The sequence below is a fragment of the Vitis vinifera genome, chromosome 14 (genome assembly GCF_030704535.1).
Source record: "Vitis vinifera cultivar Pinot Noir 40024 chromosome 14, ASM3070453v1".
NCBI classification, from domain to species: Eukaryota; Viridiplantae; Streptophyta; class Magnoliopsida; order Vitales; family Vitaceae; genus Vitis; species Vitis vinifera.
Window position 1 is genome coordinate 20623566 of NC_081818.1, and position 56435 is coordinate 20680000.

A 56435-nucleotide genomic window follows, 5' to 3' on the forward strand; every position below is an offset into this window, starting at 1 on the left:
GATTTCACTTTAATTCTCTCACTGATGCAACTTGCAATGGTTCATGCCTCTCACGAGCACTTACCATTCAAGGTGATCTTTAACCTTGGACTTCCTTTCACAAACTCGCAAGCGATAACTAATGGATGTCTCCTAGGAGTCCAAAAGCTTACCAAGTGTTGGTAATTCCAGAAAATCCTACCTTGAAGTCACCTACCAGAGGCTCGCAAGGGGTAAACTAGTGCATTTCCACGGTTGGAAATCACTTGCCTTACCAAGTGTTGGCCCAGGTGACTCTAAGGTGTTTTAAGTTAACTAAAAACATTGAAATCACTAAAGGATTTCACTTCCTCTTCATTACTAGCTAAAACCACAGAGCTTAGCATTCTTGCACTTGGAACCTTCCCCGGCAACCTTAGCTCCAAGGAATTGGAGGTTTAGTTACTCATTCTCTAGGGAAAACTCCTCAGAGAATTCATAACTTAGAAATAAAATGAAAATACAAAGTGAGAAGGTAAGGCAGTAGAAAGAAAAGACCTTTACTTGCTTACCCAAACGTTTACAGAAGGAACTCCTCTCCGAGAACAGGCTCTCGAGAGGTATATATATCAAACCAATATAAAACTAATTGTTACAAAGATATTTGGTCTTTTTACTAACTTAAAAACTAAGGAATCATGTAATTGGTGGTTTACAAGGAGTATTTTGGGATTTAGACAACAAAAATCTAATGGAAAATATCTCCCAATGTCGGTAGCAAGCTTCGGGAGGCTTCAGGAGCCATTTCGCAGGTAAAAAATGAGGTCTGCGAAATTTCGCAGACACCCAAGAGGGCTGCGAAATTATTTCGCAACACCGAGCTATCTTCACTAGGCTGCAAAGTTGGCTTCCATCTTGAGGTTTCCAGCTCCCTTCTCGCGGCATGGTTCGTGCATCGTCAGAAGGAGAAACACCTTACTGTACAAAAGTGCTGCGAAATTCTCGCAACAAAAGGCTGATTCCGCAACACTTTAGAGTGATTGACTTGCAATGGCTGCAACTTCTTCGTTTCAACTCCGAATCGCGTACCGTTTGAAGCATTGGATTTTTGACTTCTTGAGCTTTGAAATGGTATATAGCATGCATCATTTGGACTTCAGAAAGTGCTCCAAAAGTGGCTGCTACGACTGTCATCAAGAATAGGCTTCATGGCAGATTCTCTTTGCTTTTTCTCCTTGCAATCCGGATTCACTCTTGGCAATTGAATTCTAAGCTTTGCCCAAGATTCCTCATAGCTCTCCTCAGTCTTGACTTGCTTTGGTGATCAAAATACTAACAAAAACACCAAAACTTACACAAAGTGATCAAAATTGCTTTAAAGGATCCTTAACATGCCAATTGAGTTAAAAGGCCTAAACTACTACTCAAAAGTGTTAAAAAGGATTAATTAAAGGCTATCAAATAGCACTTTTTGAGCAGTAATCAAATTTGTCGACCCCTTGTTTGACATGTTGTTAGCATAGTGAATTGTTATCTTGGATTCCTAAGCTTATTACAAAAATTTGAGTATAAGGCAAAAATAATTTTTGGGAAAAAAAATGGGAATAGTGCTCCTCCAAAAATATTTAGCATTGTAGTCTTTCTAATCACGTAATCATCTATCGTGACTTTTTTTTTTTTAGTGTAAAAAACTCATAAAACTATAGTTAGTAACTATAGTTTTAAAAGTTTCCTTAAAAGTACAAATGGTAAATGTGATTTTAAAATTTTTTCTTAGAGCCACAATTATTAACTATTGTTTTAAAAGTTTTCTTGAAACCATATTTGGTAACTGTAATTGAGGTTTCAAAATTATTATTTTTAAAATATATTTTTTTAATTTTTACTTGAAATTTTGAGAAAATAACTTCACCTACTCCCATAAAATTTTATATATTTATGGTAAATAAAATATTTATTTGTTTTATAAATTTTATCACATATGAATTAAAGAAAATTATTTTTTCATATTATTTTATTGTTTATATTATTTTAAAATTTTAAATTTTCATATGAAAATTAGAGTCAATGATTATGATTTTAGGTTTTTTCTTATGAATGTAACTTAAGTGTGATTTTAATTTGTAATTTGGTTAAAATGTATAATTTTTTTTTAATTATATAAAAGAAAATTTGGTTATGGTTGTAACCATTCGTCTAATTAAAATATTTTCATTTAACCCTTAGGATACATTTGAGGCTTATTTGTTTAAATTATCAAGGAAACAGGTGAATATGATACCATCGCTTATTTGAATTAATATTTTATATAAACTTAAATGTATCAACCAAACTATTATAGTTGTATAAACATGAAAAAAGTTCTCAATGTGTGCCACATGATGGAATCTTTCTCTTTCACTTTGAACATCTATGATAGACAACCATATTTGTTGGATCCATTTGTGCTATCTGAAAAGTCTCCATCTGTATAAACTGTGATGTGTCATCTACATGAGTTGTCAAGTAAGAGGGAAATGATAGAGGTAAAACTTGACTTACACGTGGAGCCCAATGTCTCCTAGGTACTCATACATGTAATTGTGTAGCATGAGATGTCCCCTCAAGAAAAAAATGGAGATGTCATGGACTATAAAATGTACAATGGATGCTAAGGATATGTGTATTATGTAAGGGCTAGTATCGAAGCCTCAAGTTAGGGTGCATCCAATGATATAGATGGCTCGAGTGGAAGTGGAGGTGAACAAGTCGGTAAAGATGTAACATGAAGGGAAAATGTGAGTCTAATGATATAGATGACTCAATAGGAATAAGGGTAGATGGTATGGTAGTCTTGAGTCAAGGTGAAAAGGTTGGTATGGATGAATCAGGGGGGGGGGGGGGGGGAATGGTGGCTCTAATTATCCAGATGGCTGAAATAGAGGAAATGTAGATGATGTGGCAGTCTCATGTTTTGGAAGGGGGAGATGAGAATGGGTTGGTATGGATGCCTCAAGTATAAATGGGTCTACCGATATAGATGGTTGAGGTTGAAGAATGGTAGATGGTGTGGAGGTTTCTGGTGAAGGTGAAAGGACTGGAATTAATGACATTGGTGGATGTGAGGGTTGTACTAAACTAGATGCCAGAGGTACATGTCGTTGACCAACTCGACGACCACATCTCCCTTAGCATTTAATGGGTGGTACCCTAACAATCATATTCAATGATGGTGGGTCTTATGGATGACCTTGAAGATGTAGATGGCTCTTATGTTCAATGCACATGATGGTCCTTCTCAATAGCACATAAAACATCGATAGCAATTTGATGAGTTTCCTCCAAATCATTTGAAATAACCATCTACGTTACGACAATGATCTATATAAGAAAATGAAACATAGGGCTTTTGCACCTAATTTAAGTTTAATTTTCATTTAAAAATGGTTTTGTATCTTAAATAGTCTCACCAATAACTCAATGGCAGATGCTAAAGTATGGAACCTCATCTAATCTCTATGCAAAATGGGTGCGATCAAGTGTTGCGTGACACCTTGATACCACTACATATATGGATCATAAAAATCCATGATAGTAGTAGCAAGTAGTGTTGTTGCGATATGCTTAGAACGATTAGCCCAAAAGGAAATATACTGAGCATGGAATGTCGCCCAATCATATTGATGTCATCCTCACCTATCCATTAAATGTAATTTCATATCTATCGAACAAAGTGGAGGGTATCCTCTATTGCATACCAAATTGGTGTAAAACTCGCTCTAGCCTATGCCACTCGATAATATCAAAGCAAATAAGATGTGACATAGTTCACCAAATGTCTTGGTCAACTAAACATATAGCTAGAAGATATGCACTCAAATATGATTTATGTGGCTCCCACAATACCTGTAATTAAAAAAATAATAATTAGTAACCTTGGTGCAAATTGCTGTAAAGGTAATCTTATGCATCAATACTTTACCTGATCTTATGTTTGGGTATCCAATTGATCTCGATAAAATGTCAACACATGTTGTGATGGGTTATGAGCCCAAGACAGAGGCACTCTCCACTCATGGCCCAATAGATCGACTGGGAATGCCTTATTTGGCAATAGGTGATGTAAAACATTGACTATATCATCATGTACATATGGGATTGGTATAGGCACTAGAGGACGACCGAAATCTAATCGACTCACATGAAGTCTCTCCTATGACCACAATTACAAAATCAAATAACATTGTAAATATTTGTCACTACTTGCCTAAGTCACTAGTCACCCAATCCATAGGATATATATGATCACTATAAGATCTCACTCATTGGTCAAAGTCACTCATGACTCAACATTGTTGCACTAATCTCAAGGTCAAGAACCCATACGACATAGCATCTTGGAGCAATCATGACAACTTGATAGTCATTTATTCACAACTCTCTATAAGTATTGTTTAATGTATAACCATACACACTAGTACACTTACTATGGGAAAATCATCATGATGATCAAGACATGTCATCCCACCAGTTAGAAAGTAGTGCACTCCAACTTCTAATGAATTGTCTAAGTCCATAAACTAATCATGAACAAACTTATCAACTTGTAAAGAAGTCACAACTTGAATATTCTATGCACTCAAGTTGTATATAATGCAAATGATTATGCATGAATGCTAAAAAATACCACAATAATGCAATAGGATAGAAAAAGAAAATTGATATCATATATAATGAAATGAAATGTTACATCATCATTTTCACGTAAATATCACTTCCTTCATGAGAACATTCAGTTGTTCCTCCAAATATAGATACATCCCCATGACTTTTGGTAAATTTGTCGATCAATTTCATAATGAGTATTGTTTTACCCAATCTAGTTCCCTAAATTGTCTACTTTTTCCTCCACAACGATAAGGAACTAAAAGTTCCACTACTTAAATTCCTGTTTCAAAAATAGATAATCTTGTATCTAACCATATAAAGGCGAGTACAGATCAATGAATCATGTCACTACTTTTAAGGGCTCTATTTTAACAATCTCATATTAGCCCTCAAAGCATATTAAAATACATTTGAGACTTATGTTATTCTTTTGAGCATCAAAACTCAATTTTTTAAAGTCTTTGTGAAAAAATCTAACAAGTTATTTGTAGAAGATATCTTCTTTATAGTCACATTATTGTTCGAAACTATTTCATAAATCAAATAGTACTTTCTCTCAATATATTTACATTTTTTGTGGTTCCTTAATTTTTATTTTTATTTTTTTTAGTATGCCATCCCATTATTATCACAAAATAGGATCATGGGTGATACAACTAAAGGCACTACTCTAAGTTCCATAAGGAACTTCCAAAGCCTAGTGGCTTTCGTAGTAGAGCCAGTAATACAAGATGTTTCACACTTCTTCAACTAAAAACCTCACCACTTAAGGTAAAGACATACCTTGAAGTATACTTATGAGAGTCTTTATCAAATTGAAAGCCTGAGGAGTACCAACTCATCATAGTGGTAAACTAACGTATAATCCCTTGTTCTCCTAAGATACTTGAGTATATGTTTGATTATTGTCTAATGCTATAGTCCTGGATTGGGTTGATATCTACTTACTATACTTACAAAGAAGCAAATACCTGATCTAGTACACAATATCGCATACATTAGGCTACTCTTCATGCACTCTTTCTTCTCAAATGTCCTAGAACATTGATGTTGAGAAAGAGAACTTCATGCCTAAAGGGTCATAAACTCTTCTTGGAATCTTGCACCATATCCTTAACTAATAGGTTTTTCAATATTAAAATAGGGAACATCCATATCATAGTTATGATATTTATTTTTAGATCTATACTATTTATGGTTTTATTGTGAGTTTTTCCACTACGATTAAATCTAGAGAGTCCTAAGACTAATAACATGCGCCTTAAGGGATCTAGGGCTAGGAATAAAGAGATCCAAGGATTCCTTACAATTGGTATTAGATCATTAGGTTAAGATTTAGCATGCTCAAACTATTTTAACATGTGCTAGCTCAATTTTGCAGAGTTATTTTATTCATCTCATGGCCCTTAGGGATGAATTTATGAGATGCTATTGTTTATTCAATTAAATATGGATGGATGTGGTTGTATTCTTATTCTTTAGACTGAGTTGAATACTCTATAAAGAGTGTAGAATTTTTTTATTGATTATAAAATTTCAATTTTTTATTCTCGAAAGGGTTGTATGCTCTGGTTTGAAGGAGCATAAGATTTTTATTTTATTGTAATTTTTTTTAATCCATCTACAATAACCTAAGAGATTCTTATTGAAACACACTTATCAAAATTAAGATTCTTATTGAAAAATAATCATCTAAGACATGATGGTAAAATGATGAGATGAATGTTTTAATATTTGTTTACTCACACGTATTCTCGTTGAGTAATATCATGCAATCATTTAATGTCTCATAGTTGGTCACCCTTAGGGTCATCATTCTCCCCATAATACGCCATGACATGTAATATATATGGTAACAACCTAACTAAAAGCGTAATGACATCTTTTTAACATCTATTATCAAGTCATAATAATAAATATTTCAAGAGAATTGTATTTATTCTAGATAATAAATAATATAGGTTATAAAATGATACCAAATCTCTCAAATCCCAAAATAACCTACAAGCTAAGTTTATTTTGCATGAACAACTCGTTGGATCTTGTTTCTTTAAACATTTCATGTAATGGTATGACAAAAGACTACTTTTTTTTTTTTAAAAAAAAAAGAGAAAATCTAAACCAAAGTACTTTCATCAATTAAAAATAACAAATTCAAATAATTTTTTTATTGTCCTAATAGAGTTGTTAATTTGTTTATGCAAATCATTTTTATTGTTTACTATTTTTTAAAAACTACTTTAAGAATAACCTAGCCAAATTTAATAAAAAGTTTTTTAAAAATTTATTCTTCAAAAGTGTACTTTAATCCTAACATAACCTATTTTTTTTCTATGCTATTTTTGAACTAACCACACTAGCTAGTATACATTTAAAAGACATTTTTTTTATAAAAAAAAAAACTAAAATTTATATTCATCTTATAGCAAAATCATGAAATCTCTCTTAATATTAATTATTATTTGAAACCATTATAAAATATAAGAGAAAAATCTAATACCACCACTAACCAATAAAAAGCATTCAAAATAAAAGTGAATATCAAAAGAGAAGACTTCTCTGCTTACACTATCTTATAAAATGATATCTTCTACTTTTATAAGTATTTTAATTTAAAACCAAAAAACGTGTATTCTTAATCAATACATATTCCATACTAGTAAGGAAACAAATTTCTAAACTTCCTAAAATTTCATAACATCTGTACCCTAAAGTAGGAAATTTAACCCTAATCAAATGTCACTCATATATTGAAATGTTATCCAATTCTCTTCAAATTCATGAGTAACAATAATAGAAAAAAATTAAAATTTACAAATATGCAATTCACTATTTTAAACACACTCCAATACCTAAATTCCTAAATTTTAAAAAACATCAAGTTGAGATGATAAATTGTTGAATGAATATTTCATGTATCTCACAGGTATTTATACAGGGTACACAAGGTTATTTTAGGATAGCCAACCATACGTAATAATAAACAACTATGCAAAATATTTACAGTTGTATAAATCACAATTATAGAATAAATTATAGTTGTAATTCACAACAATAACTTACCTAAATCATAGTTGTAAATTGCAACTGTGAATATATGTTGACTCTTTCCCTCAAGTTGGTGCATAGATATTGCACATGCCCAACTTGGATAATGATGCATACAATGGACCACTAGTAACAACATGAGTCATAATATCCACTAGTTGATCCACACTTTTGATATGAGGAACCTTTATCATGCCAAAATCTAGGTTATCCTTGATATAGTTCATGTCAATTTCAATGTGCTTAGTTCGATCATGTTGCAACAATTGTTTGTAATCTTAATAGCTATTATTGTAACACCCCAAAATAAACTTTAAGGGCAAAATAGTAAATTAAAAATTAATTAATTAATTAATTAGTTAAACTCATTAAAGGTAAAAAATTTCTTTTACAATTAAAAATCTTAGGTATAAATTATATTTTCCTCTTATCTTCTTTATTTAGAAAACTTTATTAACCAAAAATAAGAGAATTGGAGAACGTAGGGTTAAAGGTTTGGAGGTCTAAAGTTTGAAGTTCAGATTTTTTCAAGTAAGATTCTAACCCTAGTTAATATATTATATTCGTTAGTCAGTTTTGAACGCATTAGATATTATTTAGAGAATTTTAATTTAGATTAGAGTTAGTTTAGTTAATTTATTTTAAGATCATAAGATTGAAATTATGAATATAGGTTGTTTCATTGATGAAAATAGGGAAATTAAAATTTTTTTTAGATGAATAGATCTAGACAATGAAATTTTAAAAATTAAATGAGTAAATAAATCTATGATTATATGTGGCTTAAGGGATTGGAAAATAATAAGAAAAATAATTGCATATTTCTAGATTTTGGATTTGAGGCACTAAAAAAAGAAAAAAAAAATTAATATGTAATCGTGAGAGGCAAAGAGTAGTAGTGGAATAAATTAAAATAATAATAATGAGTAGAATTGGTGGGGTCGTTGGAGTTGTTAAAAGTACGTGGGGTATTTTGTTAAGTAAGATGGGACATTGGGATTAATAAGAATAATTATATTAATAATAATAATAATAATAATAATAATAATAATAATAATAATAATAATAATAATAGTTAGAATTGTGTGATTTGGATGCTTGTGAGTGACTTACAGTATGGCTGTTTGGATGTTATAGGGTATCAGAAAAAAAAATAGTAATAATAATAGTAATTGTTTTTAATAAAAGTTAATTTAGTTTAAGTATAAAAAAGAAATAATTAGTTGAATAAGATTTGAAAGAAATATGAGTTTATAAAAAATTTGGAAATTCATTAAATTATATTATTATTATTTAAGAAGTTGAAAATAATATTGGGTAGCAATAATATTAGCATGAAAAGTTAATTACGATCCCTAATACTAAATAAAATATTTTTAGGATTGTCAAATTTTTACCTTTAGATAATTGTGTATGATATTATGTTAGGTGATGAGTAAATTCGTCAAGCTAAATATTTCAAGTTTTTGAGCGTTTCTTCAAGGTAAGGGAAATTAATGCAGATTTTTATAAAAGAAAATAATTTCCTTTTTATATTATATTTTGAAATGTGTAAAAATATTATTTTTATCTTTTCACATGGATCAAATATGTGTTTTGTATGGAAAGTATTTTTGAAAATCTCCTTTGTTTATGAAAAATGAAAATTTTTGGAGATATGATATTTTGTTTTGCAAGTTTGAATTAATGAAATAAAATGTTTGACTCTAGTTCCTATGACCCTAGTCAATGGGTTATAATTGTTGACATTTCTATGGCCCTAATCAAAGGGTTATAATAGTTGATATTATATGGTCCTAGTTAATAGGTTATAATAGTTGACTTTATGACCCTAGTCAATGGGTTATAATTGTTGACATTTGGCTTTGTTCACCTTAATTAGAACAAATTTAAAACTAGCCACTCATTTGTGAAGTCTCACCTAATTGGGCATCATTTGTTATTTGATAACCAGAGTAAAGATATTTTGAATGCATCCGGTTTGGTTTTGATGAGAAATTGTTTTGAAATGGAAATGAGAAAGTTTTGTTGAAAAGTTTGAATGTATTAGTATTTTGAACTCAAAAGTTTTGATGAAAATAAGTATATGTTATATCTCCTATTTGCAAGCATAATTGAAAATGTTTGATCCATGAAGCTGTATTAATATTCCTTATTGAGCTTTAAGCTCATGCCCTTTCGTTGATAATTTTTCAAGTACTCTCACTTCGGGCGAGGAGTGATGGCTAAGCTGGGGAATTTTTCTTTGTTAGGATTTTGGTTCAAAATTTATTTTGGACATTGTTTAGATGTTAAAATTTAATTCCCCATTTAAATTATTTGAATTTGGAGTTATTTTGACAATAACACTCTGGTTGATGTGTTAGTTTTTTTTTTAAAGTTGATACTTGGAGATTTTAGAATTTTGTCCTACTACTCTGAATAGGAATTTGGTAATTGGTAAATTTTCAGTTACAATATGAATTTTGTGTCATTTCCATTTTGAGCTTTTGGGCTTGAGGTCTGAAATGACCGTCATGCCCTTGGAGTGGGTTTTGGGGCGTGACAATTATGTTATTACAAAATAGTACCATAGATTTCTTAGGACCAAACCCAAGCTCATTCAAGAGAATTCTTAGCCAAGTTAGTTTTGTAGGTTCATGGTAGAGCACTCAATATTCAACTTTTGCACTAGACAATGAGACCATATTTTGTTTCTTACCCCTCCAAGTCACTAAATTTCCTCCTACAAGTGACACATACCCTAAAGTAGACTTTCTATCCAATCTAGATCCAACAACGTTAGAGTTTAATATCCAGTTGTTTGTATCTAGAGAATATAATACCTTTGCTTGGAGAGTACTTTAAGTAGGCCAAGATAAGATTTATTGCATTCATGTGTTGGTCACTCGGATTATGCATGAATTGACTTACAACACTAACTACATATGACAAGTCAAATCTAATTTGAGTTAAATAGATTAATTTCTCCACTTGTCTTTGATAAATTTCCTTGTTTGTTGGAATCTAATCAAGATAGATAGACAAACCATGATTTATCTCAATAAGAGTATCTATAAGTTCACAAGCGAAGCTACCAATTTCAACCAAGAGATTTAATTTACATTTTCATTGTGAGAGGAAAAGCCCTTGCTTGGATCAAGATGCCTCAATGCCTACAAAATATTTTAGAGCACCTAAGTCCTTCATTTCAAATTCCTTGTCCAAATAGCTTTGAAGCTTCCCTATTTTTATAAAGTTACTACGTCTAACAATCATGTCATCAATATAAACAATAAGCAAAGTAAGGTCATCAACATCTCTCTTATACAATAGAGTGTGATCTACCATAATTTGTTTAAAACCATACCCATTCATCAAGTAACTCAACCTACCAAACTATGCCCTTGGCAACTGCTTCAATCCATATAAAGCCATTTTTAGTTTGCTTACCTTGCCTCCTTTAGGTGTAAACCCTAGGGGGGATCTATGTGCACCTCTAACATATGACCATGGAGAGAGACATTCTTTATATCAAACTATCTTAATGGCTAGTTCAGATTGATTGCAAGAGAAAGTATGAATTTAATAGTGTTTATCTTAGCCATAAGAGCAAAAGTCTCTTGAGAGTCAATTTGATAAGTCAAGGTGTATCCCTTGGCAACCACTCTAGTTTTGTACTTACCAATTGTCTCATATGACTTGTAGTTTACTAAAAACATCCACTTATATCTCACTATCTTCTTTTCCTAAGAGAACTCGACCATCTTCTAATTAGAGTTCTTCTAGAGAGCCTTAATTTCTTCTACCATAACAAACTACCATGTAAGATCTTCAAGGGCTTCTTGAAAATTACTAGGAATAAACAAAAAGGACAACTGAAAAGCAAAAGTAAGGTAAGTCTTAGATAGATGATGATAAAAGACAAAATAAAAAATAGGATAGACAATATTAGAGGATGATTTTGAGAAACCTAATCTATCAGGTTATTTACGATCACGGAGAGGATACCTCCTACTTTGATCAACAACTTGTGGATTCAAGGTAGCAATTTTTGAAGTTAAAGGTGAAGAAGAAACATGTATCTTAGGATTAGTCTCGAAAGAGTCATCCAATGTTTAGGTAGTATTATTAAGAGGAGTGTTAGAGCTTGGAAGGGGTATGACAATAGCATCTTTGTTCTTCCTTGTATAATCTTATAGGAATAATTTGGCTGGTCTTTTATCATTTTTTTCGTCATATTCAAACTTAGGTGCCATAGAGTTGGGAGCATTCAAAGACTCCTTCTTACCCAAATTAGTTGAATCCTCCCATTGACCTAAAATCCATACCCTATTCTTTTCTAACCATAACTTTTCCTCTTCCTTACTAATAATCTTCCCCTGAAGAGGAACCAAAGACACATTGCCAAAAAAATAAGACTCCCTTTCACATAATTGAACATCCATAAAGACATAGTATTTGCCTATAAGAAAATGAAAACATTTATAACCTTTTTGGAAATTAGAATAACCAAGAAAGACACATTTAAGGGCATGAGGATCAAGCTTATATACCTTGATGACTATGTAAATGAGCATAACATATACAATAAAAAGCATTAGGACAAAGATTCAAAGCAGAATGAATAAGGTAAAACTATGATAACATTTACAAAAGAGTTTGATAGTCAATGACATGAGTAGACATTCAATTGATGAGAAAGATAGTAATTATGACAGTCTCAATCTAAAAACATTTTGGAACATGAATAGTAAAGCATAAAGCTCGGGTCATCTCTAGAATGTGGTGGTTTTTACGCTTTACTATGTTGTTCTGTAGTGATTTGTATGTACACATTGTTTGGTGGAGGATTCTTTTTTCTTTAAATAAATCAACAAAGGATTGATTTACAAACTCATAACTATTGTCAAAGTGAAAGACCTTTAACCTAAGTATTAAATTGTATGGCAATCATTTTAGAAAATTGAGAAGTAACACGTAGAACATCATTATTAAACTTAAGAAAATATGCCCAGCTCACCCTAGTATAGTCATCAATAAAAGACACAAAGCATTTATGACTTGAAGTAGAAAGAGTAGCAAAAGGACCCCAAACATATGTACAAACATGGGAACAAGGAATTAGACTTTTATTGAGACTTATTTTAAAAGGTACACAATGATTTTTAGTATAAATGCATTGTTCACACCTTAAACTAGAAATTGATTTTTTTTTTTAAATAACTAAGGAAATAAAGGTTCCAAATAAGAAAAAGGTGGGTAACCTAATTAGCAATGCCATAAAAGAATCTTTTCTTTATCAAACATCTTTTTTGCTACTTGAAAAATACGATTAGATTTAGATTTTAACTCTTTTACCCCCTCAAAGTAGTAAAGACCATTCCTCTCCTTACCAATGTCAATCATCATCTTTGTAAGATCACAGTGAGTAGAATTGAAGGTTACAAAAAATTAATAAAGATATTTGGCAATCTTGCTAATAAAAAGAAGATTATTGGAGAGACTAAGCGCAAGACAAAGGACATTGAGAGTGTGAGGGAAAATGAGACATTCTCGACTCTTAAAATTGACATAGGAGTCTCATTGGCAACTCGAATAGACTTAATAGATGAAGCCATTAAAGAGTCAAGAAAGGAAAAATAACTAGTTATATATGATCAGCAACCCCTAAATGAATAACCCAAGTGTTAGAGGTAGGTAGTAGAGATAAGGGCCAAACCAAAATTATCTTCTTGAGAAAGACAATTGAGAAACTTGAGAAGCAGAAACTAGAGGAGTAGTGTCGATAAGAGCAACCTGAGCTAATTTCTTGTTCTTCATTTCAACTTGCTTAAGCTTATACTGCTCTAGATAGTCATGCTTCTTCTAGCAAACACCTACCATATGTTTAGTGCTATTGCAATGAGTGCAGAAGCAAGAAAAAAAGTTGGTAGAAAGAATAAAAATGTTAGCCATGTGTTATTCTTATGAACAATCATTGCGAAAGCTTCAAACTAATCTTTTGTTCCCATGGTAACCTGCCTTTGCACGTCACAACAAGCTAGTGAATAGGCTTCCTCTAGACTTAGTAAGGAAGAGGTAGCCAAAACACGACCACCAACTTGATCCAAACTGTGATCAAGACTTATAAGAAATATATAACCCTGATCCTTAATAGTACGCTTCCCTTATTTCTTAGTATAGGTTACACACAACATATTATTAAGCGTTTGATAATCAAGCTCCATGAATATTAAGTCTGTAAGAAGGCAACCACCTTGGCGTGATTGAAAGGATTTCTTTATCAATTCATATACTTAAGAAGAGTTTGAGACATCAAGATAACTCCTCTTGACTACATCCCAAACCTTTTTAGTCGTTCAACACTACACAAAGTGTGACATTAGTCGGTCAATCATGGAATTGATGAGTCAAGACTTGACTAGAGCATTTTCGATCTCCTATTCATTATAGTTTGGGTCATCTTTTGAAAGTGCAACCTTTCTTTTTGTGATATACCCCTTCTTCTTTCTGCCAACAATATGTATCTCCAAAATTTGAGGCCAAACACGATAATTAACACCATCCAACTTAATAGAAATTGTTGGAGAGATACTCTTGAATAGTCACCATGGATGACCTTTTGCTATTAAAAATACTCAAATTTGTTTTAGCAGTCATGATATAATAATGAAGAGAGTGAAAAACAAGGGAAAAAATATTAGCTAGGAAGTAGTAGAAATTCTTTGCTTTTTGCTCTAATACTAAGATGATAAATTACTAAATGAATATTTCATATATCTCATGGGTATTTATACAATACACAAGGTTATTTTAGGATAGTCAACTATACAAAATAATAGACAACCATACAAAATATTTATAGCTATATAAATCACAACTACAAAATAAAATATAGTTGTGATTCACAATGGTAACTAACCTAAATCACAACTGTGAATATATGTTGACTAGTCACAAGCCTAACCCTAATCAAACATCATTGCATAAATCTTAAAAACCATATGTAATATATATCATCAATTCATTAATTTGAAACATAAATACCTAAAAATTCTAAAAAATTATAAAAATAAAGACTACACTTAAAGACTTAATAGATCCATTTTCCTTTTCTATTGACAATTGAGATGGTTACTTTCCCATCCCTACCATTTTGAACCTCGTTCGCTTATAACTCTTCAAAAAACTATTTTTTTACTTTCTATTTTAAAAAATAAAGCATGAGACAACTTTAAAAGAGGAATACAAATCCAAATCAAGAGAGATAATGGGAAGTAAAGAAGGCTTTGTATGGTTTTCTAGGTTTCTATTCTCTATATATAAAAGAGAATGAAGAAGAAGTTGATGTTTTGAATTAAGAAAGGAAATGAGAAATAAAAGAGGTTTTCTATATAGGAAAAACAAGAGAGGTTTTTTTATATGGTTTTCAAAGGTTTGATGATTTAAAAGACTAGAAGTTAAAAATATGTAAAATGGATAATAAAATATTGGTTTTGTTGTGCCAGCGGAAGCTTTAATGAAAACGATATTACTTTAAGAACATAAAGATAAAAACAATTCATACAAAGGTACATGAGGTTTTAATATGATTCAACCAACCATGCCTACATCCACGAATGAAATAGAATCATTCCATGCCATACCATAGAGAATATTGCAAAGGATACAAACCAAATATAACTATTAGGTTTTCCAAACATTTCATGTTTCCTTACTTCTTGTATCTACACCCTAAACCACGAGTCTCCTTGCTCTTTTGGGTGTCTTCCATTTTTCCCCACATCTCTATTCACCTCATATAATCTTTATAGGTTCATCTTTATCTCATAACTTTTTCCTCCCATGACCTATAATATTTATAAAGATATTTTTAATATATAATTTTCTTTATTTTATTAGGAAATCTAATATTACAATAATACATTAACTTATGAAATATTCTTTACAAAAAGGAATCTATACTAATTTGGAATTTGGGACACTTTCTAATAGGTTTAAAGTCATAGGGGGAAGGAGAGATAAATAATTATGTATTAGAGACAAGCAAAAGAAAGAGAAACATTTTTATCCCAATAAGGGTCATTTTTATGTTTCTAAAGGAAGTGGGATTAGAGGGACATTTTTATCCAATAAGGATCATTTTTATGTTGTTAAAGGAAGTGGATTATTTTTACAATATGGGTGTAACTTCAACACTATTAATCAAATAACCCAATAAATTATCATTCTTATCTCTTGAAAGTATTTTCGGTTTCCTTACTCTGCATGTACCAAGAAAATAAAGAATATAAAGCAAGAAACCCCTCTAACATATATGTAAAGAGAGTTTCTTCCCTTTTTTTCCCATTTCAGCCCGGTATGGAATGGGAAAAGTGGAATTTGGGAGAACTGTGAATACTTCAAATTCAGTAATATCTCATGATGCAAATCGAGCTCAAAGGCTGTTTTCCCGAATGCACACTTATGAAAAGCATGAACTTGAACCACTTAAAGCAACTCGAATGTAAATAAAAATCCACCATTTGGAATCATTGCACCACGCGTCCATACAAATCTTCCAACAAAATTTTAAGGATCAAAGCCAAGCAACAAGGGAGCAATCCTTAACAAAGGCTCCAATGCAGTTGGTAGAAATTTTCTGGCAAAGAGGAAACATATGTTTGTAGTATTTCCATTGTAAATACAGTCCGATCCGTATCGAATCTTATTAAGAAACTCATCTGTGATATCACCCCATCCAAACTTGCTGGGATGGGGGCCTCCTCTTGACCAATCAACCCAAGTAATGCTACGGTTTGAATTCATTTTGACGTAGAGCATGTTCACTAGTGTTGGGATGTAGTGCTCATCCATGTAACATGGAGGGTGGCAGTACTCTCCAAAGATGGTGTAATATTTGCGGTCTGATATTATTTGTACTGCAAGCTCACGATGGACTTCGAACCATTGGGACCCTTTTCGCCAGTCGGAGATGTTTATTGCAGGCCACATTTGGGGATTGTAACGACCACGGCCAGGCTTCCTTGGATCATCAAATGAGCCTAGGAAGCTCAAGTTTGATGCCATTAGGTAGTTGTAGGTTGTTGTGAAGTTAAACAGTGGAATGCAGGATTCAGAAAGTAGCACAAATCTTTGGTTAGAGAAATCAAGGAGGGCATTGGCTAAAAGGCGTCTCTCAGCATCGATCATTGATGCAGTTCCCCAATATACTGGCTGCAAAGAGGGCGAAAAAGAACTGTACATGAATACAATATTTGTCGCTGTAGGAGATTTTGGCCTACTAATATGTTTACTTGTTATGAAATCAGAGAAATATAAATGGCAATAACAAGTAATACAAATTATCAAATTTCTGTGTCACCAAAAATTCACTGTCAACAACAAGAAAGAGGAACTCAGGGACAGTGAATTCCGACACCAGTTGAGAGTAGTTCTTCCCAAAAAATCCAACCTCACAAACGGCAAGTATATTTATTTGTATACTTTTATATATGGCTGAAGCTATCCCTTTTCTGAGTCCTCCAATACCCTTGTATGGCCTTCCCTACATAATAATGAATTTTCCTCTCTTCTTTTCTTTGTAAACCATTTTTTTCTTGGATGTACCTTATACTCCATGGTGTAAATCTTTTTGCAAAAATTCAGAAGCATTTATGTATATTACATATATATATAGCCAGTTGATCCCATTCTACAGTGTTAATGTTTCTCTGTGTTTGAGTCTAGCAGTCCTTATTAATTCAGAAACATAAGAATGCTAAAGTGTTCATATAAAGCTCATGACATGTAATATGCTCCTATATGTGGAAGTAAGGAGTGTAGTTATTAGTAAAGTATCTGACCTTGCTTGGGATTCTTCTTCCATGGAAGACAGAGGTTTCAGGCACTGATTCATCGAAAGAAGGATGTGGGTGCACATAAATGGAGTAAAGGCCTCCATGCCCTTCAAAGAACTTCTCCCACAGGGGAACCAAAGGGTGAGGCCCCTTTGTCAAGAACATGAAAGCCACTTTTCGAACAAGCTTGTAAGGCAATTCTTGGACTTTTGGAACCATGGATGCCCTCCAAAACAATTCCTCATCACTCATATTGTGCATGAGAGATTTCTGTTCTTTCAGTGAAACGCCAGTAGGCCCAGTGTCGTTAGAGGTGCTATTAATTGGAACTGATAATACTAGTAAGGGCGGCAATTTTGATGGTGGAGGTAGCGGTTGTAAGGGTGGTGGAGAAAGCGGTCGCAACGGTGGTTGTGGTGATATTGAAGGAGAAATGGAATAAAGTGAGGTTCGTAATGCCAAGGAGAAGCTTTTGATATATAAACTAACTACGATACCAAGGGACAAACCAATAGCAAAGGACAGGAAGTGGAAGACATGATTCAACTGTAAACAGGCATTGAGAAGCCTGGAAATCCATGACAATGGAAGTTGCTCATTTCCCATTGAGAGATAGAGAGAGAGGTGGTGGGTAGGAGGTGAGGAAGACTCTTACTTTGTTGGGTTTAAATTGCTGAAGTCAGCTGAAGTTAGGGTGGCTTGCATTTGTATCACGTTTCCAAGTGGACTCATTGCCATAGAGGAGGATGGCACTTCAACGGATGTTCCTAGTACAAGGCACTGGAATCATTGACCCCACAATGCAGTGGGTAAAATTTGAGAGAAGAATATGGTTCAGTTTTGGAATTGCTTCCGGGGTATCTTCTTTGCATGTTATAGACTTTTTTTTTTTGAATTGGAATTGGACCATACTTGGAACACGCATTTTTTCCATTTTCACTCTAGCACTGTATTTATTGTGGAAGTGAAACACGGCCTTTGGACGCAGAGTTGACCACCCAATGAACTACGAAGTTGAAAGCTGCTTCCATTAAGTGGCTTCGGTTCTTGTTTTTCTAACATTACAATCAAATGGTTTTTGGCGCATCCTGTTTCAAGAAATCCAATGACTTTGTCGCTCGCAATCAGAGCGCGCCCCATTCCGAGAAACCTAATTGGTGAGCAGGAAAGTAAACTGTATTTGATTAGTTCAACATGCCTATACGTGGAAGCCACCAAAGTTTGTGGCCTTAGCCTACCAATTAATCATCATAAATAAAGTAATGCCCAACTCAATTATAACATTCAAATCATCAAAAATAAAAAAATAAAAACAAAACAAACATACTTCAGCACCACCTCTTAAATTCAGGGGATTGGCCCCTAGGATTTTCTATTCTTTTCCCTAGTATGGAGTGTATATACCCAAGTTGAGCGTAGTCAAACAAGTTAGAGGAAGAGTTGTGATCTGCTAGCTCGAGCTCATATAAGGTTGGGTTCATACTTGGACTAGTTTGGTTTGAAATTAGTAAGTGTTTGATAAATAAAATCACTCTGTAAGTGAAAATTTTCCAAGTGGCATAGCTGTGAGCTTGTGGCAGCCTCTACTATCTCTCCACCTCTTTAGGGAGGGGCAACTCAATATTGGACTTGTGGTGGAATGCAGTTGTAATTGCCACTCTAAATTAATGCATGGTGTAGCTACAGTTTCGTCCATATATACAACTACAGAAAAATAATAACTCACTCTTGGTCTTCACCTATGAAAGTGTTAGAAATTATCTAAATCATTCGATAAAAGTAAAATCCGTAAAATAAATAAATAAAATTAAAGAATAAATAAATAAGATTAAAATATAAAATAATGAATATGAGTAATCCAACCTAAATGTACACATAGTGTGATCTTATTCTTTTTTATGGGTACTTCTTAGATACCTTAGCTAGACCCACAATTATAAGGATAAAATGTCTCTCAATTTCAACAAAATTTTGGATGAGATGACTTCATTTATACTTACAATTATACAATTTATTTACTTTAGCTTTTAAGGGATTTGTTTAATTTTTTAATTTAAATATTGCTTTAATATTAATTTTATTTATATTGTATATGGCTTGTCATTACACATATAAATTTAAATATTACTTTAATATTAATTTTATTTATATTGTATATGGTTTGTCATTTACATATATAACTTTATAATTTACTTATTTTAATGTAAGTGTTCACTTAGGTGGTGTTTGTTTTTTTACTTAATTTTAAATAGAATCTTAATGCTTAATAGTGTTAAATATTAGGTTATTTGTTTTTATAGTATTTTATTTCTATTAAGTATTAAAAAGTGTAGAAAACTAATATGTTATTTTTTCTATTTAGAAAAAGTTACATATTTTGGTTTTTTCTATTTAGTAAAAAGTTTATTACAAGTCATAAATAGGTAGAAAAACAAACAACCTAAATTTTAAAAACAAATTACTTTCAACAAAAAGCCAAAAAAACAAACACCACCTTAGTCTAATTTAAATATTATTTTTATATTTAATTTTATTTAGTTGTATAGGGCTAATCATGTATGTATAGATAACTTCAATTTATTTTTAAATATCCATGACTCATAAATAATGTCCGGTGCAAATGGAAGTGTGTATATATATATATATGGATGAATTTTGAGATTAATTGTGAGGTGCAATGGGATGAAGTCAAAGACAGAATTGATGATGATAATAATGATGATGTCCATGTATTCTACTAATATGCACTCCGTCATGCAGGAGGCCTATGAAGTTGTAGTTAGATCATCGAAGATTACTAAATGACAAAGCATGTCTTTATTAGAAGTGTCAAACAAGAGAGCTTTTAGATAACGGTCATTGTTATGTAAAATAAAATAAAGTGTTAAAGATTTGTTCAAATGTGGTTTTATTAAATAAATAGTAGGACGATTGATGAAAAAAATTTCATCTATGAAAGCATTTCTCCATATCTCATCACTTCAAAAACATGATTATCAATGCATAACAAATAAATAATAAGTGTATAATTAATATTATTAACTATATTCATAATAATTTTTATATATTTTTTTCATTACATATCAATAGTGGAGGTATAGGTATACCTACTCCAACTTCTTATGAGATAAAAAAATAAATGCTTAAATATAAAGTAGGAGGAAATAAAATCTTAAGTTAATATCTAAAGAGAAAAGTTGAAGATTTATTGATATACCATGGTGTGTGATGAATGGATAAGGCTAACCAAGTTTAATATTACTAATTTCATAGTGTATTCTAAAGGTACCATGGTCTTCCTCTAACCGTTGAATGCATTTAACCAAATCAAAGACTATATATGGACAATGGTTCGATTTTCACGAATGTTGAGAAGATATTGAAGAAGAGATTCAACTTATATTGGAATCCATCAACATATTGCATCAATTTAACGTTTGAAAGTATCCAAAAAACACAAAATGTTGTTGAAGTGATAAGCATAGTTAGAAAGATAACCGACTTCATATAGTGGAAATTTAATCCAATTTAGGGTAATCTCATTTATCACCAACTATATTGTCCTAGATAGTCTTTTGAAAAAATGAAAATTTTTGAAGAAATTATTCATGGGTGATACATAGGAAGAGTACAACTAAGTCATACAATCACGAGAAAAGAAGTGGAACACAGACCACTCTTTTTAGGACCAAGTGTCAACCATTGTAGAAATTTATGAGTCATTATACATAGTTCTTCAAGTTGTTAAGTCATAAATTGTTTTGCCAATGTTCTTTGTGTTAGGAAGTGTCCCAAATTCCTAATTAGTATATATTCCTTTTTTGTAAAGAATATTATATAGAATATTTCTAGATTGATATATTATTGTAATATTAGACTTCCTTATAAAATAAGGAAGGTTTTTGGAAATATCTCTATAAATATTCTAGGTCATGAGGGGAAAAAGTTATGAGATGGAGATGGGCTTGTAGAGACTATACGAGGTGGATAGAGATGTGAGGAAGAATGGGAGGTACCCAGTGGAGCGAGAGGGTTCATAGTAAGGTATGGATACAAAGAGTGGGGAAACATGGGATGTTTCGGGAACCTAATAGTTGTATCTGGTTCTATCCTCTGTAATATTTTCTATTGTATAGTGGAATCATTATCTCTCATCCGTGGACGTAGGCATGGTTGGCCGAACCACGTTAAAACCTCGTGTACCGTATGTGTGATTGTTTTATTTTTGTGTTCTTGAACTAACATTGTTGGCATCAAAGCTTTCGCTGGCTCTACACTTTGTATGCAAGTTAGCTCATATAATAAAAGAGTATCTCAAACTTTAAAGGGTAAAGCTTTAGTTCTAAACATCATCAATGAATGTTAGGATAAAACACTTTACTATCTATTTCATGTAGTAAGTAATTTTGTTTATTGTTAAGTTATTTACTATTGTCCATATAGTGTCCCACATCGCTCGAGAAGTGAATAGGAAAGAGTCATATATGGAAAGCTTTCACAACACACTATCAAGTCCTTTTCTTAAGGGCGTATGCCTAATAAAGAAGCAAAATCAGAGTCATCTGGTGGGTCATGTGTGCGCCACTACAACCTTGAATCAAATAATATCAGGTGGAAAGTGGGGTTGTGACAAAATGGTATCAAAGCCTGATCTTCAATCAAAAGTGTGGCAACGAGGACGTTAGGTCCTAAGGGGGGTGGACTATAATGTTTCACATCACCCGGGGAGTGAATGAGGAAGAGTAATATATAACACACTATCGAGATCTTTTCTTGAGAGCATAAGCCTAATAAAAATGCAAAATTGGGGTTGGCCAATGGGCCATGTGTGCACTATTAATTACAACCTTGAATTGAACAATATCAAGTGGAGAGTGGGGTCATGATAGTCCATCTTGATACTTTTGTGAGTTTTTAATAAAATTAACTTTCTCCTCATTATGTTATCCAAAGTGTCAACACAAAGATGAAGTTTGTAATAATCCCAATCTAATTGAAGTTGTACATGTTTATTTGTCATATTAGACCCTACCATTGAAGCCTTTGGTCAATTTGGAAATAAGGTAAATTTGATGATGTTATATTGCAAACTCATTCAAATTACAAGTTATTTTGTCGTTATATTTCCAAATTTACTAAATGTTACACTATTCTCATCTTGAATACATAGATAATACTATTTAAAGAAGTGAGAAAAAGATTTAGTGTTCGAGTTGTAATCACTTCCATGATAGAAATGGTTCCAAATGAGTCTTTGTTGTGAATGGAAAAAGTACAACACTAACATCAAAATACTTCGATTAGCATCCATGTACTAGTGTCAATACTACTCCATAAGTGTTGGCCAAAGTAATGTTACCTACATTATTGGTTCCAATTATGTTAACTCGAAAGAAGAGAGAGATGATGATGAGGATGGCAATGATGGAAGAGATGTTAGACAATATTACTCAAGTCAATGTCCATTAAATCCATTCATCTATAAAGTCGATTTCACACACTGCATGCAAGATGAAGACCACCACTCAAGAAAGGTTTGTCTTGATATAAAAGTTATGAAAAAGTTGTACAAAGGGAGGAGACAACAAAGGATAACAATAATTAAGGATGAATATCTTTTAGCCAATTTTGAGTTCATGACTTTAGGAAGTCGATATAATAACTCATCAAATGAGATTAATATTTATCCTTGATATGTCATATCTTATTGTAGGCTTCTTCCTTAACATCATTAGATGAGTTTTAAGTTCAACTCAGAGTTTTCTATTTTATGGAGAGACAATTGGCAAGAGTTAAGAAACCTTAAAAATAACATGTTCATAAGTACAAATTACATTTCATGGTATTAATATTGTCTCCATCAAAATAATTTTTCTTCATCCTCAAGTATCATGAAATTATATCAATCCCCATGTTGGTATTAAAAGGAGCCATTAAGATGTACTTCGTATATATTATTGATATATAATGAAATCAAATGGTTGTTCTATATTAATATTGAATTTTCAAAATTCATATTTTTATCAATGCACAATCATAAAAAATTAAAAAATCAAATCAAATCAAATAGAATTATTTTGATTTGTATAAAAAAAATGACATTTTTAATTATTTAAGTATTTTAAAACATTTTATTATTTTTATTATTTTTATTATATATATTGTCTCTGAAATTATTTTCAGTTTGAATAGTCTCTTGCTGGACTAAAAAATTAGAGCAAAACCCAATTGCTCTCAAATTTGGTTTAGCAAAAGAAAGAAAGAAAAAAATTTAATGAGATTTAATTAATAATAAAAACACAAAACTCATAAGTTGGGTTAAGTCGGGTGGGTGCTCCAGTGAACTGAATCCAGATCCAACCCGTATATACCCGCCTGTTAGAGTTTTGCTTCAGAGAGGTAATCCATGGCGACCATAGAGGAAGACGAGAGGAGAGAAGCAGCAATAGCATCAACCCCTTCTTTACAATCCGATTTCAAGCCTGTTGGCGTCACCAATCTCCAGCTTTCCAAATTCCAGGTACCTATTTCTACTTTTTACTAAAAGTTCCCTGATAAATTTCATAATAGTTTCTCAATTGGATGAATTCTTTTGTTCCCAAAGATGATCACAAGCTTTCAATATCGATACGTATTTAATTCTATGAAATGAAAAATTTTGGGGACGGGTGATTATGAGAATGATTTACAAAGGGGTGTTAGGGTTTGACGATTTTCTAGTTAGGATTTTAATTCATCTCAATTTTAGGGTTTCATGGCGAATGGGTGGGACGAAATCGGGGAATAATGATGTGGCATGGGAAGGTGGAATAGGAATCATCCATGCATGAGCTTCAACTTGGTTGAGTGATAGAATGCAACAGGGAAATTCGGTGTTGGGAAAGAGTTCTGTCAGCCAAATGGCTACGATATGTATAAGGATTGGAATGTCGCATAGTGATAGAAGAATAGGTTTTTTATCCCTCTTTATGATAGGGCATTTGGTCAATCAAATTTGTGCTGAAGATATGATGTAGATCAGTATTTTTAAACTGTTTTTATTCATTCTAATGTGTGTGCTTGTTGTGGGTGGGAAGAATCATATTCCCAGTACTAAAATGCTTCCAATGTGGTATGAGTTATAACCTGTCAATTGGGGTTGTCAGTACTCAGGTACATGATCCTACAATCTCCCAATCGTTAGGGCAGTGCATGTGATCAGTCATGCTTATTTTTCGGACAAGGAAAAGCCCCCTAAATCAAAGTTGATGGAGGTAGGAAGCTAAGACAGCAACCAAAAATGGTGTGGGTGGGGGGAATTAATTGACATGAAAGTGTAGAATGTGGAGAGAATATTAGATGGCGTATCATAAATCTATGAGAATGAAAAAAATGTTTCATAATTGTACATGATTCTCAAGAGAAGATGACATTAAATTCTTTATATGTGGTTTGTTGCATAGTGGTTTCTTTCTTCACTAATATCCATATGTTTCTTCTCTTCTCTCCTCTCCTCTCCCAATAAGTTCTGAATACTTGAATTCTTTATATGACAGGAATTGCACAAGAGGCGTTTACAAATCAAACAAGGATCAAAGTATCAAAAGAAATCAAAAGGTTTCTTTTGTGGTTACCTTTATTCATGGCTTTGTTTCTCAGAAGGTCTATGTAACTCAGGAAAGTTCTGTTGGGATTGCAGATTGGGCTGGAAAATCTTATGGGAAAGAATCAAAGTACCTTAAGGTCAAAGATTGTACAGAGGAAAATGCAAGTATTACAATTGAAGAATCGAGTGTTTCCACATCAAAAAGCAACAATGTCAAGGACAAGCCATCCTTGCAGCAAGGTGATATAGCCACACATCTTGCATCAAAGAAGCGCCAGAAGTTACATTGGGGGTATTGTTCGTTCACCTTTGGATTTTGACAATTTATGCAGCGTCACCCACACAACCAAAATAAATCTCTTTGGATGTATACTGAAATTTTAAAGTTGGTTGTGCTGCATTCTATTTTTCCTTTTTATGTTAACCTTATTTCTTTTCTTCTGGGCTATTCTGTTGATAGGCTCGACACGAAGGAAAGGTGGGAAAGGAAAGCTAACATGTAGATTTGCCACCTGGATGGGAATGAGCTTTCCGGGGTGTGTATTCTCAGAAGATGGTGCATTTTGCTTAAAAGATATTGGTGAAAGTTGCTTGGCTTGTGAAGTCTGAAAGCCCTTGGCTGGAAATTCTTTATGGTAAGAAAATTTGCCAGTGGAACAATTTGGCTAGGGAACGTGTATGGAGGAGGATATTACCCCTCTCATGTAATATTGTACGGAAAACCTAGGTGCCCATGGTACTTTTTATAGATGGTCTGGTGAAGAATACTATCACTCTTCTCAGATCTTGTATGAAACCCCAGGTGCCCTTTGTACTATTTCAAGCAGTGATTAGGAGTGGCCAAAATTGTCATCACATTCTTTAAGATTGTCGGTTTAGTGGCAATCAATTTTCTCTGGGATTCTTCATCATTTTGTTATTAATACACAATATTTTTCTATTCCTCACTGTTGTGTGGACTCCTCTTTTTCCCTTCTAAGAAACAGTTTCAACTTAATTTGTTTACCCCCATTAAGCTATTCTTTTGTGATGCTTGTTAAGGACGTATTTGAAACGAAGTCCCTATTCTTTCACCATGAACAGGTTTGGCTCAGTTTCGGTACATAGTATCATTCTTTTTATACGATTTTACTCTTAACACCTTCCAAGAAAAAATATTTCTTAGGCCACTTTCCCAACTATGATGCAATATATATTTTTAGGCTATATTTGGTTCTTAGAAAGCTTGAAGGAAGATGCAAGACCCAAAAAAATAGAAAAAATAAATTTAAAGTTAATAAATAATTTTTATATATTATTTTAAATATTTTTTATATAAAAATTAAATAATTTAAAACTATACAAATTTTTTGATAAGTTTAATTATATTTGATTTTCTGTCACATTTTCTACGGAAAAAATGAAACATGAAAAAATCTCCATTGTATTTTTTATCTTGTTGATTACTTTCCTGAACCAAACATAAGAGACATGTTTGGGAAAGGCACCACTACGGCCAAGTGTACGAAGTACCTGAATGGCACAGAAAGCAAAGGTGTACGTACACTCCAGGCTGAAGTTGACACTAGTAATTCCTCCTCTGGCCCCTTTCGGATATTGACCTTGTCTTGCAGTTCACTGTTGCTATGCCGATGACCTGGTGTCCTTACCAGGTGTAACCACCATGTAAGGTCCTTAGGCAGATGGGAATTAGCTTGAAACTTAAGATTATGATCAACACATTGCAGCAGATTTGTGAGAGATATAAACTGCAAACCAAGTTATTGAGATATCCAACCAAGTGACAAAACATGAAAAAATCGGTCCATATATGATACAGCAACCTGATTCAACTGAGCCAGTGTCCTAGGGTTCCTACAGCCACCATAAGTCTGGATAGATCTAAGGTAAACTGTCCAAACATATACCCGCAAAAGGTGGGAAGCAACGAACGAGTTGGCCCCCAAGTTTGAGTCTCATAAGAACAAAGGAACACTATCCGTAAGGAGATCTTTTATAGCACAAAATCTGTGGCTTGCAGTAATTATTAACACCAGCACTCTAAAGATCATCCTGATTAAGTTGCAGGGTTAAGAGCTCTCTCTATTTCCTCCAAGGACCGCCCCTTTGTTTCCACAACATTACCAGCTATGTACAAGACAGCAAGAAGACAGACGGCTGAAAATCCCAAGTAAACTGTGCTGATCCCGAACTTGTTTACAACGCTCAAGAAGTAAAGCCCAATCACAAAGTTTGAGATCTGATACAATGGGAAAATCATGAAGTTCCATTAGATGAAAGTCTACTGCATTAGCACCATGAAGAAACTTCCATTTGACAGTGTTTTTAGAAAGTACTTCTAGCCTGAAAAGTGTTTTTGAAGAAAAATTGGACGTTTGGTAAAAGATTAGAAAATAATTTTAAAATGATTGAAAAACACTCATAGTGTTTCTTGCAGAAACACTTTTTAAAATCACTGTCAAACAAACTCTTAATACATGGTTCTTCCAAAAACACTTCTAGAGGAAACTCTTTCCAGAAAAAGATTATCAAACACACTCTAAAAATGACTTCAAATAAAACTGCCAAATACACTCTTTCAAGAATTGAATGTCTATAATATTAGAAGTGTGTTTAGCAGTGATTATGGAAACTGTTTCTAGCATTTTTAATGCTTGAAAAATAAATATTTTCAAGTGTTAAAAATGCTAAAAACACTTCTCAGAATCACTGTTAAACGTACTCTAAATCAACTTGATGTTTGGTAAGCATAATAAGCATAAATGAGATCTTGAATTTCCAGGAAACATGAACAGAAAAATGTTATCCAGGGTATGCACTCTCTCTCTCTCTCTCTCTCTCTTCCTCTCCCTCTCCCTCACACACACACATATCTATATTATGGCCCAGTTAATATTATCTAGGGGATGCTCTCTCTCTCACACATATATATCTATATATGGGCCTCTTAAAAGTAAATTGACATCAGTTTCCAATAATGATTATCTGACTACTTATCTATATGCATGCTTCTGTCTGCAATAGACCAATATCAGTATCAGAAAGGGTTATCAGACCAATCTCTGTTTTATTGTCCAGAATACAACAGAGAGAAAGCAAAAACTACAGGCAATACTGAATCTTTCAAAGTGCATCTTTGATAAGAAAAAAATCAGTAGTAACAGGATCATTTCTTCTTCACTTACCCAATGCATGCCTAATGATAAAGCAACTGCTTTTGCCCTGATTCTAGAGGCAAATATTTCTGGAAGAAGAAGAGCAGGGACAGGACCAGCACCAAGAGAGAAGGACAACACATAGCTGCATAAATGGAAAGATAGCAAGTTCAAGTATCCTGGGTTAGATTGGGAAAAAGAAGAAATGGATTGGTAGAGAGAAAAGACACATCAATATGATAAGGAAAAGTATCAACTTACAGAACAGTGCCAAGTACAGCAAGGGTGCCAGAGTATGGTGCCAGGGCACTCCAAGTGAAAGAGAAGGAAAGCAGCATCATTGAAGCAGCCTTGCAGTGCAAAAAAGAAATGTGTGAAAATTAGACAAGGTAAAATTTATAAAATGCAGAAGAGAAATGAAGGCATATCTTTTCTTGTGTTTGTCTTTTTCTTTGTGTTCTTTTTTATTTTTTTCTTTATCAAAAACAAAGATATATTAGATATGGGTAAAAAGTACCAAGAGAAGGATGAGGGGGTCGTTCCCACAAAATACAAGAATCTGATCAGTACCTCCACTATACGAGTAAACCTTTTCTTGTATTTTTTAGTTTATCAAAAGTTGTTTGATAAATGCATGCAAAAAGTCTCATATAATTTTTTAGAGGGATATAACATCTAAGCCCTAGTTATGCAGGCCTAGTTTCTCAGTCAGATAAATCTGACTTTTGCCAAGATAAATACTTGAAAAATTATCAAAATATATTCATAATACTCTATAGGAGATATGTTGAACGCCCAGAAAACATGCCCTTGTCCAAATAATTAAACCAAATCTAATCAACCACCTGAATCCATTAACTGATAATTGGTTTATTAAACAAATTAAGGTTAAAGGTACTACTCCATGATAGAAAACTCATTTCTAATGCAGTCGAGCACCAGAAGGAACTGCAGTAGGCAATTTCTAAAAGATTCAGGCTACCTGCTTGATCCGATAAGGAATATACTAAGAATGTACCAATTTAAGAACTTTATAGGAATAAATAGTTTTATATAGGAAATAACAGTACCATCCCAGCAAAGCTTGTTATTAGAAGACTTTTCCTTCCTTGCCTGTCCATCAAAGAGGATGCTATGGCTGTGCCTGTAAGAAGATCAAAATCCAGTCATGTAAAACATTCTCTACAAAGTATGAAATCAAAATTTTACAAGAAATCAGAGAGAATAAAAAGGATTACCAAAGACATTTGATGCCCCAACAAGAGCACTGGCTGCAACATCAGAAGCAATTCCAGCACTGCGGAACACAGATGTTGAATAGTACACCACAGCATTTATGCCGGCCAACTGTTGGAACAAGAAAAGTGCTGCGCCAACACTCACAACTGCAGCAAGATGCATGTGTCATAAAAATCTGCTTTCAACATAATTGCACCAGAAAGCATGACTGCAAGTATAGCAGCAACTTGCAAGGGAATTGAACCTTCAAGTATGCACTAGAACCACAGAACTAAGTTCCAAATGCAGATATTAAATATATGATGATAATATAGATACCACATAGATGACATCTCATAAATATAAACAGCATAAAACGATTTGGTGACTGGTGAGTATCACTTGGACAGCATGTAACAACAAGAAACTTACACATTTTTCAGTTATACCTTTCCAGTAGCGGCCACTAAATAGATCAAACCACCCAGCTTCCTGTTCAGAAGAACCTTGAAGCCCTTCTCTGAGATCATTCATAACCTCAGCGACTCTTTCCTTTCCATTGAGTGTTTTTATTGATTTTTCAGCTTCAGAAATCTTTCCTTGCTGCAAAGAAATGTGTTTAGCTCAGAATCTATATTGATAAACTAATGACCTAGATAAAATGGATTGAATATACTGCAGAAATGAAAAATAAAAATCCCATGTAGAAACATTCAAACCATATGTGACTGAATAACCTAGCAAAAGAAACCTGAAAAAGCCACCGAGGACTCTCTGGAGAAAATGCCATTCCCAAAGCCAATAGAATAGAGGGGACAACAGCAACACCAAACATTGTCCTCCACCTGATTAAAAAAATTAGAAAACATAATGAGCTACATGAAAGAGAGGATGAGCAGTGAACACTGCACTTGGAAGTTTTCTGAAATAAGCAGAATGGAGAAGTAAAAGAATTGATTTTCCAAGAAGAACATAAAAAGTCATTAAACACCCTATTAGCACTTGGATCATGTTATGCAATATCCATAGTTTTTCATAATCTTAAACAATTACATTCTGGCAATAACAAAGAGCCTCCTTTGCCCCAAAGGTAAGCTGAAGGGTGCACCAGGGGACTCTAATCTAAAACCCCCCATATCCCTACCCCAACCCCTTAGCACTTGAATCAGGCCTCAAGGGCTATCTAGCAGCATTTTAATTAGCAACATTTCTCAAATGGTGCTTTTGAGTTTATTTAGTTGACTTATCTCTCGCTAAGCTACCAAAAGCTTTCTTCCTGCATATAGATATAGCAAATGAAATATGACAAGAAGAATACCATAGAGGGTTTCTGGCTAGAGGTAATCCAGCCACCAATGCTGCAAGAATCCCAATACAAATAAAAAGTTGATTGACAGACCCAAGCGCACCACGAATTTCAGTTGGTGAGATCTGACCATTTAAAATGTGTTTCAGTTTCAAAGGCATTCATAAAAACGAACAAAAAATAGCATAATAATAATAATGAAAAATTGAAACATTACTACCTCAGATATGTAAAGTGGCACAAGTGCAGATGAGATGCCAATTCCAATGCCAGCAAGTAACCTACCAATTATCATAGTCTGCACACTCTGTGCTGTCGCACTGAAAAGTGAACATACTTGGGTTTATTATAAATATTTTCTTTTATTTGATATAAACAAAGATTATGATCTTATGGTCTACAACAAATGACAGACCAAAGAAATGCTCCAACAGCAAGAGGGATTGCATCTAGTTGAAAAGTCCTTGTTCTGCCAAATTTATCAGCCAATGCACCACCAGTAAATGAACCAAGAGTGGCACCAGCCAGGAGTGTGCTAACAACCCATCCTGCTCAAAATGCTCCATTGTCAAATCTTGTAAAGCTAGATATTCATTGGTGATAAAAAAAATAAAAATAAAATAAAATAAATGAAAACATAGAATATATTGAACATTGTGAAATTTCACCTCAGGAAGAACATGTCTAATTTAAAGGTGGGCAAACATAAAAGGCCAACTGATTAGTTGACTGCAATCTGCAGAAAACCCAGCATACTGCATGAAGAAATAGAATTCTAGGGGCCACTGACCAATGTTTTAAAAGGCTAAAGGTGGTTTTGAGGCGTTTTACCCAAATAAGGCAAGGCATAAGCCTCAACTTAAACAAATAAATAAGAAAAAATATAAATAATCAGAAAATACTTATAAAGTCACAAGAAAATTGAATAATAAAAAAAAAGCATCAACTTTATAATGATAAAATAATTAGTTGTCATTACTAATAGTTTCTAATTTAGGTCATTGTTTCCTCTTCTAAAATTTAACTCTCTCATGGTTTTATCAAATCATTTTTAACACTATTACTATCACTAGTAGGATCCTCTAAGGAATATAATCATATCTAATTGCTATATTATCCTCCCTATCTATCAATGTTAACAGCGACTTGTTCTTCTTCTTCATCCACCAATTGCAGTGGTATTTTTTCTTATCTATCAATAATAAGATAATGATTATATATGAGATTAGTCACTAAGACAATCAACAATTTCCCTATGCTTTCCTCCCAATGTCTCTTTTTCCCTTCCATTTAAAAGGTTCACTGGAAGTCAACTAAGCCCTCATTTTGTAAAAGGTCTAACCAAGCCAGGACCCAATACAAAACTCATGAAATCTATATCAAAAGCCCACAAAAGCATAGTTGATAATAGAACCCATTAAAACTCATTGAGTATTGAGGCTTGAGCTTCCCATAAAATATATACCAAAATCCCATAAAGGTTGAAAACCCTTTGCATATTTGAGGCTAAGGCCTCAATAGCCTTAAGGCTATAGCCTCAAAGCTATAAGCCTCAATAGGGTGAGGCTTAAGCTTCAATTACCTTAACTGAGGCTATAGCATAAAGGCTAATTCGCAGTGCTTTTCCCTGAGGCGAACCTCAAGATATAAGCCTCAAAAGAAGATACTCCACATACAAATGGTTTTGTGATGTATAGTTCTGGTAGTTTGGCACTCTATACTTGTCATGTCAAAACACACAAAAAAAAAAAAAAAAAAAAAAGGATAAAGGTCCAAGATTCTCTTTGCATAGTCAATCAAGAAGATTACTTCACTTGCCTTGTAAAACAGCATTTTCAGCAATTCCAAGATCCTTGGAAAGGTATTCAAGAGCACCATTCACCACCCTGTGGCAAATAAAAAATAGCATACACTGTTACAGTACATCTTACCCATAGATAAGTTATACATGAGACCCTGTTGCATACAAAAAGACTTAACTGTATTCAGAACTAGCCCAGAAATGCAGAACTGATTTTAACATAATAACTACAGTTTGTATCGCTTTAGTGTATAAATGGTGAAAGGAAATTCAAATTCTTTAATTGAAGATTTCAGAATTTAACAGATAGAAAAAGCATGCTATTTCTAAGATAAATCAGTCATACCCTAGATGATAACCAAACAGAATTGCTCCCAGACAAGCAACACCAACAAATGGCAAAACTGTTCCAGAAGATTTGCCCTGGGGAGCAGTGACATCAACATCCTCAATGTCTCCACCTGCAACTCAATTCCAAATGCTATTTGTAAGAAAATAGTAAATGGAGAATCCCAAGCATCATGGTCCGTGATTAAACAATGAAGATTCTTAATAGTGTCGATAACTTTCAATAGTTGAGACACGATGATACTTTACAAAGATCCCATGCCACAAATATGCTATGTCAATGCATCCTGATGAAAAGAATGTCTTTTTACAGTTAAGCAGAACATATAACCGCATATCAGAATACTGCATTTGTTAGACACAGCATGATTGTAAGTCTATCTCCAAGAATCAAGCCAATACAGAATTCTGAGGCACCTGGAGATATCAACATTTAAAATGTTTCAAGGTATAGATGAATGAACGATTTTCTATGTCAATTGGAGCAAAAAGGAAGTGCACATATTCTTTGTGGTCATGTACAGGAGAGGAGATCAACTAGAAAAACCCCAATATAACATAGGGGTTGATGCAAAAACATTGACTGCCCAGCATTTACTATGGCAAACATTTCTTTGTTCTCTTTACAAAATGCAGATAAACACAATCAGAAAAATATATTGAGAACTGCAGAATAATTACTGGTGCCAAGGGATTGAAAAGATGGACTCTCTGATGAAACCATTAGAAACCTTTAAAAAATATATCCAAATAAACAATTGGACTTCAACCTAAAAATAACTCAAGCCACACAGAATTCACCAGTTTTACTCAATTTATCAGTTTGCCAACTCAATTTTCTTTTCTACTACCTTGATGGGCAGACCCAAAAACATTGCACCCTTTCGGTTGTTCTGTAGAAACAGCTTTCTGGAATAGATTTTCCAAAACAAAAACACCAATCCTCAGTTTTGTATTTTTCAAGTGTGCTTGATGTGTTTTCTCGTATCCGAGGACAGCGAATAAAAGAACTCTATTTTGTAACCATATTTCCAAATAACAGTCCATGAACAAATAGCCAACAAAATTTTCAACTGTTTTCTACATTTTGCACTCTGATAACAGGACAATTAATTTTCCAAACTTCCTAAATATATTGACACAAAATTCAGTACTTTCTGCACATTTTATGCTTCCACATAGGACCATCTTCGGAAGTAACAAATTTCAGAAATGCGAACAAGGCACAGACACAACCCACAATTTTTAATCAAATAAACATTAAAAAGATAGTGGAAAACGAACCAGAAGCTCTAGCCTTGACTGATCTGGGCCTAAACACAGCTTCGATTCGGGTTCTAGGACGGCCAAACTCGGCTCCCATAACCACTGAACCAATGCGCAAACCGGAGGAAGTGGTGTTATTTGTAACCCTCAGATTCTTGACACATGAACTTTGCTTCCTAAATTCACCGAAACGAGGAAAGACCCTGCGGTTTTGTAATTCCAAACCTATGCTTCCTTTGGCTGCATATGTCGAAGTTTGCATTTTCTCTCCTGATTAAGATCCCACTCCAGTCACGAAAAAGTCAAAAAAGGCAAAACCAAAAGGCCACAATAGAAAAATCAAAGCAACCCACTAATACCCATCAAAGAAAAATCAAAATTAGCATCAATACGAAACAACCCAGTCAAGAATTGACCTCAAACCACAATGCTATCAACAAGATCATCCGATCCAAAATCAACCCATTTTCCAGAAAAAAAGAAAAAAAAGCAAAACGAAGCATGGATTTTTACCCAACAAAAAGCACTAGTTTGTAGCAGTCAAATCTGATAAATGGATTCCTCTTTTTCTCTGCTATGGCTTTGGGGTCCGGAGAGAAGCTTGGGAAGTGCCGAAGAAGAAGACTGTTTGCTTACTATTCACCAACAAAGCTGATGGAAATCTCAATTCTCTGTTTCTATTATTATTTCATTTTAACCTCGTTTTCATTTATCTTGTTGCGAATTATGTCGATTGTAATTAAGGGAAAAATCTATTTGAGGAAGATTAGTAGGATTTTGGATTAGATTGCGCTTGCGTTGAAATCGCCGGACGTACACGTGGGTGGGCTTCTTGTTTGCACTTGGCCTGTCACGACAACAGCTTTTGCCTTTTGGGGCCGGCTCTTCTCTTGGGGGACCGATACGGCTATACCAATAATTTTTTGATACAGTCCCCTTTTTCTAAGTCAAGAAAATTTTTATATAAATATGAAACGTGTAGAAAGTCTATTTTTAAAAAAAAATATTAAGGATTTCATATTTGATTTTATTATAAAAAAATATATAAAAATCAATTATAATTAGTTTGCTTAGGAATGTTTTTGAATTTTTGAGAATAATTTTTAAAAATATTTTTAAAAGTTTTTTTGGAATAAAAGTTTATTTAGAAACTTGAAATATTCTTAAGTATTTTTTTTTTTACTTTCATATATTTGTTAAAAATAAATTTTATTTGTAATGATTTATTTTTAATTATTTTTTATAATAATTTTTTAAAATCAAGTTTAAAAATATTTAAATATAATTAAAATATATCTTTAAAAAACATTGATTTTAAAAAAAAAAAATTTCAAAATATTCATAAAGTATGTTTGAAAGTGATTTTAAGAAGTGTTTTTAGTTTTTTTTATCTTTTAAGTATGAAAGATTTTAGAAACACTTTCAAAAATCACTGTAAAACACGTTCTTAATTTCTATATAAAATAATAACATAAATTTAAAATAACATATAAGACTAATCTATTTATTTTTCCTCCCTATTTTATTTACCTTACATTTTTTTTCAAGTTTTTTTGAAAACCAAAAATAGCCTTGAAAATACTCATGATTTAGTTTATAACACTTTTATGAATAATATTTTTATAAATATTTTATAGAAAATTAATTATTTTAATATAAAGAAAAAATAAATTAATATTTTTGATAATTTTAGTTTTGACAATATGCTATATAAAAAATTAAGAAAATGTTAGTGTTAGTTTAAGAATCATTTCAAGTTACCATCCAAAAATTGGAAAGTGATTATTAAAATTTTATCAAATGCTTTAATTTTTATATGGAAATGATTCTTAGTTAAAAAGTACTATTAATCCCTCAAACATCCTTTCCAAGTATTGTTCCAAAGAAAATATTCTCAATATTTATGAAGCACTTTATATTCTCCTAAAATCACTCCAAGATGGGGAAAAATGTTTAAAGGGAGGGATTTTAGAAGAATTAATATTTTGTGGTAAAAGATAACGCTATTGTAAATTGATTTTATTGTGTAGAGAAATTTTAAATATTTTTAAGCAACAATCATTGGTACCATAAAAAGCTTTGAATATACCTTTTATAAAAGATTGGGTGCTTTTATTTCTTTATTAATATGTTTACAATTTTGATATTTTGATATTACAAATGATTAATTTTTCTTAGATTTATATAGAAAAATAGGATTTAGGTCATGATTGATAAGAGTTTTTTTAAAGGTTTGTTTAAATAATTTTGTAAAAAAAAATTATGACTAAAAAAAAGCTTAATATAAAGGTTAAAAAGAATGTTATTTCTTTTACTTATACATAAATTTATCTGATATTTAATAAATAAATAAAATTAATACTAATATTATTTTTAAAAATATATAATTTTGACTTTGATTTTAATTTTTAATTAATTAAATAAATAAATAATTATATAAAACAAACCTTAATATGGGTGCCATGAGGAGTTTGAAAACCCTTTAACTTGTGGGTCATGAGTCATTACATATTTTAAAGGTATATGGGTGCCAAAAGACAAGGAGTTTCTCTACTACTTGTGAGTCATGAAAGAATGTTATTTGGAGGTATGGGTAGTTAATTCCTATCTCGCTTTTGATTTTTTTTTCTATAAAAAAAAAAAAATTGAAAAACAAAGGTTTAAATTGCAGTCCTATCCTAATTTAAATGATATCATCAAAAACTTTATCTTAAAAATCTCAATGATTTTCATTTGAATTGAATTAATCCATCTTTAATGTTTAGATTTTTAGATAATTTGGTGAAAATAAGGATAGAGAAGAGAAGTGGATTGAGTAAATGGGGAGATAATGTGAAAGACTTCTTGAAGACTAAATTAGGTAAGGGGAAGGGAAATAAATTCATTGTCTATTAATTTTTTTTTTAGTATTTAAAGAGAAAATATGTATAATTGATGATATAATTTTATGTAAGAATTAGATGTCATTTGTTTTTTTTAGTTTTTTATTGAAAATAATTTGTTTTTAGATTTTAAATGGTTTGTTTTTCTATTTTTTCATAACTTTTTATAAATTTTTTCTTGAATAGAAAAAATCAAAATATTTAACTTTTTCTAAATAGAAAAAATAACATATTGATTTTTCTTTACTTTTTAATGTTTAATAGAAAGAAAATATTAAAAAAATAAACAATATAATACTTAGTACTATTAAGCATTAAAATTTTATTTAGAATTAAGTAAAAAAAAATAAACACCACCTTAATTTTATTAATTTTCTCAGAAGTTTTGATTAAATATACTTGACTTCTATTGGTTCGAAATTTCATCTAACTTCTGTATCTTTTTCATTATTTAACTAAAACTTTAAGGATGGTGAATAAAATTAACCCTTTTATGTAATATTGAGTACTTTATTATGATAGTTGAAATATTCTCTTATAAGAATTAGTGTTTAATAATTTTATGAAAATTAATTTTAAAATCTCAAAAATCATTTAAAGTGGTTGGATACTTAGATCATTCTTTTAACAACATTTTTTTTATAATATATTTATATTAGTAAAAACAATTCTCGAGCAGTTTTTAAATTGGAGAAATAATTTGAAGTAATTCCTAAATAATCAATCGGTAATTCTTTCAATACATTAATAAAATGGTTATTTGATTAAAAGGGTAATTCAAAACCTAATTTTGAAAATATAACTTTTCATCTACAAAAATGTCTTCATTCATTTTTTTTTTTTTTAAACATAATCATTTATTCTAAAATCTACATGTAAATACTTAAAATGATTAATAATATTTATGTAAAAAAAATGAGTTACTCTTCACGTAAAAATACGACGAAGGTTAAATTCACAAATATAAAGATTATTTCATCCATGTTAACAAATAAATTCCTAATAAAAACACCATCCAAACACTCATGTAGGCTGAAATAGGAAGATTATTTCATGTCCGTGAGAAAACCCCAATCAAAATATTATGTATCTAAATTCAGAAATAAATAAGAATGGATTAATCATTTATGGAGGTAGTGGAATACCTTCTGCAAACTATGGCAACTGAAAGTGCCATGTTGGGTCAAACAATGCATTCAGAAACAGCCGAATACCTTGTAGCCTGTAGGTCCTTTTCCAGGTTGTTTTCTCAGAATAGCATTAAACTATTCCTCTAGTGTTGTCCTTATCATGTGAGTACCAGCATCTATTCTCTTCTTAATATATGATTTATTTATTTTTCCTTTTTTCCTTATTCAGCCGTATCTATGGAATTTTGAATCTAGGCAATTCAAAATATATGCTATCTATGGAATTTTGAATCTAGGCTATTAAAAATATTTGCTATCTATAGAATGTTGAATCTAAGCCATTAAAAATATATGATAAAGTTTCTATTATTGAATCAAGTAAATCCATGAGATTAAATAAAAATAAATGAATTAAGATGCAAAAAAATGAGATTAATATATAAATAAATGAGACTAAGGTACAATGAGATGTGAACAAGGTATACAACAAGAAGGTCTTGTATATGGTGTAAGCAAATGAGACTTGAGTACAAGGGAATAAGATAGAAGTTACAATTATGACACAACATGATAACAGGATTAGAAAACAACATGAATTTTAGTAGGTTTGGGTTAAGTGTAATTGTGTTTGTATTATAATCGTGTCAACTTGTGCAATCTGTTTAATAAACGTATCGTATTCGATTCGACTGTTCAACCTATTTATGACTCATTTAACCTAACATGACTTGTTTATGACCCAATCCTTTGACGAGTCATTTAATCCATATAAATTTATTAATTTTATGTATTTAAAAATGACAAAATTTTAAAATATTTATTTAATTATAAATATCAAAGTAAAAAAATTAAATAAGTAAAATTATAACTAAGATTAAAAGTATTTCATAATTAAATTAATTAAGATTAAAAAAAGTAAAACTTGAAGTTCGAAATACTAAAAATATTGTAAAATAATAGTTTATAAATTTAAATTTAAAAAAAAATTTAAATAAGTTACAATTGTGTCAGCAAGTTATAATCATTTTAATGGGTTAGAATCTTGTTAACAAATTTAATGAATTAGATTCATGTTAATGAGTTATTCATGTCCAACTTAACTCATTTGTTAAACAGGTTAACTAGGTTGTTTTATTTTACCTATGTAATAAATAAGTTGTGTTTATATCAAGTTATTATGGCGCGATTATTAAATGGGTTGTAATCGAGTTCAGTCAATTTTTCAATATTTCTTTCCATCTACACAACATGTAGCACCACTTGATTACTAGTGTCTTTTGAGTAAGTATTGACAAATTACACAATACTAAATGAAGAAGATACGTCATTGCCAAGCTCATGACTTCAACTCCTCCTCCTCCCTAACTTAGCATACAACTAAGCATGGTCTATGTGCAAGACATGTGAATGCATTATAAGGAATTTGACTTTTCCCAACTGATATACATTGTTGGAATAAACATTTACCAATGGATAATCTCAATGCATAGTAGTTGAGGAAAAGTGTGTTGGTAAAAGTCTATTGATGAGAAAGATTTTAGGTTGTCATGAGCATTGATATTGACTTGGTTGTTGGCTAGCCACAACACTCTTTGCTAGTTTAAGATATTGACTTGTATGTTGTTTACGGAGATTGAACCCATGACCTCAAGTTTGAAAAGAAGCAACTATACCATCAGGCCAACTTTATTATTTCCAATATAAAGAATATATATAAGATTCATAAATGTAAATATCCTATACTTATGTATTTATATTAGAAATTTATAAATAAAATTATCAACATTTTAAAATAAAAATATTTATACATATTTTATATATATATATATATATATTGTTATTGAATCCCTTCAAATTAGATAAATCTCTATAAAATTTAATTTTAAAATTTTTTTTATATATTATTAGATGTCACAAATTATATCATACATATACCAACTTTTTTAATAAAACAACCTCAATTTCTATTATTGCATTTTATACCATTTATTTAGATTTTTTTTTTCAACATTTTCACAAGTTTTGATCAATTTTCATCTCATCGATATTTTATGTCAAAATATCTACCAATATTTTTTGATATATTCGTAAAAACCAATATTTTCATCAAGATATATATATATAGGTGTCGGAATATCTCATCAATATTTTTGGAGGTTCTCGTGACTTTCTTGCTCCTATAGTGGCCCTCTTGGTTTCTAGTCTTTGGGTTTCCTGTGGATTTTTCAACATATGTCTTGGGTATGGCCTAGGTTGTGACAATGCATGGTCATACCATGGTTTACCTTTGCAAACATGGTTGTCATAGTTTGAATGGTTAGGGGCTCTAAGTAACAAGGGATGACTCTTTTGTTGGAGTAGGTTGGTTTTGGTTACCCATCATCACATTTTTCCGCTTTCCTCGCATCAAACCTCTTAAAATACTTCATAGATACTCAATTAAGGTTTAATACTAAGAACTCTTCCCTTAACTTTATCAAGGTCTTTATTAAGGCCTAATAGAAACTTGTAGATTTGTTCTTTCTCAACAATCTTTTTATATTTTTTGCATCTCTAAGAGTATCCCATATGGAGGTTTTGAACATGTCTAATTACTACTAACGACAAGTGATTATATTAAAATATTGGGTAATGGTCATCTCATTTTGTTGTATATCATGAAGGTTACCCTTGATTTCAAATTAGTTACGATGTATTTTCATTGTCAAAGTAGGTTTCTCTCATGACATCCCGCATCTCCTTCACTGTCGCATAGAACATGAAGTTTTCTACTCCTTCGGTGGTCATGGAATTGATCAACCATGACAATCATCATCTCTTTGGCTTTCTAGGTCTTGAAATTAAGATCTTATTTCACTAGACTAGTAATTTCTCCGATGAGATAGTCGTCTTTCCCCTTGTCGCATAAATACATCATGATGGATTGAGCCCATTGAGGAAAATTGTTTTCAATCAACCTATGTCTCGTGATTGGTAAAATTGACCCTTTAGATCCCCCATTATGGTTGGGAAAGGTTGTTTCTTGAGTGGAGATCACCTTTAAGGTGTTACTTTGACTATCAATGATTATATCATATTTTGTCATCAAGTTTTCTTTTCTACAAAAGGTGATATGTTATTACATAAATATGTTTTTTTTTTTTTTGGGTAAGAAAAAACAAAGTAATGAATCTGGTTAAAACCAGAGGAGATTAATGATAAATGTTAAGGAAAAAAGTAAATAAACCCAATGAGCATTTTCGACTCTAATACTATGTGAAAAGAAAAGGATTTTTTATTTTTTTATCTCAACCTAATAATGTAGATATAACCAGACTTAAGTAGGGAAAGAATGGTGACAACTTAGCCATTAAATCCTATGATTTTAGCAAAAATACAATATGGAGATATGAAAAAAAAAAAGGTAGAGAAATTTGATGACATATCCATCTTTATTTCCTTAAAAAAAATCCCAACTAATCACACAAAATCAACATACACTAATTTTAGGATTTCCACATTCTCCCTATGAACTAGTATCTACAATCTAACAAGGTGAATGATATTAACTTCTTAAAATTACCTTTACCATCCTTGAGTTACAAATCTATTTATTGTGTGATCAATTTATATACTAGCTTACAAAGAGCTTATGTCAGGTTCCACTTAAAGAACTACTATGACTATAGTTTACCTGAATATACTTTCTTAGGATCACCTGATTGGAGCCAAAATATCCACTCCAATAACACTTATATGATATGATTTATGCAATATAAAAAGCTCAAATCATCAAACTTAACTCAAATTGATGCTAAGGCTCTAGTTATGGATCTAACTTCTATCTTGAGCCTAATTCCAGGTTTAAGGGATGAAAATAATGTTAAATACAAAAATCATTTTCAACTAAGGAAGTATAAGAGATTAAATATGCATAAATGAGAGACTCTGGACTTGGGAACCATGAAAAAGTTAAAAAAAAAAATGTTGAAATGAGTGAGTTAAGGGCATGAAATACTAGCAATGAATTTTATGGAGTGAGATAGATGGCAAGCAACCATGAGGAAAAGGATTGGAAGCAAATGCAATGAAGCTTAAAATGGAATTTGGAACTCAAACCTAGTAGTAACATATACCCTAACTTTGATGTGAATTTTTAAGTGCTTCCCATGATTTTTTTTTTAGCAAGCCATATATGGTTTTGAAGCTTAAAAAGTCAAAAGTCTAACACTTTAAACAGTGTGCAAATCGGAGTTGAAACAAAGAGGTTATGGTCATTTGAAGACAATTGTGTAGAGTCGTAGGACCATTTCAAAATGATTTCAAAAATTCAACTTATGATTTTGAAATCTATTTCAAAATGATCCTAATTTCGAAATCACACATTGCCACTTTGATGTTTCGCCTTATCCAGTTTGAGAATTGCATATTGGGCACTCTATTCGCCCTGAGTGGGCTCCACACAATTGAAAATTATGATTTTATTTTTTTTAGTCATTTTTAAGTAATTATTTGTAAAATAAGTGGTCAATAGGAACATACAAACATGTTGGGATTTGTGGGACTATAAAAACTCAATTTTTAGGGTTTTTAAGGAGTTTTTTATTTGAAAAAGAAAGAAGAGAAGAAGATTGATCTCTCATCTTGAAATTCTTAATAATGTTTTGGGTTTTCTTTTCTTTTATATATTTTTTTCAATCTTTCTATTTTATTTTTCTTAGCAACCAAACATGGACTGTGAGGAGAAATCCTCCACCATATTTAGTAAACTTGATTGATCCGAAGATGCTAACATGAAGGTGAAGAATCCAAAGACAAGTAGGAAAAACATGGTAAAGTTATGGTTTTCTTTATATTTTCAAGATCACCTTAGATAAATTATAGAAGATTCTTATATTAGTGATTCTTAAGAAGACCTTAATCACTAGTTACTATAATTTGATCATACTGTTAACGAATCTAAGGGTCAAATCTAAAAAGATGAATATGGGCTTTTGATTGAATAAAATTAAAAATAAAAATTAATCATCACCTATGATTGCGAGTTGTATTAGGGAATGATATGGTAGATTATTTTTTGACACTAGTAATTCTTGGCAGCTTTTGACCATTGGTTTTCCTGATCTTCCCTATCATTATATATAAATCATTGGTTATCCTAGTCTTCCCTATCATTATCTATCCTAAAACAAAGCTACAAAGAGTAGAAAATGTTAAAAAGTTAAACTTTTAATTGTTAATTAATCTCATTCATTTAATGGTGTTAGGAATCTGTTTTAAAAAGGAAAAATCAAAGTTCTAATGCAATGTTGGTTTTAGATTCAATTTGGTCGTAGATTGACTTTGATCCTAAACTCTAGATTTTATCATTCTCTCTTTGTAAGGATTTAACATTAGATTATGAAACTCTCCATAACATTCTTTCTCTTGTTTGATTTATTTGATTAAATATTTTAGGAAATCTTTATTCATATTTCCATATTTATTTAAATTAGAATTTTATTATCATTAAAAAATAATTAATCCTTTTAATCTAAAAACAAATAAACACATTAGAGCTAATCTTAAAGGACAACAACCAGGAATACTACAAAGTCATGGTAACTCTATCTTTGGTTTTTCTTGGTCAAAGTTATCACGTATTTAAGCTTTTGTATTTTATTTACAATAGAGATTTGTGCTCATCACCAGACACATTGTCTCAAACTCTATAAGATATCATGGTGCCTCAATTAAAAATACTTGTTGCTACTGTTTTCCATTAATAGTGATCAAATCCATAGGGAATATATGATCACTTTAAGATCTCACTAGCATATCAAAGCCACTATAGACTTTGACACAAATTCAATATTTTTTCAAGGTTGAGAGATAATATAATATAACAGCTTGGTGAAGTCAGGATTACCTAATAACTTTACGTTATGACACACTGTAGCTCTTATCTTATATACACTTGTGTACTCATCATGAGAAACTCATCATAATGGTCAAAACCGATCATCCATTTAATAGGAGGTGCATTATAGCTTCAAATGGATTGTCTATGTCCATGAATTGACTATGAATAAATTATCTATTTGTAAGGAACCCATCACTTAGATCTTCTATACAATTCCTAATGCACTTAAGTCATATACACTGTAAAATATGTCATATCAGAATGCTCATAAGGTATAATACATGGAACAAGGGTAGATAAAAGTAAAACTAAAATAATATTAAACAAATAATAATTTTGAATTTGTTACATTATATCATACTTTCAAAGGTTCATCTTAACAATTTTTTCTTTTTGGTTTTTCTTGATGAGAGAAGTTAAGGTCATGTCATCATCAAGGACTCAAGGTAGCTTGAGATTTTATGTAACACCCCAAAATTAACTCTAAGGGCAAAATAGTAAATTACAAAGTAATCAATTAATTAATTAAACTCATTAAAGGTGAAAAGTCATTTCACAATTAATAATCCTAGGTATAAATTAGATTTTCCTTTAACATTTTTTATTCAAAAAACCTTATTAACCAAAATTAGAGAATTGGAAATCATAGGGCTAAAGGTTTAGAGGTTCAGAGTTTGAAGTTCAGATTTTTCCAAGTAAAATTCTAACTCTAAATTAATATATTATATTCGTTAGTTAGTTCTAAACACGCTAGATATTCTTTGAAATTTTTTAAATTTAGATTAGGATTAGTTTATTTATTTTTAATTCTTTTTAATATCAAAATATTGCAAATTTAAAATTATGGGTTGATTTATTGTTGGAAATTGGGAAATCTTAAAGTTTTAGATGAAAAAAAAAAGATTCTTTGGAAGATTTCGATTTAGGCTAGGGTTAATCTATTTAAAATTTTTAGGTCAAAATATTGAAATTATGAATATAGGTTGTTCCATTGATGAAAATAGAGAAATTCAAAGATCTAAGTAATGAAATTTCAAAAATTAAATGAGTTATAAATATATATATATATATATATATAATTATATGTAATTTAAGGGATTGGAAAATATTAGGAAAAAAAACTAAAAAACTATAAGATTTCAATGTATCGGGTGATTTCTAGAAGTGTATAATAATAAACATGTTTTTTTTAAATAAAAAAAATGTGTGCGTGTGGAAGAATGAAGAATGATGATGATGATATATATATAAACAAGTGTTTTTAAAAATAAAAAATAAAAATAAAGAACGTGTGTGTGTGGAACAATGAAGAATGAAGGATGATGATGATGATGATGATGATAATAATAATAATAATAAGGGAGACAAGCACTGTGCGTGGAGTTTGTGAGTATATATATATATATTATTGGTAGTTGTGTGGGTGTTGTTATGGTAGTTGTGTTTAGAAAATATGAAAGTGGTAGAATAAATTATATATAAATAAACGATGTAAAGTACAAATTAGTTAAATTTATAGTATTATAATTAGATTAATGATAAATATTAAGTTAATAAGTAGCACAGAATTTAAATTCGTGAAATAAATTGTAGTTTAATTAAAGTATGTTGTGTCCTAAGAAATAAATTGAAAATAAAATTTAAGTTTTATATGAATTATAAATTTATTAATTTTTCTAAAATAGGAATTGATTAAATTATCTTTCATAATTAAAAACATTAATTTGAATACCTAAAATTTTAGGATTGTCAAACCTATAATTTTAGACAAATAGTAATTGTTATTTCTCTTCTGCTTTGTTAGGTGAAGAGTAGATTTTCCAAAATTATTTTCTTCCAAAGTTTTGAGGACTTCTTTTGAGGTATGGGAAATTAAATCAGATTTTGTAAAAGGAAATAATTTTCTTTTATATTGTATTTTGAAATGTGTATAGATCAAATATATGTTTTATATGAAAAATATGTTTAAACATTTTCTTTGTTTATGAAAAATGAAAATTGTAGAGATATGATGTTCTACTTTTATAAGTTGAATGAATAAAACAAAGAATTTGACTTTGGTTTGTTCGACCCTTGTCAACGGGATATAATAGTTGACCTTTACATTTTCATGGTGGGGAATGTAATTGATTTGGACCACAGCCTCTAAGGGTTAGGTTATAGGTTACTAATACTAGTAGTGTTTGGTTCATCCACCTTAAAATGAGCGATTAGGGCTAGCCACCTATTTGTAAATTCTCATTTAAATGGACACTATTTGTTATTTGATAACCAGAGAGAAAACAATTGAAATGTATTTGATTTGAAATGGATATGAAATGATTTTTATATATATGAAAATGTTTGGTTGAACAGTTTAAACGTATTAGCATGTCTAACTCAAAAGTTTTATAAATAGAGTATATATTATATCTCCCGTTGTAAGTATAATTGAAAATATTTGATCCATGAAACTGTGTTAATATTCCTTATTGGGCTTTGAGCTCATCCTCCTTCACTAATAATTTTACAAGTACCCTCAGTTTGGGCGATGAGTGATGGTTAGGAGGGAAAATTAGCTTGTTAGGACATTTGTCAAAACTCTCTTTATTTTGAGCATTGTTTAGATTTTAAAATTTTTTCCATTAGAATTATTTGAATTTTGAGTTATTTGGACAATAACACTTGGTTTGATGTGTTAGTTTAAAAAATTATTATCTAGATATTTTAGAATTTTTGTTCTACTACTCTAAATAAGAATTTGGTAATTAGTAAATTTTCAGTTATAATATGAATGTTTGTGTTGTTTCCACTTTGAGCCTTTGGGTTTGAGGTGTGAAATGACCGTCATGCCCTTGGAGTGGGTTTTGGGGCGTAACAGAGTAGTATCAGAGCACCAGGTTATGATCTTGTTGGAAACTTGTTTTAGTTTACTTCGGGGATAGATGGGTGACACATTAGTTTAAGTTTTAACTTCATATCATATAAACTCTCATTCTTCCTTATAAATCCAAATTATCTAATTGTTTTCTTAGTGACTAATTTAGCTATACCTTATGCTTTATAGGAGATCATGGCACAAAGAAGAACATCTTTCCAAGACAATAAGGCTAATGATGATGTACCTCTTGCACTTGAGGGTTTGTCTCCTATGAATGTAGAAGGGCTTTATAGTATCTTGGAACTTTAGCTGGTTTGGTTGAGCATTAAGTTAGAGTCGTTGAGACTAATGGTCAGGGACAATTCTCATCTTCTAGGGGTAGCTCCTTTGATGACTTTAAGAAGCTAGGTCCAATTTTTTTTTTATGACTTTGATGACTTTAAGATTTTAGGTTTAAATATTGAAGAAAACCTATGTTGGGAGAATTGGTTTTGATAAAAATGTCTTAAGAAGTTTAAAGGAAGGTGAAGTCATTAAAGAAAAAGCAATGTGGTTGAAACCCTTACTCATATTGTTTGGACTACATATATGAGCTAAGTGCAGTGGCAGCTTGATTTTCACAACTTAGTTTAAATCCTTGCAAATATGGTTTGGGCTTTATATACATACCCAAATATGGTTCAAGTATGATACAGACTTTAGATCTTCAAGGGAAAGGCTGATTCAGATTGAAGTGGGCGGTTCCCAAATAAATCCCAACTAAGAATAATCCATATATTGAAGGTTTTGATTTATAATGAATTCTTCCAATTTTTTTAAAAAGTATTTTGGGAGGAGACAATTAGGAACGGCTCCTAATTGAACCCTCAAAATGGATATTTGAAATAGAGTTCTCTAGTACTACAAGAGAGAGAACCATTGTCTGGAATCTGGCTGATGATCATTTCCAATTCAATACCACCGATCTATTCAACATATAATAACATATTTGGGCCCAGAGAAGACAATTGCATTGAACTCAAGATACGTTGGGATGGGCAAAGGTTAGCCTTTTGGGCTTGGATTTAGAAATGGCAAAGGACTGGGTTAGTGAGTTGGGTTTTTGGGCTTGAATTGGGTTAGATGCCCACAAATGGTCAACCATGATGCAACGGTTTTTCTTTTAACTGGGTTGAAAAATTAAATTGGCTCCAATCCGAGCCTCCAACTTTCCTTTCTAAGTTTTGGCTCAAAAATAATAAATTTGCTTTTAAAATTTATAAAATGTTTAGAGCTTGCTTGGGCATGTGATTAAAAAATATTTTTTTTGTTTTTAAAAACAGAAAACCATTTTAAAATTTTTTTTTAACATGGTTTAAGCATTGTTCCCATAAAACAATTTATAAAAATAAAGTAAAATAGAAAACAATTTTTAAAGAATGAATAAAAATTGTTTTCACATGTTTTCAAAAATAAAATATAAATGTGGGTCCGTTTAGGCATATTTTCTTATTTAAAATAGTTTTTAAAAATAAGTTTAAAAAAATATGACCAAACGGCCATTAGACTCATTTAGATATTTTTTTGTTTTCTATTTTGAAAAAACTTGAACTTCAATATAAAATTTGGAGAATTTATACAAATATTGCAAGCTTATCTAATATCCTTAAAAATTATTTTTAAAATTTTAAATTTGAGATATTAAATTTTATTTTATACCTCAATTTTTTAGTTAGTATTAAAAATCATTATATATATACTTTTATTTTTTATTTTTTATGTAAGTCTCAAAAAATTCTTACATAAAAGGTATTACTATTTTTTTTAAAAAAAAAGAGCAAATATATTAAAACAGATATTTAGAAAAAACTATTTTTTGTTAATTCCAATTTTTGTAACTCATATACTATATATGCCTAAAATATTATTTATGACCCCTACAACACCTCTAAATGTTGAATTCAAAACTTAACTTATTTGTATTTGAATCATCCATAGATAACCAAATATAATGTGAAATTTTATTGTAATCATCATTAAAAGTGCGTTTGATAATAATTTTAGTAAATGTTTTTAGTATTTTTAATACATAATTTTTTTATTTTTCAAGTATTATAAAAGTTAGAAATATTTCATAAAATCACTATCAAACGAACCCAATATCCTTTAATATAATTAGAAAAGTAAAAAAGCAAATTTATAGAGTATATGATAGTTAAAATAATTTGATAAATGCTAAGAGAAATAATCATTTTGCAAGTGAAAAAGAATAAAAGGATATATGTATATATATTAGAATTCTCAAATTCTCATATGATATTTATGATATTTTTATCAAATTCAGCTATTGAATATTTTCATCATTGATTATAACATAGCACTACTTCAATTCCATTGAAAAATCCCATTGTTATTCCATAACCTTGCCAATTTTCCAACATAAACAACACCATTATAGAAGGCTTACTAGAGAATCTTCAATATTCAAAAACAATATTTTAAAAAAAAAAATATAAATCCAAACCGCCAATACACATTGCATCTAGCCCCTAGATTCTCTAAAGCCAATACCTCCAAAAATCAAACGTAGCATAGTCTAAAATAAACACGCAACATGTATCTCATAATATGTTGACCCCTATTTTCCTCGAAGCCTTGTCACACATCAATAATTGAATATGTGATCAAGATGATTCCTAATATGGTCATGTGCATCCTTGTGTTTTTGTATTCGTTGGAATGTTGTCTCATTAGGGCCGTCTTTGTCCAATCAAACCGACTTCAAGGGCATCTTTATGTTTCTTATATCTTCAAATCTTCACATGATCTAGACTTAATCTATGCTATAGTACTATGTATATTTATTAAATCAATTAAGTTTGTTTTGCATGCCACCTCCCAATCACACTAGCCACTCGGTCATCATGACTTCCTCCCTCGGGTACCATTTTTCACGACTACATTTGATTCAAACTTCTTTATACCTAACTCCCATCTCATATTTTATGTCCGTTTCAGTTAACATCAAATCATAGATTTTTAATTATCCCTAGTTTCTCCTATTGGTTTATAGCTTATGTACACGTCAAATATCCTAGGTAAAGGATTCTATTCCTTTTTTCTTTTACATGTTATTTTTTAAAAGATATTTTATTTCAGTACCAAAAGCAAAAAAATAAAGGAAATTGAGGTCTTAATAGATAATTGTTTTTTAAAATCTGTTTTTTTTAATGTTTTATAAAATAAAGGTCTACTTGAGAATTTAAAATGTTTTTAATATTTTTATATATATTTTAAAAAATAATTTTTATGTCTCAGACTTTATTTGTAATCATTATATCTGTTTGTATAATTATTTTTTAAAACATCCCTAAAAGAGTAAGTGAAAACAATTTAAAATAATTAAAAGATGTTCCTTAAAAACATCCCATTTTCTATTTTTGATAACAAAAAACACAAAACAATATTTTTTTTTGTTAAAAGTTTTTTTAATTTTTTTATTCTAGAAAATAGAAAATTATTTTAGAAAACAGTTATCAAACAGACCTTTAAAACTTGAATAATATTTTTCTGTTTATTTTATTTAGAATTTAGACAAATTCATACACATTTTGGTTAAAAAACAAAAAAACACATAAATGATTTCAAATTTTTTATAAGAATATTCCTTGTAAAAATTTAGAATCTCTTCTACTTATTACATGATAAAATATATAGTTGGACACTCCAAAAAATTTTAAAAAAAATACTTTCAAAGAATCCCAAAATATATATTTTTTAGCAGCATTAAAATAATTTAAACCTAACCGGCTATAACCAAACCTCCACTAATAAATTTAGGTGGCAAAAGGCTAGTTAGAATCACTTGGAATGCAAGGGATTTTCTATTGATCTGCACCCACATTATTTGTGCTCTAGTGCTTTGAATTCATCCACCTAAAGGGATATGTATCAACTTGACATATTTTAACCTTTTGGATCCTTCCAAACTAACAGTTGCAACATGAAATAAATGATAGATTCAGGACTAGTCACTTGTTTTACCATAAGAATGGTGCACCCAAATTATTCTTATGTTATGTACATTTTCTTTGCTAAGCACAACTTGGTGGGACCCTAATTGATTTGCGCAATCTTATGCGCTCATATATAACATTAATTGCGCTGCCTCTATCATGGGCATGATTAAAATACCTCTATAATCAATATTATTTTATTTAATTAACTAGAAGGTGGGAGACATCAAAAGAGAAAAGATCATTTTCAATAAACAGTCATATGTTTGATTAACTTAAAACTTAAGGAAGTGATCATTATTAATCACATATATATATGTACAAGTACTCAATGATTCCGTATGTAATACTTAGATCTATTGCTCCCTCAACCTGACCTCTTTATGGTTGGAATATTTTTTTCATATACGTCCAAGAACTAGTTTGGATATGGTCGATCCTACCACATTATCTTGATGATGTAAAGCTTTTTTGGACCTAAGAGTCTATATAGTTGTAAAAGAAGAGATTAAAAGTGATTTTAACAATGATTTTAGAAAGTATTTATGTTCTAATATTTAAAAAGATAAAAATTTTGAACCAAAATTAGAAACACTTTTTAAAATTATTATTAAATACATTATAATTTACAAGTAATAATGTCATGGTTTGGTCCATTCTCTAAGTTTTGGAAGCCTTCATATTCTTCTAAGTTGTAATCAATTATACATCAATGTGTTTGAATATGGTACATTTAGCACCATTATTTCTTGACCCATCATGCATTGTATACCATGCATCCGTTTTATCATTTGGATTCTTATAAGAAGAAGACTATGATTAAAAGGAAAGTATTTCATGGCTAGGAAAAAAAGAGGAGACAAGATGGGACAAGTTTGAAGCTTTGGGAACAATTACATTAGGGAAGCTTCATTCAAACATTTGGAAGCGTGGAGGTACAAGGATTCTCTTTAAAGAGTGTTATCATTCCAATCATATATGATCCTAATATAAAGTTGGAGCCATCTCTCATGTTGGGACTTGTCAATAGAACAAAGCCTATTAAATTGTACGAAACGGCTTGAATGAAGGTGAGATATTGACTTTGGACCTATCACATGGGAGTTAGTAAGATCTGAAAAGATTTTTCTCTAATAAACAAACAATAGGCATAACGTAATTTACGCAATCATGCCATACGATTATTCAGGATCAAATGTCACGTTATGCATTTAACACTGAAACATTCAAAAACCACTCCACTTTAGGTGGTCACTTGGCATGAAAAAAGCACCTAACTTCTCCATGTGGAGGCTTATTTTTCTGTCCTTCAAAAGCTATATAAGACTTTTACATTGACAATTTGACAAGAGGAACTTGGAATTTGATGATTGGTAACATGTGGGCAGTATATACATATGATGTAAGCTTGGAAATCTGTCGACCATTATGGATGTATTATGTGACATATATTTAATATTTTGACCAGTAAGCTTTAGAAATATCAAGGCCTTTCATTGAAGTTTCTTAACCCTTGTTTTTCTTGATACGTTTTTTTCATAGAACTAATTCAATGAACCTCGCATACTTCAGTGTTCTGGAGAGCATGAAATAACCCATCAAGAAAAAAGTCAATGCAACACACAACACCTTTGTTACTCATTCTCTCATGAGATTGCATGGTGTAGAAATGGCAAGTGGAGGTAGAAGTGACACCAGATTCTTTCCCATTTGTTGACTGTTTGTCACCATGGAAAATATGGAATGACCCCTAGTCGGTTTTTGAGGAAGTGACACCGATTTATGAGTCTTAATTAGTAAAATCCAGCTAATTAAGACCATAGAAGGCTCCCAAAATGTCGGCCAGTGTTAGCATTAAAAATTTTTCGAAAAGACGCAACATCCTCCACATGGCTTTCATAAAGCTTTCCATTCAATCACATTCCTACAGTTACCAATATATACGATCTAAATCGTAAAAAATAAGAACAAAATTCAAATTGACTTGAATGCAGACAAGCATCTTTGTCAGCTTATGTGGTAGAAGGCTCACCTAAACTAGTCCATGCAAAATAAAATCATAGCTCATCACTAGCTGGAATATAGTATTCTGTATTCCTCACAAGTCTTCCTGCTCGACACTTGCTTTCTCCTCCTTTGGGATCTTCGCTATCTACTCTCTCTCTCTCTCTCCAACCCACGCAATTAATCTTTATGTCATGTTTATACTGTGCAGAGTGTGGTGTAATCTTATAAAAAGACAGCAAAATCATCATTCATTTCCATCTCTCTGCTCTCTACTCTTTCTAACCTCTGGTAACTAATAGTACTCTTTTTTCTGTGTTAATGGCTGATATCCATTGTCAAACAAAACCAAATAATGCTACCATGGGTTTGAAGCTGTTTGGCTTCAACATTTCAGAAGTTGAGGAGTTGGAATCGGGAAAATCTCCATCGTCTCCGGAATCGGAGATTTTTCAGGCCGATGGCCGGAGATATGAGTGTCAGTACTGTTGCCGTGAGTTCGCCAACTCTCAGGCTTTAGGTGGTCATCAGAACGCTCACAAGAAGGAAAGACAGCAGCTGAAGCGAGCCAAATTGCAAGCATCTGCTCGGAGCTTTCCTGATTCTTTCATCCGAAACCCGATGGTATCAGCGTTCATGCCGCCGCCGCATCTTTTTGCACCGCCTTCCGCGCCACCACAATCGTTTCCTTGGGCTTACATGCCACGCGCCGGCGCAGCGCCATCTTTCCGCGCGCCGCAGCGTGGCTTCATGATTAAATGCGGCAGCGAGGCAGCGCCGGAAGCATATGCCGGCTACGAGAGGGAAACTCCTGTGAGGGCCACGCTGTATCGTGAAGTTCAGGCCCACGCCGGCGTTGTGCCGGAGTTGCTGAGAAGAGGTGATGATGGGCCACGTTTGGAAAAGGGCTTGGGCTTAGATTTGCATCTTAGTCTCGGGCCGGCCAAGCCATGATTTCGGTTCAGTTCCTTTGGGACATGTAATTACTCCAATTTTCAATCTTAAGAGGACATTATTTTTGGTTTTCTTTTTGTTCCTAGTTCTTTTATTTTAAATTATTTTTTTTCTTTTTGGAGGAGCCAATTTATTGCATAAGAAATTTTGACGAGGGCTAAGTAGAGAAGAATATCAAAGTAAAAATAAAAAAATATATTTTAAAAAATTCACAAAATAATTTGTATCACACCTCACTTGGAAAATAAGAGGAGGATATTTTTGGATTTTTTTTTTCTTTTGTTTTTCACTTCGACGTAATCTTTTGAAAAACCAAATCCATTAGGATTATTAAAAAAAAAATTATTGAAAGTTGTCTCTTCTAGAAATTATGTTATAATGTATGTGATGAGGCATCCTAGGTTTAAAGTGTCATAATATTATAAATATTTTTGGATGTTTATTATTTTAACAATATTTTGTTGTAACGATGTTATATATATTTAAAAAAAAAGTCCACTTTAGTAGTACAAAAACTTTAGGAGAAGTAAAGTTTGATACGATTCATCAATACGACTCAAATTCAATGTGATATTAATGAGTTTGAATTGAGTATGATTGTGTTTAGATCTCATTCATGTTAATTTGTACAACTCACTCAAATTCAATGTGATATTAATGGGTTTGAATTGAGTCTGATTTTGTTCAGATCTCATTCATGTCAATTTATACAATTCATTTAATAAAAATGTAGTTTTTTCGTTAATTTGTATAATTATATTGTATTTGGATTTAAACATTTAACTCGAGTATTATTTGTCATGTTTAGGTTGAGTTATTTAGCTAAAAGTCTGAGCTTTGCCACGACATAAGCATAACCCACCAACAAAAATTGTTATCCTTTTTTACATCGATCCAAAAAAATTCAATGATACGAGTCAATGGTTTAGTGTTGAAAATGCATAAATTCCTATCATTGCAAGTTTTATTTATATTCACATATAAAGATTTCACTTCCACAAAAGAGGCAAACAATGACCATTTTTCTAAGTTACTAAACGGTCATTGTTTCTACTTAGACATGGAAATGATTCAAATAAAGAAGGATGACCGCTTTTTAGTTAAGAAGATGAACTCCTTTTTTTTAGTCATTTTTAAAAATAGCCATCTTTCTTTTCTAACCAAGAGAAAAACCCAAATTTTTTTTACCCTATGGGAAGTATTTTCAAAACAGTTCTCAAAAATAGTGTTTTAAAATTATTCTCTAATATTTTATAGAACAAAAATTCCTTGGGGAATTTGAAATATTTTTAACTTGTTTTCCATATTTTTAAAACAACTTTTATATGTAGTGCTTTAATTTTAATCATTCTTCATATCTGCATAATTATTTTTTATAACACCTTTAAAAAATAATTAAAAAATATTCTTTGAAAACAGACGGTTTCCTATTTTTAAAAATAAAAAAATGTTTTCTATTTTTTAATTGTTAAACATGTTTTCTTGTTTTTTTATTTTATTATTATTCTATTATAAAGAAAAGAAAACTATTTTAAAAAACAATTGCTTAATAGGACCCTCATCTTTCTCTCTCTTCATCTCTCGCTCTACCTTTTGCTTAAGAAAGTAAAATATGTGTAAGAGCTAATCATTTGCAACAAAAAAAATGAAATCTACCTAAGGTATACCTCTTCATTTGTTCACATGTCTAAACTGTACAACAAAGATTAGATTTTATTTTATTTTTTCTTTAAGGAAACTACCATCTCTTTCAACCATACTCTATTTTGATGGTATGTTCTTTTGTTGATCAAGAAGTTGTTCATGTTTCATACTAGTTCACATGAGAAGAAAGTGATTTTTTATTAACCAAAAAATGCATATTATTGGTATTAATTGATGTATATTTCACATTTTTTAAGTAATAATTATGTCTAAAATACTCGAGTCACACATTGTTGGTCTTAAAATAATTGCTAACCATTTTTTGTAACTTGTGAAATGATTTCAAATGTGAGTGATGTCTTTAATTGCTCATGGAAAAAAGAATATTGAAAATTGCTAAAAAGTGTTGAAAAGAGAAAGAATGACAACTTTGCCTAATCAAGTCAAATTTGGCATGATTGTCCCAAATGAACTAGTAAGGTATAATGGCAAATTTTGAGTAGTTTGAATTTCACGTAAGGAAGGTAGATTTTGCGCATGCTAGTTGAACAAGAGGAGTGAAAGCTCACTACAATAAATATAGGTTTTAGCCATAAAACATAAAAAGAAAAAAAATTGGCACCTTTGTGGGTACAAGCCCATGAGTAATTATCGTTAATGATGAAAATAAATTCTTTGGTAAAAATTTATTTTAACCATAAAAAATAATCTCTGACAAAAAATTTCTCCTACGAAAAATAATTTATGACAAAAACTTACTTTCAACCATGAAAATAAATTTATGACTAAATATCATGGTAAAGTAAATTTTTAGCTAAACATCACTTTTAATTGTGAAACTAATTTCATAATGAAAGATCATTAATTGAAAATTAAAGTTTGTGGCAAAAATTAATTTTAATCCCTAAAATCTAATTTGTGATGAAAGTTAT

At 31.3% G+C, this 56435-nt stretch overlaps 4 protein-coding genes across 5 annotated transcripts; 2 read left to right on the top strand and 2 right to left on the bottom strand.

The window, feature by feature from the left end:
- Window positions 1-16206: 16206 nt before the first annotated feature.
- LOC100244641 (glycosyltransferase BC10) lies at window positions 16207-18080 on the bottom strand. The gene is made up of 2 exons (XM_002280638.3): window positions 17481-18080; window positions 16207-16851 (listed from the first exon to the last, which is right to left on the bottom strand). Exons 1-2 carry the CDS (start codon window positions 18078-18080, stop codon window positions 16207-16209), a joined length of 1245 nt encoding a protein of 414 aa, XP_002280674.1.
- Window positions 18081-23660: 5580 nt separating this feature from the next.
- Window positions 23661-26006, top strand: LOC100249788 (uncharacterized). The gene is made up of 4 exons (XM_002280631.5): window positions 23661-23994; window positions 25010-25070; window positions 25153-25351; window positions 25520-26006. The coding sequence occupies exons 1-4, from the start codon at window positions 23881-23883 to the stop codon at window positions 25560-25562; spliced, it is 417 nt and encodes a 138-aa protein (XP_002280667.2). The 5' UTR covers window positions 23661-23880; the 3' UTR covers window positions 25563-26006.
- Window positions 26007-26793: 787 nt separating this feature from the next.
- Window positions 26794-34895, bottom strand: LOC100232958 (plastid hexose transporter). 2 transcript variants are annotated; one of them, NM_001281291.1, is given in 14 exon segments: window positions 26794-27298; window positions 28245-28359; window positions 28476-28564; window positions 29285-29358; window positions 29453-29599; window positions 29882-30035; window positions 30184-30277; window positions 30751-30863; window positions 30959-31058; window positions 31154-31286; window positions 32557-32624; window positions 32886-33000; window positions 34172-34423; window positions 34667-34720. In NM_001281291.1, coding segments are annotated over 13 exon segments (1629 nt in total). In that variant the 5' UTR covers window positions 34416-34423; window positions 34667-34720; the 3' UTR covers window positions 26794-27115.
- An 18065-nt stretch (window positions 34896-52960) lies between these two features.
- LOC100254923 (zinc finger protein GIS3) lies at window positions 52961-53931 on the top strand. The gene has a single exon (XM_002280616.5). The coding sequence runs from the start codon at window positions 53227-53229 to the stop codon at window positions 53857-53859; it is 633 nt and encodes a 210-aa protein (XP_002280652.2). The 5' UTR covers window positions 52961-53226; the 3' UTR covers window positions 53860-53931.
- Window positions 53932-56435: the final 2504 nt, after the last annotated feature.

Bases quoted from the DNA above. Each gene is read 5' to 3' on its own strand.
- LOC100232958 (XM_010661979.3), bottom strand. From the start codon at position 34,415: ATGCAAACTTCGACATATGCAGCCAAAGGAAGCATAGGTTTGGAATTA. The intron at 31,287-32,556 runs GCAAGTGAAGTA...CATTTTGAGCAG, and splicing joins TGAAAATGCTGTTTTACAAG to GATGGGTTGTTAGCACACTC. The intron at 30,864-30,958 runs GTAGTAATGTTT...TTAAATGGTCAG, and splicing joins TGCCACTTTACATATCTGAG to ATCTCACCAACTGAAATTCG.
- LOC100249788 (XM_002280631.5), top strand. From the start codon at position 23,881: ATGGCGACCATAGAGGAAGACGAGAGGAGAGAAGCAGCAATAGCATCA. The intron at 25,071-25,152 runs GTTTCTTTTGTG...TTGGGATTGCAG, and splicing joins GTATCAAAAGAAATCAAAAG to ATTGGGCTGGAAAATCTTAT. The intron at 25,352-25,519 runs GTATTGTTCGTT...TTCTGTTGATAG, and splicing joins CGCCAGAAGTTACATTGGGG to GCTCGACACGAAGGAAAGGT.
- LOC100254923 (XM_002280616.5), top strand. From the start codon at position 53,227: ATGGCTGATATCCATTGTCAAACAAAACCAAATAATGCTACCATGGGT.
- LOC100244641 (XM_002280638.3), bottom strand. From the start codon at position 18,080: ATGGGAAATGAGCAACTTCCATTGTCATGGATTTCCAGGCTTCTCAAT. The intron at 16,852-17,480 runs GTCAGATACTTT...CCCTCTTTGCAG, and splicing joins GAAGAAGAATCCCAAGCAAG to CCAGTATATTGGGGAACTGC.